This window comes from Symphalangus syndactylus, chromosome 9, assembly GCF_028878055.3.
Source record: "Symphalangus syndactylus isolate Jambi chromosome 9, NHGRI_mSymSyn1-v2.1_pri, whole genome shotgun sequence".
Classification (NCBI taxonomy): domain Eukaryota; kingdom Metazoa; phylum Chordata; class Mammalia; order Primates; family Hylobatidae; genus Symphalangus; species Symphalangus syndactylus.
Window position 1 is genome coordinate 63090050 of NC_072431.2, and position 70221 is coordinate 63160270.

The following is a 70221-nucleotide window of genomic DNA, read 5'->3' on the forward strand; positions in this document are numbered from 1 at the left end:
ATGGATGGATGGATGGATGGATTGGTAGATGGGTAGATGGATGGGTGGATGAGTGTATGAATGGATGGGTGGGTGGCTGGGTAGATGGATGGGTGGATGGATGGATGAGTGGATGGATGGAAGAGTGGATGGGTGGATGAGTGCATGGATGGACAGATGGGTGGATGGGTGGATGGGTGGATGGATGGATGGATGGATGGATGGATGGATGGATGGATGGATTGGTAGATGGGTAGATGGATGGGTGGATGAGTGTATGAATGGATGGGTGGGTGGCTGGGTAGATGGATGGGTGGATGGATGGATGACTGGATGGATGGAAGAGTGGATGGGTGGACAGGTGGACAGATGCATGGGTGGATGGGTGGATGGATGGATGGATCTCCTTTGCCACCATTCTAGGGCAGGCTCTGTCACCCCTCCCTGGACTATTACAGCAACCCTCTTGTGCATCTCCTTGAACCACACCACTCACCCCCCTCCTAATCCATCCTCCATAAGTCCTCAGTGCTGCCCTCTCCTACCAGACTTTCTAGTTGTCCTGTCCTCTGCCTGAAAAGCCTGACCCTCCTCTCTGTTCTATTCTTTGCCTGGTAAAATGTTTTCTGCCCTTTACTGTCTTCTGGGAAGCTCTCCCTGAGCATACTCTCCACCAGCTTTCTCTTTCCCTCCCAGCTCCTTCTGGGATCGCAAGGATCCTTGTGTGCAAACCCACATATGCTCCAGTCTGCACAGTGAGCCCCATCCACACTCCCCACGAACAGCTCTGTTGCCACGTTTCTGGCTTAGAGGTGTGCACACTCAGCACGGAGCCCACTCTCAGGAGGACGGCACAGGCCTGAGGCCGACTGAGCCCTGGAAGTGGGCTTGGTGGTTGGGGAAGGGAATTCCAGTATCTGGTATCCAGAGCATGGTCTAGAGGTAGGGATGTGGGCTGCAGGTGAACACATTCCTGGGCCCCATGGATTTCTGGCCTCAAGGGGAGGAGGAAGGGCCAGAATGGGAATGGGTGCATCTGAGTAAGGGTGAAGCTGAACCTGCTGCTGGTTGTCACTTCTTACACTTCTCAAGCCAAATGGCCTTACATGGGCCACACATGAGAGTGGGTCTTCCTCAGAGGGGACTGTTTCAGAGGAAAATGGTTACCCTTGACTGTCTTCTGCATTTTCTTAGGTCAGCCATCTTTCCTCTCTGTCTCTTTCTGTTTCTCTCTCTCTCTCTTTTGAGACAGGATCTTGCTGTCTCACCCAGGCTGGAGTGCAGTGGTGCAATCATAGCTCACTGCAGCCTCGAACTCCCGGGCTCAAACGATCCTCCCACCTCAGCCTCCTGAGTAGCTGGGACCACAGGCATGCACCACCACCAATCTTGGGTAATTTTTTTTTTTTTGTAGCTATGGGGTACAAAGTGATTCTTCACTGGACAGCTATGTTGTCCAGGTGGGTCTCAGACTCCTGGCCTCATCGTTAAAGAACAAGCCAAACTTGGAGAAAGATCGATGCCCCAGAAGCCGGCAGCAGGGGCTTTTGGTTGGCAACCTCTCAAATACACTGTGGGTGGTGGAGGTTCCCTGAAGCAGAGCCCTGATCCCCATCCAGGCCAGCAAGTTGAAGGCAAATTAAATCATACGAAGAAAGCTAAGACACAGTTTCCTTTAAAGGTTTTTCATTTATTAGTCATTTCTGAAGCAGTTAATTCTCTTTTCTTATTAAAAAAAAAAAAGGTGTGTTTCATCCAGAGTTATATCAGAGTGATTAAAATGATTTTTCTACTGGGGATACAGCTCCCCGATCAGAAAAAAAAAATTCTCTCTTTTTTTCAATGAACCACAAAAATAAAACCAAAAGAGAATATCAACAATCAAAAATAATCCCCAAATATCCAGGACAAAAAATAAAATATTTATTGATCTATCACAGCGAGACACAAAAAGATGGGCGGGGCAGGAACGGGAACTGCTCTGAAGTTCAGTTGACCAAGGGAGGGATGGGGGGGTATACAGTACTGCATGTGGGGACACCCCGGGTGGGGAGGAGATGCCTGGCACCCCAGTCTGCACAGCCCCGCACACCCTGGGGGAGTGTAGGATGGGGGTGAAGGCAGGGCACAGGCTGCCATGACAGGTCAACCAGGTTGATGGTGGGTGCATCCAGCCAGCTAGTGGTGGCGGGCGGTCAACTGGGGACATGGATGGACGGACGGATGGATGAATGGACGGATGGGCAGATGGATTCTACAAGAGCAAGGTGGCTATTCCCAGTGTGGGGTGGTTTTCCAAACCAAAGGCGCCCCAGATGTGGGGAACAGCGATTGGCGGGGAGGAAACGGCCAAGTGGACCCAGGAGAAGAGGGATGCTATGAGCGAATCCAGCTTTGAGGCTTCAGGTGCTTGGGTACCAACTGGATGGCAGCCAAGGGTGGGTCCTGGTGGGCAGGGGGAGCTGGGACTGCCCAGGAAGTGTCTGCACCATCTTTAGAGGAGCCCAGGGAGGGGGTTCCCCGAGGGGCCACCCTTCCCTCCTCCCTCCCCCCAGGAAGATAAGAGCACCAGCGTGTAGCACCAAGTTCCCCTGGAGATGGAGGCTGTGTGGAGGGGGAGCTCCTAGGTGGGAAGGGATAGGGTGGGGGGCCAGGACCACACAGCCCTTGCCTCTGAAGTAGGGGGCCTCCTGGTCGGGGCACTTGGCCGCTCCCCTCTTGTTTCCTTGCCCTGTGGATCTGCAAGGCCGCCCGGCCTGCCTGTTCCCTCCTGGGGTGGGGAGTCGGAGGGGCATGGGATGGGGTTACAAAGGGTTTACATTCTCCACCAAGCAGTAGCACCAACGTTGATGAGGTCGTGAGTCAGGGGTCCTAGGAAGCTCATTTTCTCTTCCGGCCACAAGCTTTTCCCAGGCAGGCCCCACCTGGATGGGAGGAGGTGCACATCACTGTGAGTCCGGCCCCTGTCAGTTTCAGCTCTAATCCCCGCCTGCTCTGACCCACTTGAATGGAGGCTCCAAGAAGCCACGAGAAGCCAAGTCGCGGCCCCAGGCCAAACTCAGACCTGATCCATGCCATCAACTTCCACTGGACAGATGGGGTGGGAGAAGCCCCCAAGATATTACTTGGATGAAACCAACGCTCGCAGAAAAGGGGGCAGGTCATGGGGCCTGGTACTGACCCTTCCCAGGTCATGGGAAGGACGGGGCCTGGTACTGGCTCCTGGCTCCACTGCTCCAAGAAGCCTTTCGGGGAAAGGCTAAGAGCAGCTCCATCAAGGAACATGGGATGAAGGGAGAGTCAGTGTCTGCAGGAGATGGCCCTCTCAGGGAGTGGGGTGGACCCATACATCTGAGAGGGCATCAGATAAGTAAATCAAGGCCCAGTAGAGGGAGAGAGGGTCTTATCCACATAGTGTCTGAGCTGGGACTCAAACCCAGGATTCCTACCCACTCCTGGGAATAGTCTGATGGGTGAACCCTGTTTCAAGGCATCAGTCTGTGTTAGGTAAGGCACCATTGTCTAGTAGCGCGGCCTGGAGTAGTTCCGACCCCTGCTTGAGCCTGATATGGCTCCTTACCGCCACCTGGTGGCAGTGAGCAGAGAGTAAGGCAGGAACAGACATCCGCCTCTGAAGATTTTTTTGTTTGTTTGTTTGGTGTTTTTCTGAGACGCAATCATCTTGCTCTGTCGTCACCCAGGCTGGAGGGCAGTGGTGCAGTCTCAGCTCGACTAATTTTTGTACTTTTAATAGAGACGGGGTTTCACCATGTTGGCCAGGCTGGTCTCGAACTCCTGACCTCAGGTGATCTGCCCTCCTCGGCCTCCCAAAGTGCTGGGATTACAGGTGTGAGCCATCACACCTGGCCATGAAATGTGTTTTTAAAAAGCGAACGTTCCCTGTGTTTGTAAGAGGTCAGCAAGAAGGAGAGGAGGCTCTATGTTCAGCTCGGGGTCCAGCCTCGTGTGACCTGAGGCTGTGGGGTCCACCCCTGGGTGCTGGCTCAGCCCTTCTAAGCAGGAGATGACACAGGAGAGGAGGGAGGAGGTGGCTGGCGCTCCAGGGCAGGGCCCAGGGGCAGGGAGCCTGGCATACCTGGGAAAATGGGAGACAATCCGAAGCCAGGTCTTGCTGCCACTCCTGCAGGAGAGATTTCAGGTTGGTGGGTTGGTAGGGGTGGAAACTGACTCCAGCCTCATCACTTTCTGCCTGCACTGGCTCACCCAAGACCCTCTGCCTGGGATCACCTCCTCTCCATCCCCCCCACTATATAATTTTTTATATTTTATTTTATTATTATTTTTTTTGAGATGGGGTCTTGCTGTGTCGCCCAGGCTGGAGTGCAGTGGTGCAAGCTTGGCTCACTGCAACCTCCGCTTCCCAGGCTCCAGTGATTCTCCAGCCTCAGCCTCCTGAGTAGCTAGGATTACAGGTGTCCACCACGTTTGGCTAATTTTTGCATTTTTTTTTTAGTAGAGACTGAGTTTCACCATGTTGACCAGACTGGTCTCGAACTCCTGACCTCAAGTGATCTGCCCACCTAGGCCTCCCAAAGTGCTGGGATTACAGGCGTGAGCCACCACGCCCAGCCAATCCCCCCCCACTATAGCCAGAGTGGCTTTCTCAACACAACATGCCCCCACCTAGCAACCAGGTGTGGCACCTCATGGCCTCAACCCTGAGCTCAGCCTGGCACTGTCCCCAACCTTATAGCTTGCCTGTTTGCCCAGTACATCTGCGATCCTAAAGTGCCCTCGCCAGCCCCAGTCTCCTGTCCTTGTGTGGACATGGGCTCTGGGAGTCCCCACTGCTAGACAGACAGGCCCCCTCTAGATCCGGACAGAGCTGAGGACTACATAGCAGAGCTGGCCGCCCCTACCTCCAAGTGGGAACTGCCCGGCACCCCCTAGGACACCTCCAAGGCCAGCAGCACCTGAGAAGAGGCAGGTGGGGTCAGGATAAGGCACCCCCATCTGGAAGAGGCCCTGATATCCCTGCTGGGTTCTGGGGTAAGGAATGTCCTAGACAAGATCTTCAGGGGTAGGGGGAGCCAGAGGGAGGCCTGAGCTGGGCTGGGGGAGGGTGGTGATGGGCATGGCAGTGGGTGCAGGCCACTGGCAGGAAGGCATCAGAGGGGAACTCACCATATTTAGCTGCTTTAGCGGCTGCAGCTGGAGATATACCTGGGGAGATGAGGCACATGACGGCTCAGGAATGCCACTGCCACCTGTCAGGCCCTGTCTCCTGTCTCCTTTTTTTTTTTTTTTTTTTTTTGAGGCAGAGTCTCACTCTTTCGCCTGGGCTGGAGTGCAGTGGCGTGATCCCGGCTCACTGCAACCTCCATCTCCTGGGTTCAAGCGGTTCTCCTGCCTCAGCCTCCTGAGCAGCTGAGATTATAGGCACCCACCACCACGCCTGGCTAATTTTTGTATTTTTAGTAGAGACAGGTTTGACCATGTTGGCCAGGCTGGTCTCGAACTCCTGACCTCAGGTGATCCACCTGCCTCGGCCTCCCAAAGTGCTGACATTACAGGTGTGAGCCACTGTGCCTGTCTGAGCCCTGTCTTCTGACCTACTCACCCTTTACCGTCTGCCTATGGACTCATCCTCCCAGTGTCTATCCCCCCATCTCTCTTTCATCTATCCAGTGTCTTGCTCTGTTGCCCAGGCTGGAATGCAGTGGCTCGATCATAGCTCACTGCAGCCCTTAACTCCCGGGTTCAAGTGATCTTCCTGCCTCAGCCTCCCAAGTAGCTGAAACTACAAGCACACACCACGCCCAGCTAATTTTTAAATATTTCGTAGAGATGGTGGTGGTGGGGGTCTTGCTACGTTGTCCAGGCTGGTCTTGAACTCCTGGCCTCAAGCAATCCACCTACCTAAGCCTCCCAAAGTGTTGGGATTACAGGCATGAACCACCATGCCCCAAAAGTCTTAATTGTTAAGCTCCTACTGTGTGTCCGGTCTTGTGGCACTCACAGGAAGAGCTATGCAGGCTGGTTTACAGGGAGAGACACAATGATAGCCCAAGAAAGGGGGAAACGGCCACACAAGGTCGGCCACGATGGTGGAGACTTAGGGAAAGCAATTTCTCTCCAAGCTTTGATTTCTTTCTTGGACAATTGGCATAACCATCATTCTCCTAATTTACTCCCACCGCAGTGGTCAGGTGGGTTGAAAGAGAGAAGAGAGGAGGAGGACTGGGACCCTGGCGGCAACGGATAGCCCCAGCTCCCGTTTGCCACATTTCTTGTTTTTATTTTGTTTTGGGATGAGGTCTTGCTCTGTTGCCCAGGCTGGAGTGCAGCGGCGTGATCTTGGCTCACTGCAACTTCTGCCTCCTGGGTTCAAGCGATTCTCCTGTCTCAGGCTCCTGAGTAGCTGGGATTACAGGCATGTGCCACCATGCCCAGCTAATTTATATATATATATATATATTTTGTTTGTTTGTTTTTTTGAGACAGAGTCTCGCTCTGTTGCCCAGGCTGGAGTGCAGTGACGCAATCTCGGCTCACTGCAAGCTCCGCCTTCCGGGTTCACGCCATTCTCCTGCCTCAGCCTCCCGAGTAGCTGGGACTACAGGTGCCCACCACCACGCCCGGCTAATTTTTTGTATTTTTTAGTAGAGACGGGGTTTCACTGTGTTAGCCAGGATGGTCTTGATCTCCTGACCTCGTGATCTGCCCGCCTCGGCCTCCCAAAGTACTGGGATCACAGGCGTGAGCCACTGCGCCCGGCCAATTTTTATATTTTTAGTAGAGACATTGCTGGAGTTGCTGGAGCCCATGTCACCCAGGCTGGTCTCAAACTCCTGACCTCAAGTGATCCGCCCACCTTGGCCTACTAGAGTGCTGGGATTGCAGGCATGAGCCACTGCACCTGGCCAAGAGGACATCTTGAGCAAAGACGTGGCAGGGGTGGGAAAGAAAGTCTCTGTCTCTGTCTCCATCTCTGTCTCGCATACACACACCCCACACACTCACTGATTTCAGAACAACTCTCACCTCCAAGGACCCCAACACCTGGGACTCCAAGCCCTCCGACTCCGAGTCCTCCGAGCCCAGCGGCGCCCCCTAGGCCTGTGGAGACAGCTGAGCATTAGACTCCGCTGGTCAGAAAGGAGGGACTGAAGCCTCAGCCTGTGGAGGGTGGAGGTGTCCTCTAGGGACCTAGGTGGAGCCTGAGCTCTCCCCCGGCCTTTAATGGCACAGTGGGGCCAGGAGGTGTCTGGGGCAGGGAGTCTGAGTCTACAGTGCCTGGTCAGAAGCTCCTCCCACACCCCAGGGGCCTGGGGGCCTGGTGGCAGCTCCCACCTCCACCCAGTGCTCACCAAACTGGGCGGCTTTGGCAGCAGCTTTGGCTGCGGCAGCAGGGACAGCGGGTACGGCTCCTGGGAACACAGACCGAGTTCAGGGAGGGACTCTGTACTGGTTAGATTCCCTCCCCACCCCGCCCCTCCTGGGCTTTCAACTCACCCACCACACCGCCTGGGATGCCTACTCCACCGAGGGCCCCGACCCCTCCAAGGACCCCAGGCCCTACTGCTCCTGCAGGGAGAGGAGGGAAAATGAGTGTTCCATTTCTGAACGATGGGTCTCCCTGCCCCAGGGACACAAGGCAAGCAGACAGGTGGCAGGCGCCATGTGACACAGTGGAGGAGCAGTGGACAGGAAGTCCAGTCCTTGTTTTGTTTCATTTTGAGATGGGGTTTTGCTTTGTCACCCTGGCTGGAGTGCAGTGGTACAATCATAGTTCACTGCAGCCTCCAACTCCTGGGCTCATGCGATCCTCCTGCCTTAGCCTCCTGAAGGTGTGAGCCACTGTGCCTGGCCTTAAAAGTTCTTTTGTAGGCCGGTGCGGTGGCTCACGCTTGTAATCCCAGCACTTTGGGAGGCTGAGGCTAGTGGATCACCTGAGGTCAGGAGTTTGAGACCAGCCTGGCCAACACGGTGAAACTCTGTCTCTACTAAAAATACAAAAATTAGCCAGGCGTGGTGGCGGGCGCCTGTAATCTCAGCTACTTGGAAGGCTGAGGCAGGAGAATCACTTGAACTCGGGAGATGGAGGCTGCAGTGAGCCAAGATCGTACCACTGCATTCCAGCCTGGGCGACAGAGCAAGACTCTGTCAAAACAAACAAACAAACAACGGCAATAGTACCTACAGCAGGCACTTAACATTCTGAGTGCTTCACACTTAGCAGTCCATTTTTTACTCATTGCAGCAGGAAAGGTAGGCACTATTGTCATTTCCATTTTGCAGATGAGAACGCTGAGGCAGAGCAGAGGTTAAGCAGTGTGCCTCAGGGCTTCAGGGACGGGAAGTGGCTAGGGAGCCTGCGCCCTTCGCGGCTCCACCACGTGACGTCACTCTGTTTCCCAGGCAATGTCTGTTGACTCAGGCCTGCCAAGCAGTCAGCAGTGAGCAGGGGAGGAGGCCAGGGCCGCTGGGGGTCGGCGCTGAGGAAGCCAGGATTTTTCCGAGGTCGAAACTGGCCCCAAGTGGACCTGCCCAGCTGGTTGGTGGATCCCTGCGGGAGTCTTCCACCTCCCCCCAACTCTGCTCACAGGAGGCCAGGAATGCAGGGGCTACAGACAGCGTGGGTCTGGCCAGGCAGGGCTGCCAGAGCGCCAAGTGCAGAGGCTGTGGGACTGCCACGTCCTCTGGGCTGGCTTGTGGCGGGAGCAGTCCTGCTGGCAGGACAGGAAGGTGGGCGGGGGCTGGGGGTGCCCAGATGAGGAATACCAGCTCCTCTGCTCGGGCCAGAGAGCTGGGGTGGAGGCAGAGACTGCCCAAACTCCTCATACCCACAGCAGGCCCAGTCCCTTCTTGGATGCAGGGACCATGAAACTGTCAGGGTCAGAGCAAGCTTAGAGACGGTGGAATTGCCTCCTGGGGGGCAACTGGGATTTCAAGGGTGTTTTTGGTGGTCACAGGGGTTGAAGTCACCATAAGCATTTAGTGGGCAGGGGTCAGGTTTTTAAACTGTCATAAATGTGTCCTAGAAACTGCCTTTTTCTTTTTCTTTTCTTTTTTTTTTTTTGAGACACAGTCTCGCTCTGTCGTCCAGGCTGGAGTGCAGTGGCGTGATCTCGGCTCACTGCAGCCTCCATCTCCTGGGTTCAAGCGATTCTCCTGCCTCAGCCTCCTGAGTAGCTGGGATTATAGGCGCCCACCACCATGGCTGGCTAATTTTTGTGTTTTTAGTAGAGATGGGGTTTCACCATATTGGTCAGGCTGGTCTGGAACTCCTGACCTCAGGTGATCTGCCCGCCTCGGCCTCCCAAAGTGCTGGAATTACAGGCGTGAGCCACCGCGCCTGGCCGAAACTGCCTTTTTCTGTTGTGACCACCCCAGTCCTGTGCTGTCAGGGATGGTGTGGTGGCAAGGGAGCCACACGTGGTTGTGGGGTGCACTCACCATATTTGGCTGCTTTAGCGGCAGCCAGGGCTCCAGGTACTGGGGAGAAAGAAAAGTTGGGGGGTGGTCAGGAGCAGAGCTCTGTGCCTGGGAGTTCTGCCGCCTCCTCTAGGGAGCCCCCCCTGACTTCCTTGGCCTCTGTTGCTTCCTCAAAGCCCTGAAGCTGTACAGGCACAGAGCTTTAGGGCTGAACAGTGCCTCCGCCTTCCGTCTGCCCCCTCCTTCTCTCCCCAGGCCTAGCATGGCCTGCCTGAGGCTGGGCACAGAGCGGGGCTCAGTAACCAGCCGGTGAAGAATTGGAGTTCCTAGTGGTCCTCTGGCCACAGAGCACTGCTGAAGAGGAGCCAGGCTGATCTACCTGCTCCTTCCCTGGGTGGAGGGCAGGGTTTTTCTCAGTCTGGAGCCCTGCCACCCCTCTACTGAGGAGGCAGATACTCTACAATTGGGCAGCCTGGGGTCCCTTGGCCTGGTCTGCCCTCCTCCCCAGATGCTTAGGAGAACCTAACAAGGATTTTACTGTGCACCCCTGGATGGTGAGGGGGTGCTGGGGAGGGTGCTGGGAGGAGGAGGGATCCCCTTCCCTGAGCTCAGGGGACAGGCTCCGCCTAATCCCCTCATCTGCACCTGCCCCGAAGCCAGGAACACCAGCACCAACTCCAAGTCCAGGGACGCCAACGCCAACTCCAAGTCCAGGGACGCCAACGCCAACTCCAAGTCCAGGGACGCCAGCACCAAGCCCAGCTGCAGCTCCTGCAGACAGAGGGCAGTGGTGGCGACAGCAGGCAGGGAGCATGCCCCTAAGGAGGTGTCGTGCCCAGGGAGCTGAGCCTAGTCCCAAAGGAAGGGGCCCAGATCCAAGCAGCGGCCTCCTCCCTGGCCGTTGCCCCTAACCAGCTCTGGGATCTTTGGGGAGAGGAGAGAAAGGTGGGCGAGGCACTCACGGAGCTGGGCTTTGGCAGCCGCCTTGGCGGCGGATTTTGCTGCAGCTGGGGGAGGGAGAGAGAGGGGATTAGAGATGGAGGCAGGGCCCATGGAGGCTTCGGGGGCCCCTCAGGCTCATTGAGTCATGAAACTTACCAGGGCCAATGCCAACGCCAGGAGCCACACCAACTCCAGGAGCCACACCAACTCCAGGAGCCACGCCGACTCCAGGAGCCACGCCGACACCAGGAGCCACGCCGACACCAGGAGCCACGCCGACACCAGGAACTAACCCTGCAAGATTGAGAAGAGCTGATCATTAACCAAGGCCCGATCAAAGAGGACAGATGCTTATGGAAAGAGGGCTGGAGCCTCGGCCCTGGCAGAGATTTGCTGTGTGATCCTGGATCAGTTACTTTCCCTTGCTGGGCCTCAGCTTCCTCATCCCTAACATGAAGTGTGTGCAGGCTCAGGAGTTCATAACTTTGTTTTTTTGGAGACAGAGTCTCACTCTATCGCCCAGACTGGAGTGCAATGGCGTGATCTCGGCTCACTGCAACCACCACCTCCCGAGCTCAAGCGAGTCTCCTGCCTCAGCCTCCTGAGTAGCTGGGACTACAGGTGTGCACCACCATGCCTGGCTAATTTTTTGTATTTTTAGTAGAGACAGGGTTTCACCATGTTGGCCAGGCTGGTCTCGAACTCCTGACCTCGGGTGATCCACCCGACTCGGCCTCCCAAAGTTCTGGGATTATAGTTGTGAGCTGCTGCATCTGGCCAGGAGTTCTTAACCTTTTCAGTGACAAGGACCCCTTGGAGATTTGAGGCTGATGGAGGCAGATTTACATTATATAAGGGGCTTCGTAAGACAGAAAGGCTTTGGGTTCAAATCTCAGCTCAGCCACTGCTTAGCTGTGCAACTGTAGGCAAGTTACTTAAGCTCCGGGAACCTTAGTTTCCACATCTGTAAAATGGGAAAAATAAAATCAACTCTATAAGATTGTTTGTAGGCCAGGCACGTTGGCTCATGCCTGTCATCCCAGCACTTTGAGAGGCCAGCGTGGGAGGATCGCATACAAATTTTTTTTTTTTTTTTTTAAACTGGGCATGGTGGCATGTGCCTGTAGCCCCAGCTACTAGGGATACTAAAGGGGAAGAATCACTTAAGCCAGGAGTTTGAGGCCTGCAGTGAGCTATGACGGCATCACTGCACTCCAGCCTGGGCGACAATGTGAGAACCTGTCTCAAATAAATAAATAATAAAGATTGCTGTGTGAAAATTTGGGGCTCAGCAGACCTGCAGTTGAAATGCTCTCTGGCCTATTCAGTCCTAGAGATTCTGATCTGGACCTTTCAGCCCACAGGTCCCTAGGGCCAAGGCCTACAGACCCCATGCCCAGGGCTTGACATAACAGTTGAGCTCTACAATTGGTGCTGCCACAATTTGCCATGTTCAGAAAAGTGTGGGCACCTGGGGCTGCCAGGGTGGCCCTCAAATGTAGCAAGAGATGGAGAACAAGAAGTACGGCAGGCCGGGTGTGGTGGCTCACGCCTGTAATCCCAGGACTTTGGGAGGCAGAGGCGGGAGGATCGCTTTAGCCCAGGAGTTTGAGACCAGCCTGAGCAACACAGTGAGATCGCTGTCACTACAAAAAAATTAAAAAATTAGCCAGGCATGGTGGTGGTCACCTGTGGTCTCAGCTACTTGGGAGGCAGAGGCAGGTAGATTGCTTGAGCCTGGGAGGTTGAGGCTGCAGTGAGCTATGATTGTGGCACTGTACCCCATCCTGGGTGACAGAACTAGACCCTATCTCAAGAAAAAGGAAGGAGAAGGAGAAGAAAGAAGAAGGAGGAAAAGGAGGAGAAGAAAGAAGAAGGAGAAGAGAAGAAGGAGGAGAAAGAAGAAGAAGGAGCAGATGAAGAGGAAGAAGAAGAAGAAGAAGAGGAGGAGGAAGTAAGAAGAAGGGGAAGGAAGAAGAGAGAAGAAGGAGAAAAAGAGGAGGAAGAAGAAAGAAGAAGGAGAAGAAAGGAGAAGCAGGAGGAGGAGAAGAAGGAGGAGGAGAAGAAGGAGGAGGAGGGAGGAGAAGGAGGAGGAGAAGAAGAAGGAGGAGGAGGGAGGAGAAGGAAAAGAAGCAGGAGGAGAAGAAGAAAGAAGAAGAGGAAGGAGAAGAAGAAGGAGAAGGAGAAGGAGGAGGAGGAGGGAGAAGGAGAAGGAGGAGGAGAAGAAAGAAGAAGAAGAAGAAGGAAGAGGAGCACAAGAAGAAGGAGAAGGAGAAAGAGAAGGAGAAGGAGGAGAACTGGAGTCCCTCAAGGGCAGCTGGAGCTCAGCATGAGGTCAGGTCCCCAATAGCCTGGGAGGCACCAGGGGCTTTAGGAACAGGGAGGCTCACACTGCTCACCCTGCTTCCCTAATCAGAAACGTCACCCACACTCCTAGAGGTCATTCATAAGTGGGCCAAAAGGTCTAAGGAGAGCCCACTCCAGAACGTGACAGCTTAAGTGGGGTGGAAAGGAACAGGGAGCTGGGCAGTCAGACCCCAGAGCAGGGCACAGGAGAAAGAAGTTCTCCGTGAGCCGATGGCGGGGGTGAAGGGGACTTACCAAACTGGGCGGCTTTGGCGGCTGCTTTAGCAGCTGCAGCTGCTGGGGCCCCCACTCCTGGAGGTGTGAAGAGAAGGGGTGAGGGAGTGGTCTTTCGCACCCCTCCCTGCTTCCCATCCCTAGGCTCAGTCTTCCCGTTTGTAAAATGGTGCAGTCGACCTTGGTCAACTCCAGGGACCCTTCCATGAGACAAACCAAACCCATCTCTGGGCTGGAGACACAGCTCACCTGGCACTCCTCCTATGCCCGGCACACCTGGGACTACACCTGGGGCACCTGGCACCAGCCCACCCAGCACTCCTGCTCCTGCAGCACCTGGGGGAGTGGAGAACTTTCAGCCTCACCCCTCCCAGTGCTCACTTTTTGGGGGAGCAAGGGTGGGTGGGAGAATCGGGGGAAGAAGAGAATGGCTTCCTGGCACCTTCAATTCTTTTTATTTTTATTTTTTTATTTTTAGAGTCGGAGTCTTGCTCTGTCACCCAGGCTGGAGTGCAATGGTGTAATCTCTGCTCACTGCAGCCTCTACCTCCTGGGTTCAAGTCATTCTCCTGCCTCAGCCTCCCAAGTAGCTGGGACTATAGGTGCCCGCCACCATGCCCAGCTAATTTTTGTATTTTTAGTAGAGACAGCGTTTTACCATGTTGGCCAGGCTGGTCTCGAACTCCTGGCCTCAAGGGATCCACCTGCCTCGGCCTCCCAAAGTGCTAGGATTATAGGCGTCAGCCACCCAACCCGGCCAGGCACCTTCAATTCTGGGGGTGGGGGTTGGGAGGTGGGGTGATGAGCAGGTCACCAACAGTCCTAACAGGGGGCATCTGAAAAGGACAGTAAGAGTGGAGTGTGGCTTTGGAAGATGGGGCAGGGGCCTCGTGACCTTGGTCCAGGCCATTTCAGTCCTGGAGGCCTGGGAGCCAGTTTGCCCTGAGGTTGGACCCTGAGCCCCGGGGGAGAGCAGGGCTTGGGGACACGCAGGGCAGGGGCACATACCGTACTTGGCAGCCTTGGCGGCAGCTGCTGCCTGAGCTTCGGCTACAAGGAAACGAGAAAGAAAGAGACCCTCAGAAGCCTTGCCTGGGTCTCCTCCAAGCCGTGTTTAAAGCTCTTCTGCCCTGTAAGGCATGGATATGACTTCCCTTCTTCTCCCCCAACTCTTCCCTGAGCACATTCAAGCCCGATCTACAGTCCCCACTGCCCCTGCAGAGCCGAGCAGACAAGAAGCCCCCATCGCTTCTCAACCCATTTCCCCAGATGTGACTAAGGCTCACGGGAAATGGCAGCTCCTGGAACAGCTCCGACTCCGGGGACACCTGCAACTCCGGGGATACCTCCGACTCCGACACCAAAGCCCGGAAAGGCCCCAGCTCCAACCCCGTAAGTAGGAATGCCTCCAACTCCGACTCCGGCCCTGGCCCCTGCAGAGGGAAGGGAGCCAAGTAGAAAACAAGCTCAGTGAGAGAGGCTGGGCGGGCTCTGAGGGATGCTGACGGATTGGGAAAGAGGATGTAAATTTCCCCCAGGCCTTGTCCATAAAAGACAGAAAACTGGGATGCCTGGGTCCCCAGCAGCCTCCACCATGAAGCCTTTAAAAAAAAATGTGGGGCCGGGCGCAGTGGCTCATGCCTGTAATCCTAGCACTTTGGGAGGCTGAGGCAGGTGGATCACCTGAGGTCAGGAGTTTGAGACCAGCCTGGCCAATATGGTGAAACCCCATCTCTACTAAAAATACAAAATTAGCCGGGCGTGGTGGCGGGCACCTGTAATCCCAGTTACATGGGAGGCTGAGGCAGGAGAATCACTTGAACCCAGAAGGCGGAGCTTGCAGTGAGTGGAGATCACGCCACTGCACGCCAGCCTGGGTGACAGAGCGAGACTCCATCTCAAAAAAAAAAAAAATTTTTTTTTTTTTGGCCAGGTGCAGTGGCTCATGCCCATAATCCTAGCACTTTGGGAGGCCGAGGCAGGTGGATTATTTGAGGCCAGGAGTTCGAGACCAGCCTGGCCAACAAGGCAAAACCCCGTCTCTACTGAAAATACAAAAATTAGCCAGGCATGGTGGTGCATGTCTGTAATCCCAGCTTCTTGGGAGGCTGATGCATGAGAATTGCTTGAACCTGGGAGGCAGAGATTGCAGTGAGCCAAAATCATGCCACTGCACTCCAGCCTGGGCGACAGAGTGAGACTCTATCTCAGAAAAAAAGAAAAAGAAAAAAAATTTAAAATTTTTCATTTATTTTTTATTTTTTGTAGAGATGGGGTCTTGCTATGTTGCCCAGGCTGGTCTCAAACTCCTGGCGTCAAGCAATCCTCCTGCCTCGACCTCCCAAGTAGCTGGAACAAACAGGCGCATGCCACTATGCCCAGCTAATTTTTACATTTTATGTAGAGACAGGGTCTTGCTATTTTGTCCATGCTGGTCTCTAATTCCTGGCCTCAAGCAATCCTCCTACCTTGGTCTCCCAAAATGCTGGGATTACAGGTGTGAGCCACCGCACCCAGCCCCACCATGAAGCCTTTACTGACACTCTTCAGTCCTCCTCCGGCCCCTCTCCTCTCTGAGCACTTCGGGAAGACCCCCTTTGTTGGATGCAGAGAGACTGTTGGCAGAATCCACATCCCCAGGCAGTTTTGGGCTCCTCTGAGAGGGCCTTGGCCAGAGTAGGGAGGGTCAGGGTCACTGTCCCCACTGGGAATGCCATCCTGGGACTTCCCCACCACTCAGCCCCATGGCCCTGTGGTGGGAGACAAATGGGGGAGACATTGTCCTGAGGCCTGCTGGTGACTTGCTCGGTGACCCTGGGCAAGTCACTTCCCTTCTCTGGGCAAGTAGAGGAGAGTCCTTTAGTTCTGGCAAGTAAAGGCCAGGACAGGGTGGGGCAGAGCTGTCAGCATAGCACTCACCGTATTTGGCTGCCTTTGCAGCTGCCTTAGCAGCTGCTTCTGGTGACACAACACCTGGAGAGACCAAGAGGGACACAAATGCTCAGGAGAGATTGGAGGAGAGCTGTGTAGTATGTACCCCTCTGTCTACTCATCTGTGTGTTGGGCCATCTCCTTTCACGCCAACATAGAGTTGGCTACACATCCATTTATGCACTGATGTCCACCCACCTGCCCATCTGTATACCCAGCCACCCCCATCATCCATCTACCCAATGACCCACCTCTATATCTGTCCATCTTTTTTTTTTTTTTTTTTTTTTGAGATGGAGTCTCAATCTTGTTGCCCAGGCTGGAGTGCAATAGTGCGATCTCAGCTCACTGCAATCTCCACCTCCCCGGTTCAAGCACTTCTCCTGCCTTATCCTCCCGAGTAGCTGGGATTACAGGCACCCACCACCATGCCTGGCTAATTTTTTTCCATTTTTAGTGGAGATGGGGTTTCACCATATTGGCCAGGTTGGTCTCGAACTCCTTACCTCAGGTGATCCGCCCACCTTGGCCTCCCAAAGTGCTGAGATTATAGGCATGAGCCACTGCTCCCGACTGTCCATTTGTCTGTCTATCCTTGGATCTCAATCCACCCACTCAACCACCTAACTCTCTGTCCACTCATCTATCTGCCAACTTATCCTATCTGCCTATCTATCCATTCATCTAACCATCTAGCCAACCATCCATTTTGCATTTGCCTGCCCACTGTTCCACCCACCCATCTATTCATCTGCCCCTCCAACCATGTGCTCATTCATCCACCCGTTCTTTCATCCAGCCTCCCATCCATCCATCCCCCATCCATCTACCCATTCATTCATTCTTCTATCCATCCTCCCATCCATCCACGCCCCCATCCATCCACTCATCTATCCATTACCCACCCATCCACCCACACATCCACTCACCTACCCATCTAGCCACCCATTCATCCATCCACTTATCCATTCATCCATCCATCCATCCATCCACCCATCCACCCACCCACCCACCCACCCACCCACCCACCCACCCACCCATCCACCCATCCATCCATCCACCCATCCATCCATCCATCCATCCACCCATCCATCCATCCACCCACCCATTCATCCATCCACCCACCCATTTATCCACTTATCCATCTATCCACCCACTTACCGTTTTATCCACCATAAACTGAACACCTACTCAGCTAAGGGCTAGGAACATGGAGTTGAAAAAGACATGGTTCCTGCCCCCCAGAGAACACTGATAGCCAGAAGGCCAATTGGAAAATATGATACTGATTAGAAGCTAATTAGGAGATTGGTATAGCCCAAGGAAGAGAAGATGAGGGGATGAGACGTGGTCAAGGGTATGGGCAGATTGTTACGGTGTTAGAGAGAATGCAAAAATTTTGGCAATAGTCTCAGTATTTCTCTCTTATATACACACACACACACACACACACACACACACACACACACACACAGCCCAGCTCACCTGGAACCCCAACACCTGGGATCCCAGCACCTGGGATCCCAACACCAGGGATCCCAGCACCTGGGACAACTGGAATGCCAGCTCCTGGGACACCAACACCTGGAACGCCAGCTCCTGGGACACCAGGCACTAAGCCTGCAGCAGCTCCTGTGGAAGAAAAAGCATTGTTCTCCTAACCTATGGGAACCTCAGAGGGCTCGAAGGGTGGTTAGTAGAGTATGGAAGTGACAGTTGGTCCCGAGTGCAGGAATGCAGGTGGCTTGACATTTCCTCTGCATGGATCCTACTCATCATTTTTTTTTGAACCAAATTCTCACTTACCCAGGTTGGAGTGCAGTGGCATGATCATAGCTCACTGCAGCCTTGAACTACTAGGCTCAAGCAATCCTCCCACCTCAGCCTTGCAGGTGGCTGGGACCACAGGCATGTGCCACCATGCCTAGATAATTTTTAAATAATTTTTGGAAAGTTGGGGTCTCAGTATGTTGCTCAGGCTGGTCTCAAACTCCTGGTTTCAGCCTCCCAAACTGTTGGGATTACAGGCGTGAGCCACTGTGCATAGCTCGAATGTGATCTATTTCTAAAGCACAGTCAGAATTCTCGCCACTGGGCACCCATTTAGTTGATGCAGCAGACACCTGTGGGCTGGCCCTGGCGGGGATGGAGTGGGAGGAGCCAGGTCCTCTCTGCAGGGTCCTCTCCCTCTGCTGAGTTAATCAGGGCAAAACAATAGAGATGGCATCTCAGGTAGAGTGATCAGAAGGAGCAAAGGTAAGGAGGCATGAACAATGCATATTTGGGAAGGGACAAAGGCCAAGTCCATCTGGCTTTAGGGCTAGGGTCTCCGAGGTCTATGCAGGGGCCTGAGCCGTGGGCTTGCCACCCGGGGAGGCACTCACCATACTTGGCTGCCTTAGCGGCGGCTGCTGCAGCTGCTGCTGCAGCTGCAGCTGGAGTCCCAACGCCTGAAAACACAGCCACAGAGCGTGAGGTCCTTGCCCTGTGGCCATCTCAAGGACACACCCGCCCCCTGCTGGGACAGATGTTACCTGCGATGCCTCCGATTCCAGGAATTGCCCCAGGCACACCAGGAACACCGGCCCCTCCAACACCAGGGAGGACTCCTCCGGCACCTGTTGAGATGGGGACAGTGCAATGTAGTTTCCCAAGGGCCCTCCTGAGGACAGGCAGGATGGCCACTTAGATGCCGGCGTTTTCACCAGTGTGATCTTATCCAGGAACGGGGCCCGGGTGTCTCCAGATGGGCCTGTCTGGGGAGGCCCCCACCCCACTCCACTGTTCCTTGACTCTCCCCCAAAGTGTCCATTTCAACACGCTCATTAAGGGACTTGTATGTTTTCAGACAAATCCCATTCTAATCACTGCCACATACTGAGAAACCACAAGTGGCCGCTCCCTGGGCCAGAGGGGCCCCTGCAGGAATGTTCAAGACTTCCTCTCCCTGTGTTCCGAAGATGCAGCCAAGTTTGTAATCCAAGCGCCTGGCTGCTTGGCTCTGGCAGCCCCTCACAGCCCTGCTCTCCCGCTCCCACATTCCAGCCGTCCCCACCAGCCGCTGGGGCCAAGGAGCCTCGGGTGCTGGGAGGGGGGCCTGCGGGGCCTCCACTGGGAGGCCCAGCTCCAGGCTTCTCCCCACATTCTTGCTCTCTCGGGCTGGTGGGGAGATAAGGAAAGGGCTTCCCTGGGGCTGAGGATGAAGGAGGACTTCAGCTCTAGTGGTCTGACCCTGAAGTGGGCACTACCTGGGGCAGGGGACAGATGCCCACTCCACCCACTGCACGGGCACAGGAATACCACGTTCCATCTGCAGTCATGCTAGCCAAGAGCTCACTGGCCTGAGCAATGAGTTAACATTTTTATAGTACACATTAAATTGATACATAACTATTAAATATTTTAAATGCTTATATATGCACCACCTAAAATTATCTTTCTAACCATCGTGGTACCCATTCCCTCTGCTTGGCCTCCTCTTTCCTGTTTTAACCACATGGTAAGCTCCATCTTTATTTTTCAGGCCTGAATCACATGTCACTTTCTCTGGGAAGCCTTTTTAACTTTCCTCAGGTAGAAAAAAATGCCTCCCATTTCTTGACTCCCACAACAGTGGCTGTATTCTCTACGAGAACTCTTGTTTGTCCCTGATCTCTGATATGGATGGGTGGGAGGAGGTGGATGGGTGGGAGGAGGCAGTGAGGGAGGGAAGGAAGGAGGCATGGATGAATGCATGGAGGAATGAATGAATGAATGAATGAATGCATGGGTGAATGGATGGATGGGTGGATGGATGCATGGAGGAATGGATGAATGGATGGATGGATGGATAGATGGATGGATGGATGGATGCATGCATGGAGAAATGGATGGATGGGTGCATGGAGGAATGGATGGAGAGATGCATGGAAGAATGGGCAGATGGATGGATGGATGGAAGAATCGATGGAGGGAGTGATGGATGGATGGATGGATGGATGGATGGATGGATGGATGAGTGGATGGATGGGTAAATGGATGGATGGATGAGTGGATGGATGGATGAGTGGATGGATGAATGGATGGATGGATAGATGGATGCATGGAGGAATGGATGCATGGAGGAATGGATGCATGGAGGAATGGATGGATGAGTGGATGGATAGAGGGAAGAATGGATGGATGAGTGGATGGATAGAGGGAAGAATGGATGGAGGGAAGAATTGATGGGTGGATGGATGGATGGATGGATAGATGGATGAGTGGATGGATGGGTAAATGGATGGATGGATGAGTGGATGGATGGATGGAAGGATGCATGGAGAAACGGATGGATGGGTGGATGGATGCATGGATGAATGGATGGAAGGATGGATACATGCATGGAGAAATGGATGGATGGGTGCATGGAGGAATGGATGGAGGGATGCATGGAAGAATGGGCAGATGGATGGATGGATGGAAGAACCGATGGAGGGAGTGATGGATGGATGGATTGATGGATGGATGGATGGATGGATGAGTTGATGGATGGGTAAATGGATGGATGGATTAGTGGATGGATGGATGGACGGATGGATAGATGGATGCATGGAGGAATGGATGCATGGAGGGATGGATGAGTGGATGGATAGAGGGAAGAATGGATGGAGGGAAGAATTGATGGGTGGATGGATGGATGGAAGGATAGACGCATGGAGGAATGGATGGATGAATGGATGCATGGCGGAATAGATGGTGGATGGATGGATGGATGGATGGAAGGATGGATGCATGCATGGAGAAATGGATGGATGGGTGCCTGGAGGAATGGATGGAGGGATAGATGTATGCATGGAGAATGGTTAGATGGATGAATGGGTGTATGGGGGAATAGATGGATAGATGGTGGATAGATGAATGGAGCGAGGGAGTGATGGATGGATAAATGGATGGATGGATGAGGGGATGGATGGATGGGTGCATGGATAGATGGATGCATGGAGGAATGGATGGATGCGTGGATGGATGGATGGAAGAATGGATGGAGGGAGGGATTGATGGATGGATCAATGGATGGATAAGTGGATGGATGGATGAATAGATGGATGCATGGAGGAATGGAGGATGGATGCATGGAGGGAGGTAGTGATGGATGGGTGGATGAATGGATAGATGGATGAGTGGGTGGATGGATAAATGGATGGATGGATGTGTGGACAGATGGATGGATAGATGGATCCATGGAGAAATGGATGGATGGATGGATGGATGGATGGATAGATAGATGGATGGATGAATGGATGGATGGATGAGTGGATGGATGGATGGATGCATGGATGTGTAAATAAGTAGATGAATGGATAGATGAGTGGATGGATGGATAGATGGATGCATGGAGGAATGGATGGATGGACGGATGGATGGATGGATGAATGGATGAATGGATGGATGGATTAATGGATGGAGGGAGAGATGGATGGATGAATGAATGGATGGATGAGTGGATGGATGCATGGATGGGTAGATGAGTAGACGAATGGATGGATGGATAGATGGATGCATGGAGGAATGGGAATGGATGGAGGGAGGGATGGAGAAAGTAATAGATTGATGGAAGGATGAATGGATGCATGGATGCATGGAAGAATGGTTGGAGGGAGGGATAGGTAGATGGGTGGTGTTGAAAATTTTGAGTAAATGGGGGTAAGTAGGGGCCACTTTGGAGGCAGGCTCTCAATAGTAATGGGAATGGAGAGGCTAGGGGGCTGGAGGCCACCAGGTGGGGACTCCAGGGGCACTCACCGAGCTTTGCTGCCGCTTTAGCTGCCGCTGCTGCTGCTGCCTGGGGGCCAACCCCTGGGGGAAGGAAGCAGAGGGGAGAGACCTTGAAACAGTGCTCCTGTATCTCCAGAGCCCACTTGTTCCCAGCCCTGAGAGAGCCAATCCACTGACATGTGCGTATACATGGGAGCATCAGAGCAGGCAGAGGCTGACAGAGCTGCCCCACTCCTCCCCCAGGATCCTGCTCCAGGTTTGGACCAGGGTCTGGATGCAGGGTGGGCTGCCGCTTTCAGGAGAGAACCTCACCCACCCCAGGGCTCTGGAGCCTGGAAGATCAGTGCTCCCTCGGCTGGAAGTGACGTGAGGCTTTCCTTACCTGTCCCTGTTGGGTAACCAGCCTTGCCCGCTGCACCAGCCACTCCTCCGGGCCCATAGCCTGCAAAACAGAGAGGCTTGATGGTCATCTGTGCAGACATCACCACTGCTGCCCTCCCCCTCCCCCTGCTCTGCCCTCGGGGCCCAAGCTGTCCTGAGTCTGCACCTGTCACCCCCAGCCAGAGTGAAAATAAACACAAACACATGTATGGAATTGTTATGTCCATTTTACAGATGAGAACACAGAGGCTCAAAGAAGCAACACAGCTCACTTAAGGTCTCATTATTGATAGGTGGGAGGGCAGGGATGGAGACCCATGCTGAGTCCAAATTCCATGCCCTTTCCTTCTGAGATTTCCACTCCAAGACCTCAATCCTGCCCCAGCGAGGTGCTCTCCTGGCCCAGGGCTGGAAGCACAGCACCCTTGCTAGGACCCTGGAGAGGGAAAGAGCTGGAAGCCCACAGTCTAGAAGGGTCTCACTCACCATAGGGCAGTTTCCCTGTGGTGTAGGGCAGTCCATAGCCACCTGGAGAGAGGACAGAGCAAACTCAGGGGCTGCCCCATGCCTTGCTGGGCTCCCACCAACCTGGGTGGACAGATCTGCCCCCACAGGTGCTGAGGCTTGAGACCTCCCACATCAGGGTCCTGAGCTGCTCCCAGGAGAGCAAAGGCACTGGGTGGAGGAGGGAGAGGACACCTCTGCCCCCGAGGCCCATGGAACACTCATCCCCCTACAAATTCAAGCTCCATCATGGCCCTGGAGTCTGAGTATTTTCCTTACGCCCCCTCCTCAGTGGAAAGCATCTTATTGTCTAAGCTGATTGCAGAGGTAGGGGCGGGAGCACGAGTGGGTGGATGTTAGAGGGATCTTTCCAATGAACTGTGTTCCTTTCCATCAGCATAATAGCTTCAGATTGGGACTATGAGTCTCTGTGCATGAGCATGTGTGTGTGAGTCCAATAGCTGCAGATGACTTTCCCATGCTCTCCTTGGCTGGTGACCATACAGGGGCTTCAATACCCCTTCCCTGCCACCAGAGACACCTGTACCCAGGCTGACTTCTGGGCAGGGAGGCGCAGTGAGTGGTGCATTTTTTTTTCTTCTTTTCTTTTTTTGGAGGAGAGTCTCACTCTGTTACCCAGGCTGGAGTGCAGTGGAGCGATCTCAGTTCACTTCAACCTCTGCCTTCCGGGTTCAAGAGATTCTCCTGCCTCAGCCTCCCCAGTAGCTGGGATTATAGGCCTATGCCACCACACCTGGCAAATTTTTGTATCTTTAGTAGGGACGGGGTTTTGCCATGTTGGCCAGGCTAGTCTTGAACTCCTGACCTCAAGTGATCTGCCCGCCTTAGCCTCCCAAAGCGCTGGCATTACAGGTGTGAACCACCGCACCCGGCCGAGTGGTGCATCTTGAACTGTCCCTCTAACTTACCGGGCAGCTTGGGGGCCTTGATGGGATACCCCAGTGGGACTCCAGGTTGCGGTCCCACAAAGGGTCCAACTCCTGTGGGAATAAAGAGAGCAAGTTCAGGTCCCAGCAGCCCCTTCCAAACCCTCCGCCACCCACTCCACTTTCTGCTCAGACAGAAGGAGCTTGCTACAGCATCCAGAAACCATCCTGCTTCAAGGGACTCCCTGAATCTCCATCTTGGGTCAGTTGAGAAATTCCCAGTGACAGGCCACTTCCTCCAGGAAGCTACAGGATTCTCTCCCTCCTGGGGCCTGGGCCCCAGTTCGGGCCTGCAGCCCTTGGCACAGGCTGGAGGGTTTTCTGGAATCCTTTGGACTTTGGGCTGCTATGCCAGTGGGGGGAGCAGGCCTGGCATGGGTGCCACTTTGTGCTACAGCCACTGCAAGGCCTGGCGCTGCAGGTATGGGGGAAATTGGGCAGGCTTGGATGAGATCTTGGGTGCCCAACCCCTCCCAAGGCAAGAGCCTCTGCTTGGCTGGCCACCTTGCTTCTCCCACCAGCCTTGCCTCACCTGGGATTCCAGCAAAAGCTCCCCCTACACCTGTAATGATAAAAAGCTGTCACTGCAGCCCTGGCACTGTGGACACCGGGCCAGACAGCACCAAGGGGCCAGGAGGCCCAAGGAATGGCCAGTTCTTCCCAGACCAGTCATCGCATGCTGCCCTCACATGAACTCTGGGGTTTCTTTTCTCGGAGATGGAGTTTTGCTCTTGTCGCCCAGGCTGGGGTGCAATGGCGTGATCTCAACTCACCGCAACCTCTGCCTCCCAGGTTCCAGCGATTCTCCTGCCTCAGCCTCCCAAGTAGCTGGGATTACAGGTGCAGGCCACCACGCCCAGCTAATTTTTGTATTATTAGTAGAGACAGGGCTTCACCATGTTGGTCAGGCTGACCGCAGGTGATCCGCCCACCTCGGCCTCCCAAAAATGCTGGGATTACAGGTGTAAGCCACCGCTCCCAGTCTTTTTTTTTTTTTTGAGATGGAGTCTTGCTCTGTTGCCCAGGCTGGAGTGCAGTGGCATGATCTTGGCTCACTGCAACCTCCGCCTCCCAGGTTCGAGCGATTCTCCTGCCTCAGCCTCCCAAGTAGCTGGGAGTACAGGTGCACACCACCACACCTGGCTAATTTTTGTATTTTTAGTAGTGACGAGGTTTCACCATATTGGCCAGGCTGCTCTCCAACTTCTGACCTCAAGTGATCCGCCCACCTCGGCCTCCCAAAGTGCTGGGATTACAGGCATGAGCCACTGCATCTGGCCTTCTTTTCTTTCTTTTTTTTTGGTGGTGGGGGAACAGGGTCTCTCTCTGTTGCCCAGGCTGGATTGCAGTGGTGTGATCATAGCTCACGACAACCTTGATTTCCTGGGCTTAAGAGATCCTCCTGTCTTAGCCTCCTGAGTAGTTGGGACCACAGGTGTGTGTGACCACGTCCAGCTAATTTTTTAATCATGTTTTTGTAGAGATAAGGTCTTGCTATGTTGCCCAGGCTGGTCTTTAACTCCTGGGCTCAAGCGATCCTCCCAGCTCACCCTCCCAAAATACTGGGATTACAGGTGTGAGCCAGTGTGCCCAGCCACACTCTGAGGTTTTTCAGCATTAGGCTGCCCAGGGCTGGAACATTAAAGGTGTCACCCAGAGGGCCCTGAGCCAGTCCAGGATCCCACCCCATTTCACACCCGGGGCCAGAGGTGGTTGGAGAGTCCCTGCCATCAGCCCTCTGTCCAGACAGCTGCATACCTGGAGCCTTGGGCTTAACTCCTGCTCCAGTGGGAACTCCAGGGAGCACCCCCACACCGGGGAACCGAGCTCCTGCCGGGGGACAAAGCAGTGAGTGTAGAAGGCAGGCCTTGCAGGCCCTGCTGGGAACCCCTCCCCTCCTTGGGTCCCCCAGCTGACCTCCCTTGGGACCGACTGTCAGTGACAGGCACCGCTCACGGGGTGGGTGGAGAAAGGACCTGTTTAGTGCTGACTTTCCTTCCCTGTCTGGCTCAAGGTCAGAAGATCTGAGTTTTAATCCTATTTCCCAGCCATGTGAGCTTGTGCCTCAGTCAGCCTCATCTCTACGCTGGAGTTAATCACAAAAGCCGTCTCGACCACCCTCCACAGAAAAGGTAAAGAGAGGGACAGCTGCTGCGCGGTGCCACTCGCCCATAGACCAGGGAGGCCCGTGCTCTCTGGGGCTCTCGCTCATAACCCAGGCCCCCAAAGCAGCCATCCAGCTACAGCTGGGACCATGCCAGCGTCTTCCACCTCTCCTGTCTCTCCTGGGGCTGGGCAGCCTTGGCTTTCAGCATAGCAGGGGAGAGAGGGAGGAAGGGCCACTCTGTCAGCAAATCCCACAAAACAGCCTAAATCTGGGCTTTTGGGGGAATTCAGGAGGTCACATGTTGGGTGGGGTGGTCAGGCCCTGGCAGGGGAAAGGAGGGTGAGGGGCAGCTCTTTAGGGTCTCCTGCAGGGCAGACTCATTGGGTGGCCCCTTGGTGACTCACAGCTTTTGGGAAATAGCTGGTCACACTGGGCTCTGTCCTCGGGAGCCCGCCTCGGGCTGTGATGATGGTCTGTGCCTGGGATCAGGGCTTGGGTGGGGTGCAGGAAGGCTGATTGACCTTTAGGGGATGAACGGACTGACAGGGACCTTATGTCTGTTGTTAGCCTGAGCTTTGGAGTTTGGAGAAATGGCTCAGGTCAGGACCCAGGGCTTCTGGTGGCCTCTGCTTTTCGGGGAGGCGAGGTGGGTACTAGGGAGGCTGAGGGGGCTGCTTTTCTTTTCCTTTTTCTTTTTATTTGTTTTGAGACAGGATCTTGCTCTGTCACCCAGGCTGCTGTGCAGTGGCACCATCATAGCTCACTGCAGCCTGGACCTTCTGGGCTCAAGCAATCCTCCCACCTCAGCCTCCCGAGTAGCTGGGACTACAGGTGCACACCACCATGCCTGGCTAAAGTTTTTTGTAGAGACGAGGGCCTTACTATGTTGCCCAAACTGGTCTCAAACTCCTGGCATCAAGCCATCCTCCTGCCTCAGTCTCCCAAAGCAACGGGATTACAGGCATGAGCCACTGCGTCCTGGCTGCTTTCTTCCTATAGAGTCCCTGTTTCCCTCCTTGCCCTCACCTGCGCCTGGGAGCACGCCACCTGGGTATACACCTGGCAGCCCCACACCTGTGGCCAAAAGAAAGCAAAGTTATGAGCAGCGGCTCAGCCTCCGGGGACCCCTCCCCGGCCCTTCCCACCCAGGCATCTCCAAGGCCCTCAAACCCACAGCCTCTGTGCCCGACAGGGGCAGCCAGGGACAGATGTGGGGTGGCCACAACCCTCCTCCCACGAGTTTCGGAAGTCATCTGCAAACTCTTCGGTGTGTGGATTTATCTCCGTCTCCTGGAGCCTGTTTACATGGCTGGGCCAGCCCACCTCTGGCTAACAGCTTCCAGATGTCCCTCCCTGCTGTGTAGACTCAGGCAGTCTTTTGTTTAACCTGAAGTCACTTCCTAAAGGGCTTGGTGCAGCAGAACGAGTACCAGATGGGGAGTCAGAGGACACGGGGCTCCCCCAGCTCTGCCAGGACTCGCTGCAGGCCCTTCCACACTGACTCGCCTCTTTGAGCCTCAGTTTCCCCATCTGTTGCCCAACAGCCTGCCACAGAGCCGGTCCGTCTCTTTCTACCCCAAGATCCTGGGAGAAGGGCCAGGCCCTCCTCCCCATTTCACAGACGCAGGCACCAGCCTGGCTAGTTTCTCTGCCCGACTGAAGCCAGGCCCTACCCTTCCTCCCCAAGTGCAGTGGTGTGGAGAGGGCTCTGTTCCTCCCTGCCCTCTGCCCCTCCCTGCCCTCTGTCCTCCAGCCCCGGGGATTCCGCACTGACCCGGCACTTTCCCGGGCTTCACTCCGGCTCCGGGCTGAGGAACCACCGCACCTGGCACAGAAGGGGCTGCATCAGAGTTGGCTCCACCCAGGCCTGCAACTTTGACCCAGGGAGTTCGGGGATAGCCATCCTACCTGCAGACACTCCTAAGCCACCAACACCAACTCCTGGGACACCACCAAGCCCAGCGCCTACAGAGCCAGGACAGGTGAGACATTGCATAAGGAACAGTGGGGAGGCAGAAGGGCTTGGGGATGCATGCTGAGGGCCCAGCATTGAGGTCTGGCCCCATTACTAAGTCACCTTCAGACTGGGCACAGCTAGCTGCCTTCCTGAGCCCCAGTAGATTGCAACTGACAATCCCACCCACCTGGCTCCCAAGCCTGAGTTGAGGGAAGGTTCTTTGCAAAGTGGAGGGCCCCATGGAAGCCAGAGGGCTTGTGGCATGTCCCAAAGAGCACCACTCACCAGCCTTAGCAGCTTTATAGGCTGCAGCAGCGTCAGCCACTCCGCCAGGCACCAGAGCCCCCGGAAAGGCACCTGCAGGGAAGGTGCCAAGCCCTGCGGAGGGGAGGATGGGGTGACGTCCTGAGCTACCACACCTATGAAGACTCCTACGCTCTGGCTCTGCCTGGCCGTGCCCCATTCAGGAAGCACATTGGAGGCTCTTCCGCTCTCTGCCAGACATCAATGCCTGCAGGACATTGATGCGAGCACTGCTCACCAGTACTGGATTTTTTTTTTTTTTTTTTTTTGACACAAGGTCTCCGTCTGCCACCCAGGCTGGAGTGCAGTGGTGCGATCTTGGCTCACTGCAGCCTCAACCTCCCAGGCTCAAGCAATCCTCCTGCCTCAGCCTTCCAAGTAGGTGGGACTACAGGTGCATGCCACTGTGCCTGGCAAATTTTTTTTTTTTTTGTATTTTTTGTAGTGACAAGATTTTACCACGTTGCCCAGGCTGGTCTCAAACTCCTGGGCTCAAGCCATCTGCCTATCTCAGCCTCCCAAAGTGCTAGGATTACAGGTGTGAGCCACCGCGCCTAAGTACCAGAACTAGATTCTGTGCCGAGGTTAATGTGTCAGACAGCTTTGACAAAACTGCATGGCTCTTTTTTTTTTTCCTTTAGAGATGGGGTCTTGTGGCTGGGCACGGTGGCTTGAGCCTGTAATCCCAGCACTTTGGGAGGCCAAGGTGAGTGGATCACTTGAGGCCAGGAGTTTGAGACCAGCCTGGCCAACATGGTGAAACCCTGTCTCTACTAAGAATACAAAAATTAGCCAACTGTGGTGGTGCACACCTGTAATCCCAGCTATTTGGGAGGCTGAGACACGAGAGTCACTTGAACCCGGGAGGTGGAGGTTGTGATGAGCTGAGATCAACTGCACCAGGTACGGTGAGCTGAGATTGAGCCACTGCACTCCAGCCTGGGTGACAGAGTAGGACTCTGTCTCAACAACAACAACAACAACAACAACAACAACAGAGATGAGGTCTTTCTCTGTCGCCCAGGCTGGAGTGCAGTGACATGATCATAGCTCTCTGAAGCCTCAGCCTCCTGGGCTCAAGTGATCCTCTCGCCTCAGCCTTCCTGAAAACTGCATGGATATTTTGGAGTCAAATTTCCCCACCCACCTCCTCTAGAATGCCTTCCTGAACCCCTGCTGAGTTAAGTGACTCCCTTGGGCTTCCTTGGTCCATGGGGTTTCCTCCATGCAGCCTTCACTACTATGTTATAAAGGAACCCAGGTACTCTGCTGTGATTTCCTCATGTCCTGGGCAGCTGCTTGGGGCAGTTGGTATCAGCATCAGTCCCCATCAGTGCCCAGGACGGAACCTGGCCTGCACCCTTGTTCCATGACCGTGCTGCATACCAGCCCTGGGTTGAGCTCAGGGGCTGGTCCCCACAAAGGGTATCTTTCTTGGGTGTCAGCACTCACCTGCCCCAAGGCCAGCGCCCGCAAGCCCTCCGGGACCTGTGGATAGGAAACAGAGAAAGGAGTATAGGCAGCATTCTTAGGCCCAGAGTGGGAAAGGTCTCCTGGAGTTAGGGCAGTGCTGTGATCAGCCACTCAGGTCCCTAGGCTGGTCCCTAAGCCTGTGATGCTCAGGGTCGATCCTGATAAAATAGCATCCACCGGTAGTTTAGTGAGCGACTACTATGTGCAGTGCAGGTGTCATTGCTCCGATCCCTAACAAGCCTGGGCCAGGCCTGTGCTTCTCCTAGAAGCCCTGCTGGCTAACAGGATTCAGCAGGGCTTTCAGCAAGGGCCGGGACAGAGCAGAGTCCATGAGCAAGACCTCACCCCAGGCCAGTGAGGTCTCTCTTCTGCTTCCTTGCAGATATCTCTTGACTCAGTCCCCTCCCCTTCACCTGCATCGGGGAACTCATGTGTCCCCACTACCCATCTATCTTTCCATCCAGCCTGCCCTGCAGCCCAGGAGCCTCCTTGCTAAGATGTTTATGAGATGCCAAATGGGTCCCTCTGGCTCTCTCCTCCCCACATCTGGGCCCAATCGCTTCGTCTCCCGCTCCGGGAGACATTCCACTGCCTTGGCCAGCACCAATGGGCCATCAGGTCAGAGTTCACAACCATGCCAGGTTTGTTTCTAATTATGGGATGATCTCTCCTACAAGTGCTAGTCCTGAGCCTCAGGGGCGAGTCCTCTCCAGGGATGGGTCCCAAACATGGAGCCTGCTGTACCCTGGAGAAGTCCCCCCTGGCTTTCCCTGGGTGTGGTCTCCGTTACTAACCACTCCTTGTCCCTCATTTCCTACCAGTGGGAGCTGGACCCCTCTGAAACTCAGCCAGCCTCACATAAGAAGCATCTTTGCCTCCGGGCGGGAGTGCCTGGTGATCAGGCAGGAGTCACTTCCCAGCACCCGGGCCCTGCCCCACCAGCTCTGGCAGTCGCTTCTCTCAAGCCAGGCCTGTTTCCTGAGCTCTGAGAGGGCAAGGGACATGCTCAGACCTTTCCTGTCCACAGAGGGGCTGGGAGGGGAAGTTGAGGGCTGCACAGGAAGTGAGAAGAGGCTGGGGCTGCAGTCGGGGACAGGCGGCTTCTCTGGGGCCATCTTCCTTTTTCCCATGATCCCAGCCTGAGCGTCCTGTCCTGTGGCCTGACCACTTCCGTCTCTGCCTGCCCTCCTTCATTTGCACTCACCTGCCCCAAATGCCCCAAAGATTCCAGCACCTGGAAAGGTGGAGAAAGCGGGGAGAGGCTGACCACAGCTGGGAGTCCAGGGACCTGGCCAGTTCCAACCTCCTTCTTTCTGGAGTCAGAGAGTTCTAGATTCAGACCCTGCTGCTGCTACCCAGCCTCCATGAGCACAAGCAGGTCAATTTGCCTCTCCGATGAGGCTCAGTTTTCGCCATCTACAAAATGGCCATTATATCGCCTGCTTTCCTGCGACCAGTGAGGACGTGTGCAGAAAGCACCTAGTGTGTGCAACCTACTCAGGGCCCACAGTGGGTGCTCCCAGCTCCTTCTTGTCCTTGCCCGTGCCCCTCTCAGTGGGTGGCTGGCCTCTGGCTAGTGCTCAGGGTGTGCGGTGTGCAGGCTTCCAGCTGCCCAGTCCCCCGCTGAGAGCTGAGGCAGGGCAGGGCCAGCTTGGACCCGTGGTGGCGCCCACGTGGAAAAGCAGCTGCCAGGCCACCCACCCTCTGTCACCAAGGGATTAATTGTTCCCAAGCATGACACGCGCTGCCTGTGCTCCATTCCATCCTGCCTGGGCAGGCCCGGACGTCCTGGCAGCCAGGATGTGGGGGCTTCCCTGGGGGTGCCATGGGGGCTCTGCCGACCCTTTTGCAGCCCTGAGTCTTCGGGGAGGTCATGGAATCCAGCCCCTTGCCTGGAAACACTGGCCTTTTTATCGGAAGGAGATGCGCTGACTTTCCTTTGGATTGACTCCTTCACCCTGAGCTGGAAGTTCTTTCAGAAGTCTAACCTAAATCTTTCATTAACAAAAGCTTCACTTTTGCAACTACACATCCTAGAACTTCATAGGGAGTTGTCTGTCTTTCCTCTGGTGTTTAACCACAACCTGCTATGTGTCTCTTGCTGCTAGTGGGATCAATGAATGTACCCTCCAGCTTTGCAGGCACAACCTCCTCAATGTGGGTTTTCTAGGCCAAGCACACACCTACCTCCACACCTCTGCGCCACTATCATCTCCCCTGTCCTCTCTCCACCATCAAAGACCCTGCTACGAACCCTCACCTGCTCCAGGAAGACAGGGTATAGGTGCTGGCGGGGATAAGTGGCAAGTTCCCAGGGTCTCCTGGCCTTGTAGAGCCCTGTAGACCCCAGGCACCCCGTTCTCCCGCCTCTCCTGGCCCCAGCCCTGGTGTTTCACAACCCAGATGGACTTTTAGCGCAGGGGAATCTGGGTCTTGAAGATTCATTTGCACTTGGATTATCAACGATCAGGATTTCATAAGAGCTCTTGGACATCTAAACTGTGTCCTGGAGACTTGGGCTTCTGAGCCAGGGCAACACAGCTCAGGGTGTGGGGCGGCCAAAGTCACATGTGGAGCGTCTCATGCCGAGGGGCCATCAATCTGGAGAGAGACGCTGTTTCCTCCACCTGCTCCTTATCCGCCAGTATTTCCCGGAGGAACCTGCCCCACCCTCCTTCCTGGGGGTGCATTCCCCAGAGCTGAGAGTGGACCCTTGTGGCAGATCCCAGCCCCTTGGGTGAGGCCAGGATAGATCCGGCCACACCTTCTTACTGGAAAACTCCATGGTCTGGACACAGCTGGAAGGGGCCTGAGATTAGGAGGGGAGCTTATCCGGAGCCAGGGTCAGTGCTCAGCTTGGGCCTGGGGTCAGGGCTTGGCCTGAGGCCAGGATTGGGGGTCCTGTGGCACCAGGGTCAGCAGGATCAGGGTTCGGCCTGGGATTAGGCTCAGGGCTTGGGCTGGGGTTAAGCTTCGGCTTGAGACCAGTGCTCCGTCTGGAGTCAGGAGAAGGGCTCAGAATGGAATCAAGGTCAGAGCGATCTGGGGTATTGGTCTGGGGTCAAGGGCTAGGGGACCGACCACTCAGGGGAAGTCTGGGGCTGAGGATCTGTGTCTGAGCTCCCGAGGGTCATGTAAGGCTTGGAGGCCACTGGAACCGGAGCAATCCCTGACATTGCCTCTTACAGCCTCTCCTTTGCAGAGAGGAGTCTCTGGACAGCTGGGTGAACACACATGCACATGTAGGGTAGATGCTAGACGCCCTCACACAGGGAGGACATGGAGCTGCTTCCAGCCTCTTGTTCCTGGAAGCCCTGGGACCTGGCCCCAGCCTACTCATCCTTGGGAGGCTAATCGGTGTCCACACCTCCCTCCTTCCTCCTGCCCGTTGGCTTCCTTGTCCCATTCCTGGTTTCCTTGTCCCATTCCCAGCTGGGTAGGCTCCTCCCTCCCCAGCTCCCTCGCTGTCTGTCAATGCTTCGAGGCCTTGCGTCTTACCTGGCTTAAGAGGTTTGCCTCCAGGCCCCAGCGCTGTGGAGGGAAGAGAAGATAGTGAATGGGGTGGCCCAGCTTATCCATCTACTACTTATCCAACCCCCGTCCCGGGCAAAGTGTGGGCAGTGTGGAATCTCACGCCCCAAGTCCTCCCCTTCAGACTTGGAGCCCCTGGGAACCTAGCTCTACTTCTAACTCGTGGTTTATACTCTCTGAGTCCCAGAGTCTCAGCCTCAAAAGGGGATGATGGGCTGGGGGTGGTGGCTCACGCCTGTAATCCTAGCACTTTGGGAGGCTGAGGCAGGTGGATCATCTGAGGTCAGGAGTTGGAGACCAGCCGGGCAAACATGGTGAAACCCTGCCTCTACTAAAAATACAAAAATTAGCCGGGCGTGGTGGCACGTGCCTGTAATCCCAGCTACTCAGGAGGCTGAGGCAGGAGAATCACCTGAACCTGGGAGGTGGAGGTTGCAGTGAGCTGAAATCATGCCACTGCACTCCAGCCTGGATGACAAGAGCAAGGCTTGGTCTCAAAAAAAAAAAAAAGATGGTGCCTGCTCAGCTGGCTTGGCAGGGAGGTTTTTGAGGACCAAAAGAAATAGGAAGGGGCTGGGCAAGGGGCTGGGCAAGGTGGCTCACGCCTGTAATCCCAGCACTTTGAGAGGCCGAGGCAGGCAGATCACTTGAGGTTGGGAGTTCGAGACCAGCCTGGCAACATGATGAAACCCTGTCTCTAGAAAAAGTACAAAAATAAGCTGGGTGTGGTGGCACGTGCCTGTAGTCCTCGCTAATTGGGAGGCTGAGGGAGGAGCATCACTTGAACCTGGGAGGCAGAGGCTGCAGTGAGCTGAGATCGCGCCACTGCACTCCAGCCTGGGCGACAGAACGAGACTCTGTCCTCCCGCCCCTCCCCCCTGCAAAAAGAAGAAGAAATAGGAAGGCAGAGGGCACCAGGGATAAAGTCTAGGGGAGGGACTGGGAAGGCCAATGGGTTCTGGTTCTCAAGGAAGCCTCTTCCCCCGGCCTGGATGCTGTCTGTGAAATGAGGGAGTCCTTGATGCTCGGGTCTCCCAGGGTTCTCAGGTCTGAGGATGCGTGTGGCTCGGGTGAAACCCAGGCCCCTTCAGTAAGGAACAAGTATGGTTTCTGAGCTCACCTCCTCCTGCAAGGCCTCCGAGACCAGCCCCTGTGGGGGGAGAGAAGGAGAGAGATAGAGAGCATCGGTACTCCTGCCAGGCAAGCCCACTGCCACCCCCAGCTATGGCTGAATCCACCTGTGCCTAACTATGTGACCTTGGGCAAGCCCTGCCCTCTGCAAGCCTCAGTTTCCTCTTCTGCTTGGCCAGCAGTCCAGTGCCAGTGTGTATGTGGGGGAGTGCTGGTGTCTCTCCCCACTTCCACGTCACTTCTGTACACTCAAATGCTTTTTTTTGGGGTTTTTTTTTTTTTTTTTTTGAGACGGAGTCTCCCTCTGTCGCCCAGGCTGGAGTGCAGTGGTGCGATCTTGGCTCACTGCAAGCTCCGCCTCCTGGGTTCACGTCATTCTCCTGCCTCGGCCTCCTGAGTAGCTGGGACTACAGGCGCCCGCCACCACGCCCGGCTAATTTTTTGTATTTTTAGTAGAGACGGGGTTTCACTGTGTTAGCCAGGATGGTCTCGATCTCCTGACCTCGTAATCCGCCCGCCTCGGCCTCCCAAAGTGCTGGGATTACAGGCTTGAGCCGCTGTGCCTGGCCTCAAATACTTTTTAAGTATTGAAAGTATTACTTTTGACTTTTCTTTTCTTTTTTTCCCTTTTTCCTTTTAGAGACAGGGTTTTACTCTGTCACCCAGACTTCAGTGCAGTGGTGCGATTATAGCTCACTGTAGCCTTGAACTCCTAAGCTCAAGTGATCCTCCTGCCTCAGCCTCCCCAGTAGCTAGGACTACAGGCATGCACCACCATGCCCAGCTAATTTTTTTTTAATTTCTATACTTCATTTTCATTTTTCTCAACGTAGAACATGGCTAATTTTAAATTTGTGTGTGTGTGTGTATGTGTGTGTGTGTGTGTGTGTGTGTGTGTGTGAGGGGGATCTCACTATGTTGTCCAGGCTGGTCTGAAACTCCTGGCCTCAGGCAATCCTCCTTTCTCTGCCTCCCAGAGTGTTGAGATTACAGGCGTGAGCCACCATGTCCAGCCTGTATGCTCTTAATAGCTGTAAATCAGCGTCTTGTTAATTGCAGTTTTAAGTGGGCGTGACTTCTGCTAGGTGTGTCAATGTTCCTACCTAGTGTCAAAATGTGCATCTATTACGGACATCATCATCATCTGCATGACCTGGGTGTGTGGAAGTTTCATGTACATTACCTGGATAAAAGACTCCTCCAGGAACTCCACCAGGAATGACCCCAGGGACCCCTGAAAGGAAACAGGTAGAGTCAGTCCTCCAGGAGCCAGAACTATTAGGCTGGTGCAAAAGTAACTGCGGTTTTTGCCATTACTTTCAATGGCAAAACCCACAATTACATGGAAACAAGAATGATGCTGATGGCAATAATGACATTGCTTGTCTCCAGAGCAGTTTCTGTTTACAAAATGTGTTCTCATTCTTGCTCTTTGAAATCGGCCTGTGAAGTTGGAAGGGCAGGGCTTACTATCATCATTTTGTTTTGTTTGAGACTGAGACGGAGTCTTGGCCTTTCACCCAGGCTGGAGTGCAATGGCGCGATCTCAGCTCACTGCAACCTCCGCCTCCCCAGGCCAAGCGATTCTCCAGCCTCAGCCTCCTGAGTAGCTGGGGATTACAGGTGCATGCCACCACGCATGGCTAATTTCTGTATTTTTAGTAGAGACAGGGTTTCACTATGTTGGGCAGGCTGGTCTCGAACTCCTGACCTCAAGTGATCTGCCTGCCTCAGCCTCCCAAAGTGCTGGGATTACAGGTGTGAGCCACCGCTCCCAGACTGTCATTTTAAGACATGAAATCATGCTCAGAGAGGTTAAGGGACATGCCTGGGGCCACATAGCTGGAAAGAGACGGGGCCTGGATTCAAGCTCAGGCCAGTCCTTTATTTTTGAGACAGAGTCTTGCTCTGTCACCCAGGCTGGAGTGCAGTGGCAAGATCTCAGCTCACTGCAACTTGCGCCTCCCAGGTTCAAGCGATTCTCCTGCCTCAGCCTCCCAAGTAGCTGGGACTACAGGCGTGCACCTCCACATCTGGCTAATTGATTTTTTTGTAAAGATAGGGTGTCAGTATGTTGCCCAGGCTGGTCTGGAATTCCTGGGCTCAAGCGATCCTCCTGCCTTGGCCTCCCAAAGTGCTGGGATGACAGGCCCCTGCACCCTGCCGCCAGTCCTTGGAGTATGATGGTTCTTGCTGTGTTACCTGGTTCTCCCTGGAGTCAGGGAGAGGGCCTGGGGTGGAAGACACTGGGTCTGAGCACCTCTCACAAGGCAGCCCACTCCAGCACCTCTCACCAGGCAGCCCACTCCCTTCTCGAGCTGAGCTGCCGGGTAGAGGCCAGAGCTTTGGGAAGGGCAGGCCGGGCTGATACAACGAGCATTAAGGAGGTGCAGCTGCCAGCACAAATGCAGCCATTCCCACACTGATAGGACGGCGTGAGGTCAGCGTCCTCAGCCACTGGGCAGCCGAGCTTGGGTGGGGCTCTGGCCGTCTGACACCGGCTGTCTTAGGAGGCGCCGGGGCTGCAGGGGGACGCCATGAATGAGCACAGTGAATAGTTTCCTAAGGAAAAGCGAATTCACCGGCCAGGCAGGATCACGAGTTGTCCCCATGGACCAGTGAAGCTCTCACTGGGGAACGCTGTGATGCTGGATCCAGACCCTGCCTGAGCCATCGCCATGGCAACAGATCGGGTCCCAAACCGGGGGCCCTGCCTCCACCTCAGAAGGCCCCCCCTGAGCTTGACAAGCCACCTTGCCAACGCCCCAGCCCAGCCCTCCCTCACTGCTTTTGCTGAAAGGGGCCGGGAGCCCCGTGGGGCATGGGCGGGGCTGGGGGAACGGGTGTCTCTGCAATGTGTCCAAGGAGGCCTTGCGGCCAGACGTCTGGCCTCTGAGGCCTGGCGACGCTGCACAGCTGGGCTTGCTGGCCCCAGGGCCCTGTCAGCCTCAGCTGCAGCCCAGCAGGGTCAGGGCTGTGGAGCTGTCACAGCCACCCGAGCCAAGACCCCGGCGCCACCCCCTCCCAGGGCTTGTGGCTCCTCAGGCACTGCAATCCAGGCCTGAAGTGTGCAAGTAATCTGGTCAGAACCTCAGGGCTCGGAGTGGTGGCCCCAGGGGGGCTGGGCCTGCTGGGAAGGAGCACTTGGGCCCTGTCATCCGCTGCCAAGCACACACATGGCCCGCCTCGGGCCTCTGATGCCTTCCCTGGCTCTGGCCTCTAGCTCTTAACAGTCTCTTATGCGTCTTTCTCTGCCTCGGCCTCTCTCCTTCCTCCCCTTTCTCCCCGTCTCCCTCGTTCTTCACGTGCCTCTCTCCCTTCCTCTCTACTCTCCGGCTCCAGAGCAGACTGCAGGGAACAGTGTGGTGGAGGTGGGGAGAAGAGCAAAGCGCTCAGAACAGACCCCTCTGGCTTCTAATTCTGCCTTCGCTGCTTCTTACCATCTGTGTGACCTTGGGCAAGTCACTCAACCTCTCTGAACATCGGTTTCCTTTTTTGTGACATGGGGCAGATAGTCACTTGGTTGCTGTGAGGTTGCAAGGTTGCTGCAAGTTGTAAAAGGGTTCAAGTAATAGGCTATGTCCTCTTCTGGACCTGGCAAACAGTAATTGCTTAAAAATAAAAAGACAGTGGCACTTACGTTTCATTTTTTCCCATTTCACTGCACAGTCCGTGGCCCAGGGCCAGGTATACAGTAGTTACTCAATACATGATGGGTGAATTAAGTGGAGGGGTGGCAGGGAGGTTGTCTGTGAATCTGGCTCTAACCTGTTACATCCCCATCTGCCCTGGGAGTCCCCCTGCCTTGGGCTTGTTGAGCCCCCGGGCCTGGCTGAACCCTGACTTCCTTTCTCCTGGGGTTCTGCCCTCCTGTACCCCAGGAACTTTCTGGGGGGAAGATTTAGCTTCCCCTCCCCCAGATCTCCTCTGTCCCCACTCTCCACCCCCACCGTTCAGATCCTGATGATGGTGGCATTTGCCACACTTCACGCCTGAACCGTGACAGCCTGGGGAGCCCGAGGTTTTAATCCCCATTTTGCAATGAGGAAACGGAGAAGGTTTAGGGGCTGTGAAGGATTCCTGCCTTTCTGCAAGTGAGAGAGGTGAGAATAAAATTAGACAGCAGCTGGAAATTGGAAAGGGCTTTGAAAAGGTAACAGCTGCTTCCCCAGGCCCCGTGGGGCATCCTCACTTCTCCCTCCACTCCTTGGCACAAGCCGTTTCTCCTGCCAGGAATGTCCTTGCCTCTGTCCAAGCCCTACCCCCACACCAGGGCTGAGCTCAGACTCTCCCGCCTGCCTTTCCCGAGCCCACGGCTCTCCCTGACTGTGCTGCTCAGCTGGCCCTCAGCAGTTGGCCTGGAGAACACTTGTCTTGTTTTATGTGGTTTTGGCATGTTTCACTGACTAGCCCAGGGTGGAACTTGTCTCTTGCATCTTAGGATCACGATCCTAGACTCTCAGGGATCATAATAGTCTTCTGGCCTGGGCTAGACCTCCTTCCGCAAACATCCTTCGTGTTCTGCTTGCATACCTCCCATGACGGGAGAATCACCACCTCCAGATGCTGTCAGCACTAACTGCAGACAGGGCTTCCTCTGATCGAGAATCTGCTCTTCTGTATCTTCAGTTCTGCCTGCCAGAGCCTTTAGTCTGGGACTTACCCCTCATCTACGGACAGCTCCTCCAACATTTTCCTTTCTTTCTTTCTTTCTTTCTTTCTTTCTTTCTTTCTTTCCTTCCTTCCTTCCTTCCTTCCTTCCTTCCTTCCTTCCTTCTTTCTTTTCTTTCTTTCTTTCTTTCTTTCTTTCTTTCTTTCTTTCTTTCTTTCTTTCTTTCTTAATATTCATTTATTTATTTTTTAAATAGAGACGGGGGGCCTCCCTATGTTGCCCAGGCTGGTCTCAAACTCCTGGGCTCAAGCAATCTGCCCACGTGGGCCTCCCAAAGTGCTGGGATTACAGGCATGAGTCACTGCACCTGGCCCCATTTACTTTTCTCTTTAGGTCTAACTCAAATGTCACTTCTGCTGGGAAGCCTTCCTGGATTTCCCAAGGCTCCTTCTGGCCACCCCCAACAGTCCTGTCTGCTTCTTTCATCATTGCACATCTATTTACACATTAGCTGCCCCTCCACTAGACAAAACATGGTGTAAGTAGTGAGTGGGAGTATTAAACCTTAGCAATGTGCACTAATTACAAGGATCCAGGAGCCCAAATTAGCAGACTCTGAATAAGAGAATAGATTATTTTAAAAATGCCCATTCCCACGGTCCTTTTATTTTATGCTTTTTTTTTTTCCCCCAGTATTACATTGCTGGAACCTCTCATTGGCCCTAGGAGATACTTCAGCCAGGGCTGTTTCTCTCCATTTTGCAGCTAGGGAAATGGAGAACCAGTGAGCTGAAGTGCCTGGTCTGGGACCCCCAGCTGACCCCAAGTCACATGTAGGGCCATTTGCCCTGGTCCTGGGCTCCAGGTTCAAAGAGCTGGAAGCAGCCTGTTTGGGAGCGAGCCTGGAGCCAGCCGGCCTTGGCAGGGGGCTTTGCCAAACCAAAGTCCAGGGGGCTGGCTTGGGGAGCAGATAAGACTACACGAAGCTGTTTGTTGTTTGCATGCAGAAGGCTGCCAAGGGTTTTCAAAAACAAGCTGTCCTCCACTGGGTGACTCTGTCCCCTCCCACACAGGGCACATTTGCCCTCATACCGGGGCCTCGGCAGACACACAGAGTGGGATCGACCTCTAAACCAGTGCTTCTTGGCCCTGGTGACCCCACTGTCACCTGGGGAGCCTGAAAAGTCTGTGTCCAGGTCCCTCTCCAACCAAAGCAAGCAGGGATTCTCGGGTGGGAAGTCTAATAGATAGCCAGGTTGAAAACCCCTGTTCCTACTTAAGGATGGAAAAAAATAATTAAAAAAATATTTAAAAAGAGGCAGTGGCTCATGCCTGTAATCCAAGCACTCTGGGAGGCTGAGGTGGGAGGATCACTTGAGCCCAGGAATTCAGACCAGCCTGGACAACACAGTGAGACCCTGTCTCAATTTAAAAAAATAAAAAAGATAAAAAAAAAAAAAAGGAAAATAAAAGAAAAGGAAACCTCTGTTCCAAACCATCTTAAGTTCTGAAATCAGGAAAAAAAAAATCCCTGATACTATTTCTGGGGGATAGGGAAGAATTATCCCTGGGTTAATTTCTCATGCTCACTTTTGAAACAGCCGGGGGGCTGGGTGGCTTGTCCCCTCCTCCTGCTCCCCCACCCCCGCAACAGGGTTCCTTCCTTGGAGCTGCTGAACTTGAGTAAGTGACACCCTCCTCCTTCCCCCAGGACAGCCAGGTGAGTGGCGGTGAGCATGTGACTGAGCGCTCCACTCCCTGCGTTGGCTCCCCGACCTCTGCAGACTTCAGTAGCACTTCTGTGCAAATCCCCACACGAGCTCATGAGTTCACACACCCCTTATTTGGACCTAGCAAGTCCAGCCACCTGGGACAGAGCTGAGATTGATCTCTGCAAAGTGCGAGGCCAGCTGGGCGTTTAGCAGTGTCACTGAGGACACAAGGAGAGAGCTGATTCTGCCTAGGGCATGCCTGCTTTAAAGGACTCAGCCCCAAGCCTTCCCCTCCCCAAATGTTGCCTGCTAGCTCACTCCTAACCCCCTTGCCCCTTGACCTGGGGCAGAGAGCTGGCTGATACTGCCTTAGCCTGCCGGAGCCTCAGTTTCCTTGTCTGTCAAGTGATGATAATAATTTCTAATTCTCAAGGTTCCTTGATGATGAACTGCCACCCTATAGGTGGTAGCCCTATCTGGGAAGGAGGGTGGCTGGGTGTTTGGGGGCTACACCTGGGGAGGAGGCTGAGACGGACCTGGGATTGCTGCTTTCAGGCCCTGGCTCGTTGCCCCTACCGGGCGTCGCCTGTGGGTACCCATGTCCCTTGGCCTCGTCTGGGTCCAGCAGCGGACCCTGTACAGGAAGCTGTTCAATCTCACGGAAACAGCTGCAGCTCCTGCCCAGGCCCCTGACTCCACCCTGTGGCCCTCCTGCCCCCCACTCAACGTCTGGTTCTCAGGGCAAGGAGGACTCCCAAGGAAACCAGACTCCACCCAGACCCCCCTACCAAATGCCCTCCTTTTTCCCATGCCTGGGGAGCATCTTCAGTCCTCCCCCATTGGCCGCGGCATAGCAGCCCCACAGGGGGCACCCTCAAACCCCATAACCAACTGTGCCTGGGTTGGGGCACATAGCAGATGGCCCAGCAGTGCCCCAGGATCCACTCCAGCCTCTGTCTCAGCCACACTGCCTCTGCCAGGAGACGGACACCTTCTCCAGCCTGTCTTTCCATGCTTGCGTGCCACATCACACACACATTCACACACACAGATGCACACATTCCATAACACACACAGTGACAGTCCACACTAGTGTCACACCTGGATGCCAGATCGCCCGTGTATACATGTGTACATGTCTACATGTCTGTCAGGTGGCAGACTTTTGTACACTCTGAGGAGCAGCTTCATATACCTCCTCCAAACATATGCATACACCTGCCTAAGGATGAACCTGTGAACAGACATATGTACCCCTCCAGAAATCCCTTCCCCTGTTCAGTGACAGAGCCGGGCATCTGCACACATGCACACCTGTGCATGCACACATACACACACGAGCACACAGCACGCTCGTTCCTGCGTGTGCGCGTGCACACACACACACACACGCAAATGCATACCAGGAGTCCCTGCCCGCCTCAGCAGGGAGAACACAGCAGCAGCTTCCCAAACTGCAAACCCATCCTCAGCGGAGCCCTGACCTTCCTCACGGGGGGTCCCGGCTTCCCAGGGTTCAAGGAACCTGCTGAGGTCACACAGCTCACTGCGGTTGAGCTGGTATCAAGACCGGGTTCCCTATCCCCAGGGCTGGTGTGCACCCCAGCTGTGTCCACAGGTGTGCAGACTGTGGTGTCTCCAGACCCAGGGGTTCCCACTGGGCCCCCCCCAGGATGCTCTGATCCCCCTACAGGGCGGGCACCCGGGCACCTGAGCAGGGGCCCCCTCAGCCCTCGCAGGGCAGCAAAGCCTGGATGCCGGGTTGGGACAATTCTGAGTCGAGAGTGTCTGTTTGACAGGTTCCTCCTGGGCACAGGGCTGGCTCCTGGGAGGGGCAGTTCCGAGGACCCAGTGGCTGAGGGGCTCCCTCCTGGGACCTCTTGCAGTTCCCAGGGATGAAGGTCTCCCCCTTGAGCGTCCAGTCACCTGGCCCAAAGGGCCCGCAGCTGTGGGCAGCGCTGGGGACAGGGGCGAGGGGCCCTTACCTCCAGGCCGAGAGGGGTGGAGGATGGACAGCAGGAGCAGGAGGACTCCGGGCCGCGGGGCAGCCGCCGTCAGACCCGCCATCTCGGGGAGAAATGCCCCAGCCCGCTCTCCGCACCTCGTTTTATCCCCAAAGCCTAATTGTTGCCTCGTCGGCTGCGAGGGAAAGAGGGAGGGAGAGAGGGCGGGCGGGAGGGCGGGAGAGGGGGAGGCCTGGGGGAGGGGGCCGCGGGGAGGGGACAATTACGAAAGGCCCGGCTCACAAGCCTCCCAGGCCCGGGCTGCTGGACTGCGAGCTTTTTTCCTTGACACACACACGCACACACATGCACACAAGCACACACTCACACACACACACTTTCCCCCATCTCTTTCCCGCTTTCCCTCTGCGACTGTTCTTTCGCTGCTGGCCCTGTTCCCGCCAGAAAGAGCGAGGGGGGCCTCTGCCAGGACAGCCCTCAGGAGAGGAAGCAGAAGGGAGGGCCTGGCGGCCAGGCCAAAAATCCCAGCCCCAGCCAAGGCCCGAGTGGCCAGGCCCCCGCCCCTCCGGCTGGGCCCCGGGCCCAGTGTGAGGACACGGGCCAGCTGTCCCGCGCCTCAGCCCCCACCCCGGCCCTCCAGAGTCCCCAGCACCCCCAGGCCTGGCTAGAGACAGGTTCTGCCCAAAGCTGGGGAGGGGAGGTATTGGGCAGGTCTGGGGGTTCGGGGGGTGTGATGTCTACAGAGACCGGGGGCCTGCGGGTTGAATGGCCTGGAAGGTAGGATCGGGTTGGTATTGCTCTGGGAGGGATCTGGGGGAAGGTAGGGGACCCTGGACAGGGCTGCATTCTGCAGGGGCCAAGGTCTCAGCCTCCCGCCTGAAGCTGGGGAGGAGGCGTTGGGTGGGTCTGGGGTGGATGCCTGCAGATGCCAGGGGGCTAGAGGCAGGGGAATGGCCTGGGAGTTAAGGCCATGTTGGTGCTGTCCCCAGGGGCATCTGGAGCACATGGAGGATCCCGACACACAGGGTTCTGTTCTGCATGGGTCAAGGTCACAGCCCTATACCCAGCCCCATGCAGGCTGCAGGGTCTGGCAAAAATCAGGCTGGATCCCCAGGTGCCCTATGGGGGAACAGGGAGGTGGGAGCCCCCCGCAGACTGAGAGGCAGCCCAGCTTCCCATTATCACCGGGTCCCCTCCCATCCCCACGCTGAGCACAGCTAGCGCCCACACCAGTCTGGGAGCTTCTGGACTGCTGTTCTCCCGACCCCTCTGGGAAGGCTGACATTCCTCTGGTGGCCAGGAGGGGGCGGCCTACACTGAAACAGCTGGGACCACATTCCTGGAGAACTCTGCATTTCTGCCCCCAGGACTGAGCTGGACGGGGACCCTGGGGGATTTTTGGGGTTGGAGTGTGGGATGGAACAGGGGAGGGTCACGTCCCCCACCCCTCACTTCCCACTACTGCTAGTGGAGAAGAAATGTGAGACCTAGAGAATAGGAGAGGGAAACTTGTTCCTTGTCCTAGGTCACAGCTGGTCAGGGGACAGCATGGAAGCCACATGCCCTGTGGGCTTTTCCCTGCACCACGATAGCCCCGAGGGATGAGTTAAAGGCCCCTTGTGCAGGCAGGAGCACTGTGGCAGTCTGGAGTGCCAGCAGGGGTGGCCTGGCGTGGAAAGGTCAAATGCAGGCATTGGTCAAAGGCAGGCATTGGTGGACCTAGAAGTAAATTTCGGCTCTAGCCTTTCTGGTGGGATAACCTCTCCACAGAGTGTCAGTTTCCTCATCTGTCTATGGGTGATCAGTATTCCTAGCTAAGAGATTATTGCAAAGACAAATACAACGTGGTCCTGTATTTCTGCTAGATCAAAAATGCTCTGTGTTCAGCTGGTGCTAGGACTGGTGTCAATACCATGAGTGTCATCACTCGCTCTGCGAGTGTTCTGCTTCTAGGACAGCTATCAGGCTTCAGTCTATACAGGGCCACCCCGGGACCCTGGACAAACCCTTCCCTTTCCCTGGGTCTTTGGAGGGAGCAGCTCTGGAATTTTGGAAGGTAGGGGCATGCTGGGAGAATTGTCTTGAAGATGTACACACGCAGCCAGTGTACAGCTCTTACTTATGGTATGTATTTATTTGGGGGTGCTCTGAGGGTAGCTGACTGAGGTTATGCTGGGTTTGTGAAAGCCCCTCCAAGCCACCCTTTGTTGGTGGGGGTAGGGGCTGCTCAGGGGCAGGGTCTCAAGCTCGATGCCCAGGATGTGCCTGCTGCAGGGGAGGGGAAGTCCGTGGTGTATCTGCGTGCCTCCCCCTTCGTGGGAAGGAGGAAGGCAGGGGGTACTGTGGGGAGCTGGACCCCTCTCTTCTCTAGGCAGTGACGTGGGCAGGAACCAGCTTTCAGACTTGCAAACCGCAGTCTGCACAGAATCTTTATTAATTCCAGGACAGGGAGAGAGTCCGGAGCCAGGGGGAGAGAGCTTGCAGTGGGGGGATCCAGGAGGGGTGTGGAGGGGCACTCGCAGGAATAGACTTAAGGTGGCTGGAACAGACCTCTCCCCCAAGGCCCGGGGCCCTGTGTCCTGCCCCCAGCCTGTGTGCTGCTTCTGCTTAGCAGCCTCTGCTCATTGCAGGAGCTCCACGAACATACATGCAATGCGATTGCAAAAGGGGCCTCAATTCACAATCAAACCCATCACACTGAATATCCGTGCCATGTAGTCTGATGCATGCAATACATAATGTAAGAACTAGAGATGACAGTCATCGGTCACCATCCATTCATTCATTCATTTACTTGTCCATTCAAGACCCCATCAGTGCTCAACTGCTTAGTGTCACCTCCTTGCCTAGCTGTATGACTAAATAAGGTCATACATGCAGAATTGCCCACAGAGGGCTACCGGGTGCACCTGGCTGCCTGGTGATCGCTGGTCTTGCCGTTATCATTGACAAGCCTTGCCCGCTTGTTGCCTGGCTCAGTGCTACCAAGGGGCAACCAGATGAGTCACCCACAGGCCATCTCTATCTTCCAGCTCCTCTGGGTGCACCCATTTTGGAAGGACAGAGTTCCCAGTCTCTGGATGGCTCTGAGAATGTCATGCTTTGCTCAGACACCCTCAGTCGCTATCCAGACAAAGTTCAGATTTTTTTTTTTTTGAGACGGAGTCTTGCTATGTCACCCAGGCTGGAGTGCAGTGGCGTGATTTCCGCTCACTGCAATTTCTGCCTCCCGGGTTCAAGCGATTCTCCTGCCTCAGCCCCCGAGTAGCTGGGATTACAGGCACGCACCACCACGCCCAGCTAATTTTTGTATTTTTAGTAAAGACGGGATTTCACCATGTTGGCCAGGCTGGTCTCAAACTCCTGAGCTCAGGTGATCCGCCCGCCTCGGCCTCCCAAAATGCTGGGATTACAGGTGTGAGCTACTGCGTCCAGCCCCTTCTATGATCTTAAATTTACTAGTAGCCATATGAAATAAAAGAAAACATAAATAAAACTATTCTTAGTAATATATTTAACACAACATATCTAAAGTATAATCCTTTCGACATCCAATCAGAATAAAAATTATTGAGATATCTTGCATTCTTTTTTGTACCAGGTCTTAAAACTGGTGTGTATTTTGCATCGAGGGTACGTCTCAGTTTGGACTTGTCACATTTCAAGTGCTCCATTAGCCACATGTGGCCAGCAGCTGCTACTGGGGACAGCACTGGTTTAGACCGTAAAGGACTGGTGAGATGAGCTAGCTTTAGTTCTTTTTTGGTGGTTTGTTTTCTTTTTTGAGAGGGAGTCTTTCTCTGTTGCCCAGGCTGGAGTGCAGTGGCACGATCTTGGCTCACTGCAACCTCCGCCTCCCGGGTTCAAGCAATTCTCCTGCCTCAGCCTCCTGAGTAGCTGGGATTACAGGCATGTGCCACCATGCCTGGCTAATTTTTGTATTTTTAGTAGAGACGGGGTTTCTCTGTTTTGGCCAGGCTGATCTTGAACTCCTGACCTCAGGTGATCCTCCCGCCTCGACTTCCCAAAGTGCTGGGATTACAGGCGTGAACCACCATGTCCAGCCAGAGCTAGTGCTTGGAGGGGAATCTGGATCCTGCTATGCAGAGGTTCAAAGTGGGACTGGGCTTGAGGACGGGGGAGAGGGACAGAGAAGGAGGGATGTCCTTGGGGGCTGGCAAGGGGCACCCGTGACAAGCAGCCCCAAAGGAGAGGCCCTGCCCTTGTGCTGGTGACCGAGCCAGAGAGGGCGGCTACCTACTGTGGGGTGCCTGGCAGCATTGGCCCAGAGCCAGCACCTCAGCTGGAAAATGAAAGGGACTTCTGTAGCTCCTCTTTTCCCAGAGGCCACCAGGGACCCCTCGGATGGCCAGCCAGGAAAGGAAGGGGTCTGGCGTGGGCACAGGTGTCAGAGGTAAAGGGACTGCAGCTGAAAATAGATCGAATGCCCGTGGGTCTGGGCCATTTGTTGGGTGTCCCTTCATTACACAGAGCCAGCCCAAAAGAAGGACAGGCTGTGCTTCAAGGGGGTGCGTTGGACGTTGTGGGAGGGAGGCTGAAATTCTGGAACTTGGTGCTTCTGCAACCCCTCAGGCTGGGAGTGGGTTCGGAAGGGTCAGCAGTTGTTGTTGTGGTTGTGATGGGGACTGATATTGATTAGTGTATGAGTTTGGCCAGATTATCTAATAATAACGAAGGATGGTGCCATCAGCAGTAATTAACCCCTAGAATCCCTGGTTTCATCCTATGAAGACAGGATCTTCATAACCATTTAAGAGTACAAACGTATCTTAAGAATTTGGTATACAGCAAGTGCTCAAACATGGGAGGGGGTCCATGACACCATTTCAGGCCACTGATCATGGCTGGGCGGAGGCGTAGGCATAGGAGAAAGCCCTATCCCTGTGAGTGCTGCCCCACCCCCCCCACCCCCGCCCCCGCAACCTCTGGGCCATGCCATGTTTCCTCTTAGCCCCGGGTGTTTGTGTGTCTGAGTCATTTGTCAGTCTGGATCTTTGGCCAGTGTGAGCCGGGGGTGGGGAGGTGGGTGTCCCGGACGGGCTGTTCCGCCCTGTGCTGTTCCTACAGCGCCTCACGGGCTGTCTGTTGCCATCTGGAGGGGAACATCGTGAGCCGGCCCTGCTCTGTGCACCCCCTTCCCATGGGACCCGGGATGGAGGAGTCCAGAGCACGCCTCTCGTTTGTTTGACACTTGACCGTTTACAAAGCACACTTCCATTTTCCAGTGGGGTATTATTATCCTGGTTAACAAGCAGAAGGGTTAGGAGTCCTGTCTATAAACTCAGCCCCACCAGAAAGAGCATCTTGGTGTCTGCCTTAGATCTGTTTAATTTAATTTAAGCCAATGTCACACGGGTAGGTGGCAGTGAATTCCATCCCAGTTGCTGGGTCTGTCTTCCTCCACTTCCACCCCCCACCAAAATCCAGGCATCTTAGATGGAGCCTGGAGATAGTAGGGGCCCTGACTCCCTGACTCCTTTGTTGGAGCCTGTGTGCTCCTGTGCACCCCAGGACTGTACTGGAATCTGAGGCTGGGAAGTTCAGGGCTGGACCACCTCTGAAGGCGCTTCCAAAGGAGTGGCCTGCAGGACATTCTGTCATCTCCGGGCTGGCAGGAGACGCTCCCAGTCTAAGATACTCACTCTCATCTCAAAGATGACTTCCGGCGGCTTTTTGCTTGCAACTTGGAGAGCTGCTTGGAAAGTGGCAAGAGGGGAGGGTTACAGGATGGATAAGCACAGATGTTCATGACTCAATAAACTATCCTGCCACACAGGTGAGGAAACGGATCCTTGAGGAAACACGTGACTGGCGCAAGGTCACCCAAAGGCACTGTGACCTGGAGCTGAAGCCTCTAGAGTATTTCACTCCTCCAGCCCCACTGCTTTAGGGTGGAGCGATGATCTCCGTTCGGCTCCGCACCTGGAAAGCAGAGCCTTCTCTTCCCTGGGCTGCACCCTGGGACCCAGGGCTGAGCTGCCTGCTCCCCTGAGCTGGCTCTAGGAACCGGTGGGCAGAGCTGCTGCAGCTCTTACCCCACCCAAGCGCCCTCCCTCGAGCCCTTATCTTCCTGGCCTCCCACAGCCCTCCGTGCTCAGGAGCCCTTCCAAGCGCCTGAGCCGGGAACACTGCCAGGTCGGGAGAGCTCTCTTCCTCCTGGTTTTGTCCGTCTCCATCTCCACATCACGTTCGGCTGCTCCCCGCCCTGGGCAGAGCCCTCTACCCATGGCCGGAACCCTCAGCTGGCCTGATCCCTGTGGCGCCAGGCGGGTCCTGTAGGGCAGGCAGGGCAGCTGCCAGGATGCTGGGTGGGAGGCAGGCGAGGCTGGGCCAGGGGCTCCTGCTGGGCCTGGGGTGATCCACTCCCTTGTTCATTCTGTTCTCCACATTCCTGAGTGGCCTGCCCTGGCAGGCATTGGGTTTGGGGAGGGGAGACAGCCATAGAGGACACCAGCACCTGCAGTCCTGGGAACGGAGGGTCAGAGCCTGCAGGAGGGGAGGCAATCAGGAAGGCTTCCTGGAGGAGTCAATGCTAGAGCTGAATCCTGTTCCTGTCTCCCAAAGGGAGTTGCTTTCCGGTGGTGTATGCAAAAGCAGGAAGGCTGAAGGCAGCCCCGACCAGGCACCCAGGCTTTGTCCGCCTGCCTACCCACACGACCGCCTGCAGGGAGCTTCTGAGAGCGTAGAACCCACGTGTCCCCGCCCTGCTTAAAGCCTGCCAGTAACAGACTCTCAGAGGACGCTGGTCCTTCCTACTTGGCCCAGGTCACCTCAGGGCTCCTATGAAGGACCTTCACCCAATCAGCACCTTTCAAATTTCAGGTTGTGACCCATTAGTTGGGCTTGAAATCACTTCAGTGGGCCAGGAATGACATTTTCATTTATTTATTTATTTAGAGACAGGGCTTCACCCTGTCGCCCAGGCTCAGCTCACTGCAACCTCTGCCTCCTGGGTTCAAGCGATTCTCCCACCTCAGCCTCCCAAATGGCTGGGATTACAGGCAGGAACCACTGTGCCCAGCTTATTTTTATATTTTTTGGTAGAGACAGGGTTTTACCATGTTGCTCAGGCTGGTCTCGAACTCCCGGCCTCAAGCGATCTGCCCACCTCGGCCTCCCAGAGTGCTGGGATTACAGGCGTGAGCCACTGCGCCCGGCCAGGAACAGGATTTTCAGATGGGATGGGCTGTCATAGAATAGAATGGAGTGAAATAGACTAGAAAAGAATAGAATAGAATAAACGCAAGTGATTAAATTTAGCACTGTCTCTCACGCTTTTTCTTTTTCCTTCTTTCTCTTATCTTTTGAGACAGGGTCTTGCTCTGTTGTCCAGGCTGGAGTGCATTGGCATGATCATAGTTCACTGCAGCCTCGAATCCCTGGACTCAAGTGATCCTCCTGAGTAGCTAGGACTGCGGGTGCATGTCACCACATCTGGCTAATTTTTTTTAAGTAATTAATTTTAAAAAAATAGGAACAGGGTCTCACTATGTTACTCAGGCTGGTCTCAAACTCCTGGCCTCAAGCAATCCTCCTGCCTCGGCATGATTACAGGCATGAGCCATGGCGCCTGGCCTGCACCTTTGTTTAAGTTTATGTGTTTGCATGTGTGTACTGGATTGTGATGAATTGTTTTTCTGCTCCGCACTGTCAAAAAGTCTAAAAGGCATGGTTGCCATGACTATTTACACATCATTCTCTCTGTCTACCCTGAGGGCTGTTATCATTCCTATAGCAAGCATCTGCAATGCAGCTGAGTGAATGTGTGAGTGAAAAAAAATGAGTAGGGATCTGGGGAGACCTCTATTGCTACACACCTCCCTAGCCCCCTTGGTGGTCACAGGTCAGTCTCCTGCCAAGCAGATAAGAGCTTGGTGCTGAGGTCTTGGGCTCCCAGCTTGGATCACAGGTGGGGTCATGGTTCTCAGGTGGGGCCATGTCTGCTCCTGGCCCCATAAGCCCTCCAGACTCCCAAGGGGACAATCAATGGGTTCAGGTCCTCAGAATCCCGAGGACGGGACCAGGCACAGTGGCTCACGCCTATAACCCCAGCACTTTGGGAGGCCACAGCAGGTGGATCGCTTTAGGTCAGGAGTTTGAGACCAGCCTGGCCAACATGGCAAACCTTGTCTCTACCGAAAATACAAAGATTAGCCGGGCATGGTGGTGCACAACTGTAATCTCAGCTACTTGGGAGGCTGAGATCACGCTGCTGCACTCCAGCCTGGGCAACAGAATGAGACTCTGCTTCAAAAAAAAAAAAAAAAAAAAAAACCCTGTCTCCAAATACGTCGCGTTCTGAGATCCTGGGGGACTCAGAGGACTTCAACACGTGAATTTTGGGGTGACACAATTCAGCCTATAACAGAAGGCTTGTGGGAATCTGGGAGAGGGAGGAGGCCTCCTCCTTCCTCCCAGCCCCAAGTGCAGTAAGGGAATATTCTGGAGCTAAGACCTGCAGATGCCCTGATTCCTTTCTCAGCCATCAGCACGCTCATTGCAAACCTTCCCTTGCCCTCTCCTGAAAGCAAACCTCTCTGGTTTAGGTTTGTGCCTGGGATGGAAGGGTGGGTTTCCAGAGTTGGGGGTCCCTCCCAGACCCATATTCAAAATATCCTGGTTAGGAGAAAAGCCCCCCACTTCCACTGACTTCTCAAGAGGTCCTTCCCGGTCACACTGTGTTACTAGACGGTCTGAGTATGATGCCTGGCAAGGGGCATGTGATTGTCCCCGACCCTTTCTTTGGTTCAGGCTGGGCTACCTACTCTTCTTCCATCAGCCCAGATTGTTGGGAGTCCTTGTTCCCCTACCCTGAACTGTGTATGGGAATTCATTGGTGTAAAAAAAACCACCTGAAAGTGGGGATTAGGGCCGGAGGTCAGGCAGAAGCAGTGCCAGATGGGGTCAGTCCAGGAGGGCTTCCTGGAGGAGGCAAGAAATGGCTTTAGCTTTCAGTCTGAACTGCCCTCCTACCCTTTGTCAGGCACCTACAAAGGGGCCTCTATTATAGTAACTGGTTTAATCTCCAGACAAGCAGAGTGGTGCTATTATCCCCTTCAATCTTTTTTCTTTTTTTGTTTTGTTTGTTTGTTTGTTTTTTTAGATGGAGCCTCGCTCTGTCACCCAGGTTGTCACCCAGGCTGGAGTGCAGTAGCACAGTTTCCACTCACTGCAACCTCCACCTCCCAGGTTCAAGAAATTCTCCTGCCTCAGCCTCCCGAGTAGCTGGGGTTACAGGTGCCTACCACCATGCCCGGCTAATTTTTGTATTTTTAGTAGAGACAGGCTTTCACCATGTTGGCCAGGCTGGTCTCAAACTCCTGACCTCAAGTGATCCACCCGCCTCGGCCTCCCAAAGTGCTGGGATTAGAGGCGTGAGCCACCGCGCCTGGCCTCCACCCCTCTCTGCATCTCTGTTTCCCTCTCTGTTCATCTCCACGTGTTCCTGTCTGCATCTTTCTCTGCACCCCGGGGTCCACTCCTGCGGGGTCTGAGGCTCTTGTTCCCTGGGTTTGCATTACATTGTTTATCCAGAGGAGATCCAGCTGCCTGAACTCTCCTTCCAGCTCCCAGAGGAGGAAGCATGCTCAGTGGGGTGGTCCCCCTGGCCCCTCATGCAGGTTTTGGCTTTTGGCTCTGGGCAGACACTGCTTTTCTCTGCCTTGTGCTCTATCCTTGAAATCACCGGGGCAGCCTGGATGGTCTTCCTGCTGCTCCCTGCCCCTCCCAGAGGAGACTGAAGCCTGCTGGGGATGTAGCAGTGAGGGTGAGTGTGTCTGTGTGTGTCTCTGTGTCAGTATATCTGGGGATTTAGCAGTGAGGGTGAGTGTGTCTGTGTGTGTCTCTGTGTCAGTATATCTGTGGATGTGAGGCACTGTGTGTGCGTGTTGTCATGTTGACTTTTGCCAGATGACATCTGCTCACGCAACTGCTAATGCAACTCATAAGAGTATTTTATTTATTTTTGAGACAGGGTCTTGCTCTGTTATCCAGGCTGCAGTGCAGTGGTGCTATCATAGTTCACTGCAGCCTCAGCCTCCCGGGCTCAAGTGATCCTCCTGCCTCAGTCTCCCAAGTAGCTGGGACTTCAGGCGTGCACCACCATGCCCGGCTACTTTTTAAATTTTTTGGAGTTGGGGTCTCACTATGTTGCCCAGGTTGGTCTCAAACTTCTGGCCTCAAGTGATTCTCCCACCTTGGCCTCCCGAAGTGCTGGGATTACAGGCGGGAGCCTCCGTGTTGGGCTCCCAGTGTGATTTTAACTTTAATTTCCCTGATGAGTAATGATGGCACTCACTTTCTCACACGATTTTTGGGCATTTGATTATCCTTGTTTGTGAAGTGACTTTTTACGTCTTATGCACATTTTTGAAAGTGGGGATTGATATTTCCTTATTGATTCGTGGAGTTCTTTATGTTGATACAATTCTACAGTTAGCTGTATGTATGAGAAAGATCTTCTCTCAATCTTTGGCTTGCCTTTATTTACATTTATTTTGATTGTTTGTAGAGATGGGGGTCTTGCTATGTTGCCCAGGTTGGCCTCGAACTCCTGGCTTCAAGCGATCCTCCCACCTTGGCCTCTCAAGGCACTGGGATTATGAGTGTGAGCCACCATGCCCAGCTTGGCTTGCCTTACTTTTAATGCTGTCTTTTGATGACTACAATTCCTTGATTTTAACAAAGTCAAATGTATCCATCTTTTCTCTAGGGGTTAGTGCTTCGTCTGTCCTGTTTAAGAAATCTGCGCCTACCCGAAGGTCATGAAGATAATCTCTTATGCTTTATTTTAGAAGCATTATAGTTTTACCTTTCACAATTAGGTCTATGACCTGCGTTGACACAGAGCATTTTAAATCTCCCCAGAGCCAGGACTTGGCCTGTCTACCCTCACCCTTCCCAAAGTGTGGTGGCCCCAGTGTTTGGAAAAAAAACTCTTCCCTCCTGGGTTGCCAGCTGCACAGCCTCTTTCGAGGGCCCCAGCCCTTCCTCCAGGCCCTGGAATTAATAAAAGCTCTGAGCTGCCTGTGGTTTTCAGGCTGAGAGCTTGTTCCAATGCCTGTTAGGATTCAGGCAGCAAGCTGGGGGCCACCATCCTTTCTCCATGTGGGTTTTTGTGTTCCTCCTCCTGGTGGTGGAGAAGCTCACCCATTCATGGAACTCTGAGTGTCCCCAGACTGGAATAAGGAATCTCTATCTCTCTTTTTTTTTGAGACTGAGTCTCACTCTATCGCCCAGGCTGGAGTGCAATGGCATAATCTTGGCTCACTGCAACCTCCACCTTCTGGGTTCAAGTGATTCTCCTGCCTCAGCCTCCCGAGTAGCTGGGATGACACGCGCATGCCACTATGCCCCACTAATTTTTGTATTTTTAGTAGAGACGGGGTTTTGCCATGTTGGCCAGGCTGGTCTTGAACTCCTGACCTCAAGTGATCCGCCCCTCTCAGCCTCCCAAAGTGCTGGGATTACGGGTGTGAGCCACCGCGCCCAGCCTGGAATTAGGAATCCTTAAAGAGCCTCGGCTGGGCGAGGTGGCTCACGCCTGTAATCCTAGCACTTTGGGAGGCTGAGGCAGGCGGATTGCTTGAGGTCAGGAGTTCGAGACCAACCTGGCCAACAAGGTGAAACTTCGTCTCTACTAAAAGTACAACAATTAGCCAGGCATGGTGGCGCATGCCTATAGTCCCAGCTGCTTCGGAGGCTGAGGCAGGAGAATCACTTGAACATGGGAGGTGGAGGTTGCAGTGAGCCGAGATCATGCCAGTGCACTCTAGCCTGGGTGACAGACGGAGACTCCTTCTCAAAAAAAAAAAAAAAGAAAAAAGAAAAAAAAAAGAGCATCTTATCTAGTCCCTCCTTACTCGTCCCTAAACCCACTCTACAGCTTGGATTTCTCCTGCTGCCTCTCTCTTTAATGGGCTGGGGGAGCTCATTCCAACCAGAATGGCAGATAGGTTCCGTCACCAACTGTGTTTGATGGGCGATGGCCATCAGAAGTGGTGTTAAGAAGGATTCTGAGGATATCCAGGCTCAGCAGATGGGAATCACACAGTCAATGGGTCACGTCTGCTGGGAGCAAGAGGTGGGAGTTATGGCCTATACTTTGCGTCTTAAATGACCCTGATCTAGTCTAAATCCCTTATTAGGATTAATCCAAAGTAGAGTTTAAATGATTCATTCAATGGTACTCAGGCATTAATTAACAGAGATGGTTTGTCTGGGCTCAGTGGCTCATGCCTGTAATCCCAGCACTTTGGGAGGCCGGTGTGGGAAGATTCTTTGAAGCCAGGAGTTAGAGATCAGCATGGGCAACACAGCGAAACCCCCGTCTCTGCAAAAAACAAACAAAACAATTAGCTGGGTATGGTGGTACATGCCTGTACTCCAGCCATTCAGGAGGCTGAGGTAGGAGGATCACTTGAGTCCAGGAGTTCAAGGCTGCAGTGAGTCATGACTACGTCACTGCACTCCAGTCTGGGCAACAGAGTGAGTTTCTGTTTTTAAAAGAAAAAAAAATGGGCCGGGCGCGGTGGCTCACGCTTGTAATCCCAGCACTTTCGGAGGCCGAGGCGGGCGAATCACGAGGTCAGGAGATCGAGACCACGGTGAAACCCCGTCTCTACTAAAAATACAAAAAAAATTAGCCGGGCGTGGTGGTGAGCGCCTGTAGTCCCAGCTACTCGGAGAGGCTGAGGCAGGAGAATGGCGTGAACCCGGGAGGCGGAGCTTGCAGTGAGCCGAGATCGCGCCACTGCACTCCAGCCTGGGCGACAGAGCGAGACTCCGTCTCAAAAAAAAAAAAAAAAAAAAAAAAAAAAGAAAAGAAAAAAAGTAATAATGATAATAAGATAGTTTAGAAGCTTGGCTATTACCCATTTAACAGAAAGGTACTTGCTTGTTTATTCAGCAAATATTGATTTAGCAACTACTAATTTCTGTTCGTGTGCTGGGCGTTGGGAATATGCTGGTGAGTCCTATCTAGTGTGATGTCTGCCTAGTTCTGCGTTTCTCCCTTGACTCCGATATTCAGTGTATGGACTTCATGGAGCCATCTCATGGGATAGTCACTTACTATCTGGGGAGCCAGCTGTTCCTGGGGTGGGATTATAGTAAAATTTTTAAAAAATGGAACTTGGGGCCAGGTGTGGTGACTCATGCCTATAATCCCAGCAATTTGGGAGACTGAGGCGGGCGGATCACTTGAGTCCGGGAGTTGGACACCAGCCTGGGCAACATGGCAAAACCCCATTTCTACAAAATATATACACACACACACACACACACACACACACAATTAGCCAGACTTAATGGCGTGTGCCTGTAGTGTCAGCTACTTGGCGGGGCTGAGGCTGGAGGATCGCTTGAGCCTGGAAGGTGGAGGTTGCAGTGAGCTGAGATCGTGCCACTGCACTCCAGTCTGGGTGACAGACTGAAAACCCTGTCTCAAAAAAATAAATAAATAAATAAAAAAGGAAATTGGTGGGTAACTGGGGTTCTGAGGTAATGTTTCTCTCCAAGTACCTTTGCAGAAAGAGGTCCCCAAATAAGGCCTGTAAATAAAAGGATGTGAAAACACAAATCACTAATGAAATGGACCGGGGGGCTCCTGGGTTTCTACGATGGTCCTTGGAGACTGTTCGGGCACCATTCAGCACCATTCAGTCCTCCCCTGGTTCTGCCCACCTTCAATGCCTGTCTCCCTCTGAGCCGGCCTCAGGACCTTCCACCCTTCCCCAGACACACCCTTCCCACTACACCCCTGTGGTTAAAAGCAGAGGCTCTGAGTCCACATGGCGCAAGTTCAAGTCCCTCTTGTTCCACTTTGGGCACTTTGACCTTGGGCAAGATACCCTCCTTGAGCCTCAGTTTCCTCATTTCTTAGAGAGGGTGTGGCAGAGAGTCAGGGAGCTCAAGCACATTGCATGTGCCTGGCACAAAATAGCTGCTCTGCAAAATCTTAGCTACAGCCCCGCTCAGATCCCTGGCTCAGGGCCGTTTGGAGAAACTGGGGCAGTAAGAAGAGGTGTGGCCACGTCCTGGGGCTCCATAGAAAATTCATTTCTGCATCCTCTACGTGGAGCTTTGCACTGAGCCTGGGACGTGGTAGAGACTCGATCAAGGCCCGTAACGGGAGGGAGAACCAGGGTTTTGTTCTCAACTTTCTGCTTCTTTCCCTGTGGGAAAACCCTGATTTGTTTCACGGGAGTGAAGGAGCGGGATCTGTATGTTTTCTGGACCAGGTGGGCTCGGAGAAGGCCCTGCAGCTTCTGTTGGGCCCCAGGAGGTGAGTCCAGACCCTGCGGCAGAGCCACTCCCTGGGGTCCAACTGAGCCTCCACCGACCGCCAGGCCCCATGTTCTAGGCTTCAATCACTTCCACCGCCCTGGCTGGGCCCCAGCCAAGCCCTCACTCACTGGTGAGGGCCAAGCCGAGGCTGTGCCAGGCTCAGCGGAGGCCCTTGGCCAAGAACAGCAGAGCCATTCTCAGGAAAGCTGAGGGATTAAGCTGGGAGGCCAGCAGGGACACAGGTATCCACCATCTGCCCCAGCTTGCCCATGGGAGGCAGGGCGACCTCACAGTTGTAAAGCAAAGGGACTGACCAGAGCCACCCACCCGGGGACCTGAGGACACAGTGTGGCCTGGACCAACTCGCTCCTGCGGCCGCCTCTGGGGAGGAGTCGAGACCACATGGACTGATGCTGAAGGACTCTGGCCTGGGACCTGTCCTTGATCTCAGGCCCGCCCTGCCCTGGTGTTGGAATCTTAGCTCCTCTGGGTCTACTGGGGGCTGTGCTCACCTGGAGGGATGGGTGAGATGACGTGGATGGCTCAGTGCAGAGAGTCCCTTCTGCTGGGGCCACCTTTGTGTCTGGCTGGGCTAGTGTGGGGCGGACAGGCCTGGCCGTGCCTGCTGGGCTGTAGTGGCAGAGGTGATTGGGGTCAGAGGGCTATATGTGTCTGCCCGGCCCCTGGGGGGAGGATCTCCAGCTTGGCTCTGGTAGGGGTCCCTGAACTCCTGGGGCTCTCTCTCCTCCACCTCCCCCTGTGGAGGTGCTTCTGTTCCCTGACTCCCCCGGGGTAGAATGTGGTTCCTGCATCCCTGTCCTGTCCAAATCCAACCCACACGCAGGACCTGCTTGCCTCTAGGGACCCCAGACTGGGCCATGTGCTCCTACCTGCTCTCAGCCCCCTATTCTCCCTCCAGAGTGACACTGGCTGCATTGAACTGCTACCATCTGCAGACAGCCCTGTCTCTCTCACACTGGAGCCCACCTCGGGCAGGGCCGCCCCCTTCTCTTTCTTCTCCAATCTCCCTCTCCCTACTTGGCTAATCCCAATGTCCCTGGGCCATGCTGGCCGCTGGCTGGGCCCCACCAGAGCAGGTGGCTGCCTGATCTGGCCTGGTCCCCGTCTGGGCCGCCTCTAGGCCCCTCCCTATGGGCCCAGGCGGATGGGGGTGTCTGCAGGGATGCTGACTCAGATGTTATTTTGGGCTCCCCTTGGGCCCGGCGGGCTCTGGGGCCTCAGGCCTGTTTAGACGGCTGGGCCGGATGTGACCGATTCCAGGCCCCTGGGCCTCCACTAACCGGGTGAGAGCCAGGCCAAGGTAGACGCCCTGGGCAGGGGGAAGGCAGGTCGGGCAGGCCTGGCAGGTCCAGAAATCCCAGGTCTAGCCCAGCCTCCCTCCTGGACTCCAGCTGCCTGGAGGCCCTGCCTTCCTCACACCTCATTCTCAGCTCCAGGGGTCCCAGCTGAGGGCCTGAACCTGGGGGCTGACATCCTAGGCACTGAGAGGTCATTTTCTTTTGCTTTTTGCTTTTTTTGGGACAGAGTCTCAGTCTGTCGCCCAGGCTGGAGTACAGTGGCACAATCTTGATTCACTGCACCCTCCTCCTCCCAGGTTCAAGTGATTCTCCTGCCTCAGCCTCCCAAGAAGCTGGGATTACAGGCGGCTGCCACCATGTCTGTCTAATTTCTGTATTTTTAGTAGAGACGGGGTCTCACCATGTTGGCCAGGCTGATCTTGAACTCCTGACCTCAAGTGATCTGCCTGCCTCGGCCTCCCAAAGTTCTGGGATTATAGGCGTGAGCCACCATGCCCAGCCCTGGAGGATTTTCAGTCCCAGAATCCCTGAATGAGATTGCCGGCTGGAGAGAGCCAGTCTCCAAGGGCATAGCCTCAGTATCCCCTCGGCCCCAGATACACACCTGTGCCCCCATGGCAGGGAACTCGAGGCCCAGAGACGCAGAGACAGGCCCATTCCAACCTGGGTCTCTAACTCCCAGAAGATGCGCCCTCTTCAAAGCTGCTCAGCGGAAGACCAAGGGACAAGTCCCCTGGGCTCCCCAATCCCCACTTGGGCTCTGCACCAGATGTCCCTGGCATTAAGAAAGCTCCCTCTGCTCAGTGGGTCTCGACTTCCTCATCTGTCAAAGCCACTGTTCGGGCTCCATTGGGAGCCCACGGGCCAGGACAACCCCCAGATTTGCTGTTGTAAAGTGGCCACCCAGGCAGGGGAAGCTGGTGCTGCTGGTCTTGGGGGCCGAGCTTCACCATCCACCCCCCGGAGTAATAATAATTCTATTATATATTATATGTGTGATATATATATATATATATATGTGCATATATATGTGATATATATATGTGTATATATAATATTATATATGTGTTCTGAGAAGCTGGCTGTTATATCTAGAGGCTTGATTAAGGTAATATTCTGGCTGGGCGCGGTGGTTCACACCTGTAATCCCAGCACTTTGGGAGGCCTATGCAGATGGATCACCTGAGGTCAGGCGTTTGAGACCAGCCTGGCCAACATGGCGAAACCCCGTCTCTACTAAAAATACAAAAAATTAGCCAGGCATGATGGTGCACTCCTGTAATCCCAGCTACTTGGCTGAGGCAGGAGAATCATTTGAACCCGGGAGGCAGAGGTTGCAGTGAGCCGAGATCGTGCCATTGCACTCTGGCCTGGGCAACAAGAGCAAAACTCCATCTCAAAATAAATAAATAAATAAATAAATAGATAGAAAATAAAGTAATATTATTTCTTGGTCACCCAGCCTGGATTGCAGTGGCATAATCACAGCTCACTGCAGCCTCAACCTCCTGGCTCCAAGCAATCCTCCCACCTCAGCCTCCCGGGTAGCTGGGACCACAGGTGTGTGCCACTATGCCTGGCTAGTTTTGTATTTTTTTGTAGAGAGGGGGTTTCACCATGTTAGCCAGGCCTCAAGCAATCCGCCTGACTCGGGCCCCAGCCCAGAAATGTTCAAGGAAACATGCAAATCCTTAAGCTTGGTCCACTGTGTCCAAATTGAAAACCGGAGTGGGCTGGAGTGTGCAGTTAACCCCTGAAGAGCAAGTGGTTGGCCAGGGCTGGGGGCTGGGGTGCCTGCCACCCCCTCTGCAGGCTCTACTGCTGGCAAATCCAGAACTGGCTGGTTGGTGGGTACACGATGTCAGCCACCTCGTGCACTGGGCTCAGTGACACCCAGACCTGCTGCCTAGGTGAGAGGCATTTCTGAGGGACAGAGGGGTGGTGGGGGGAAAGGCTGGCAGCTGCTCAGTCCTTAACACTCTCTCCCTTGCCACCACTGGGTCCCCAAGGAAGCCCACCACTGCCGAGACTCAGAGCCTTGAGAGAGCCCATTGTATGGAGAGGAAGCCTGAGGCTCAGAGGGCTGTGCTTATGGCACCCCGTCTGTCTCCCAGGGTGTCTCTGTCAAAGACAGTGCTTGGTCAGCAGCGCTGGGGGCTGGGTGGGGGGCTGACCTCTCTTCCCTGCAAATTCTTTCCCTCTAGTTCCCAGCCCCAGAGATGATCCCCCAGGTTTCCCAGGCAGGTGGTGCAGGGAGTGGCTTTGCTGAGGCCAGACCCCACCGGAATGAGGACACTACTGGCATGGGTGGCCCTCAGCCCGGCAGCCGCCCAAGCATGCAAACGGCCATGTGGACGGCTGTTCTTGCCGCGTTCCCAGAGCACGCACCAAGGAAAACATAGAATGTTTCTTGGATGACACAGTCTCCATCCAAAGTTGTGCATTCCGGTGGGAGGGCAGTGAGGAGGGGGTCACAGCTGTCTGCAGCAGCGGGGGCTTGCGGCGGCACGCACAGTCCTGCCTTGTGGCTGCTGGGCTTGGTGGCAGAGGTGATTGGCGTCAGAGGGCTGTGTGCGTCTGCCCAGCCCCTGGGGGGAGGGTCTCCAGCTTGGCTCTGGTAGGGGTCCCTGAACTCCTGGGACTCTCTCTCTTCCACCTCCCCCTGTGGAGGGGCTTCTGTTCCCTGACTCCCCCTGGGTAGAATGTGGTTCCTACATCCCTGTCCTGTCCAAATCCAACAAGTGCTCAGGACTTGCTTGCTTCTAGGGACCCCAGACTGGGTCACATGCTCCCACCTGCTCCCAACCCCCTATTCTCCCTCCAGGGCGACACTGGCCACATTCCGCGGAGTCTGGGCCACGCATACAATCACAGGGGTCTGCATTGGGTACACTGCCGCGTGGCTGTGCCGTGGGCCCACAGCTGTGTTCCCATCCACACAGGCGGTCTGCAGCCACCCGGCCTATGACATAGCCCATGCCCTGGTTCTGTCTCCTGCCAGGGCGCTCAGCTTGTACATCCATCTCCCTGCTCCACGGGGACAACTGGTATGACCCTGCCCATGTGTGTCCTTAGCCCTGGGCAGGCAGCGGTGCATTCCGGGTCCTTGCATACAACTGCCAGTCCCCTGACTGAGCATGCTTTGCCAATTGTCCTGCCCAGGCACCAGCTGGTATGTCCCCAGAGTGGGTGTGTCCTCAACCTACTCTGGACAAAGGGCTGCTTTAGGGAGTCAAACAGCTTGCTTTCCCACTGTTTGCTGTAGGCGTGGGTAGATATGTCTCCCTACCTCCAGCCTCAGTTTCCTCCTCTGTCAGAGGGCCCAGTCATTCCCCTCACATGGCCGCTGTGACCATGACCTCAAGCAATCTGCCTGACTTGAGGCAGAAGGAAGGGTCATAGCCAGGGTAGTTTTGTCTCTTGGCCTAGGGCTGAGTTAGCGGAAACTGCAGAGAGTGTGTGTGTGGAGGGGAGGATTATGTTGGATGTTGGATCTTTTTCCTCTTGGCGCAGGGCCTCCTCACAAAAGGTGGGAGCCTCTAGCTTTGAACTTGGAGATTCTTTTTTTTTTTAAGACAGGGTTCTGCTCTGTCGCCCAGGCTGGAGTGCAACAGTGCAATCATAGCTCATTGCAGCCTTGGCCTCCGGGGCTCAAGTGATCCGCCCACTTCAGCCTCTCATGTAGCTGGGACCACAGACACACATCACCACATCTGGCTAATTTTTTAAACTTTTTTTGTAGACATGGGGTCTTACTTTGTTGCCCAGGCTGGTCTTGAACTCCTGGGCTCAAGTGATCCTCCTGTCTCTGCTTTCCGAAGTGCTGGGATTACAGGCATGAGCCACCACGCCCAGCCAGGAACTTGGAGATTCTGAGTCCTCAACAGCCCAAGGTGGAGGTCAGGGACCTGCAGAGGGCATTCCTGAGGCCTTCGCCCTGGAGAGCCCCCATCCAGAGAGTAGCAGGCTTGCAAGAATGCTGAGTACTATGACTGAGAGGACTGGATTGGGATGGGGGTGCAGCAGGAGCTGAAGGCAGCCCCTACCTTACCTTAGAGAGGCAGGAATGACTCTGGAGGAGGGCACCTATGAGATGGGTTTTGAAGGTTGCACAGGAGTTCGCCAGCAGACCAGAGCAGAGAAGGCTATTACAGCCAAGGCATCATGTCTGCAAAGGCCCAGAGGTGGCAAGAAGTGCTGGGCACACTCAGGAAAGTGCAGGAGGTCAGGATGGCTGAGCTTAAGGAGGGCCATGATGAACTGCAAAGGAGGAGAGGCTGGCAGGGTCTGATCATGAAGGGCTCGCGTCCAGGCTAAGAGTCTTGGGTGTCCTCCTGAAGGCAGAAGGGACCCAGTGGCAAAGTGACACAATCAGGTCTGGAAAATGGAAGCGGTGGTCTAGGTGAGAGGTGGGGTGGCCTGGTCTGGTGCAGTGATGATGGGCCCTGAAGGACTCGGGGAAAATTCTGAGACTAGGTTTGCCTTGAGAGAGGATGCAGAGTTGGGCACGGTTGAAATGATGATGTGGAACAACGGGTCCAGGCTGGCTGGAGTGGGAGTGAGGCCCGGTCCTGGGAGGCCATGGGGCCTTCTTCCATCTGAGATGGCTGCTTCGCCCTTCCCCGGTCTGGGTGTCTCTGGCTGGTACGGGAGAGCTGGGGTGCCCACTCCCAGCTGTTTACATCGCTTGCATACCTCTGGGCCCTTATCTCTGAGGGTCTGTCGTGCATGCCCACCTTGCCAAGTGATCCCATCCCTGCTTGCCTCATAAATCAGGCTGGCCTCTCCCCAACGCCTCTGGCTCCTACCCCACCCTCCTGGCACTGCCCACCTTTGCCCCGCCTGGAGGTAGAGAGGGGCCCTGAGGTTAGCCTGGGGCCTGTCCAGAAGCTCCTGGCTCTGCAGAACAGGTGCCCCGGGTGATCCAGGCCCTAGAAGTGTTCTCGAAGGTCCCCAAAGATGGCTCCGGGGGTCACCTTCCTCCTGGTCCTAGAGGGGTGGTTGAGTCTGCTGTTCCCTGCTGGGGCCTGACCTAGAGTGAGATGGGAGTGGGCGGATCATGGTCCCACATCTCAGGGGGCCCAGAAACCAGCTCACACCCTCGGAGGATCTCGCATAGAAGCCCCATGCCTGCACTCCACTGTGGCCCAGAGTCACTGTCGCTGCTCTGTTGGGACTCATGTGCCTTGTCTATAAAATAGGTGCATTCACTTATTCATTCAACAAACACTTACTGTGTGCCAGGCCCAGGCATGGAGATGAGCCAAGTAGAGCCTCGGCCCTGAGTCCACAGCCTGGAGTGGGTGATAGACAAGTGAAAAGCAGTGCCCCAAAGTGTCTCATGGCCCAGGATGGGTGGCAAGAGGTACTGCAGGGGGACTGAGGTGGAGCAGTCAGAGAGAACAGGAATGGTTTATGGAGTGCTGGTGGCCAGTGGCTGGGTAGAATGAGTTCTCCAGGTGGAGGCAGTGTAGGGGACAAGGGCTCAAGGGGGCAACAGTTTGGGAACCTGCCCCTATTTTCTCTGATAGAGTGAGGGCTGGGGATGGGGCAGCAGACACTGGGAACCAGGCCGAGACTTTGTCGTGAGGCACTGGGGAGCCACGGAGGGTTTGAGGCAGGGAGCATCACAGATCTGCATTGAGCAGGCGCTCTCTGCTTGCCAAGTGGAGAATGAGCTGAGGCAGGTGGGGAGCCCTGTTAGGGGGCTGTGGGATCCTGGTAGGGGGGCAGTTGAGGGCTCAGAGGAAGCTCAAATCAGAGGAGTTATCCAAGGTTGGCTTTGGCCCCGAAGCCTCACCACTGCCTTGACACCTGCTGGCCCAGTGTGGAGGAAAGGCTGGCACATCCCTGGGAGACATTCATCATTTGGGCCATCTGGCCAAGGCTCCCTGACATCTCCCCATGGAAGGACACATCCAGGGCCCTGTGCCAGCCCAGACCCTGTGGGCCCATGCGTCGGGGGTATGAGAGGTCAGATGAGGCACCAGCCCTGCCTGGGCAATCAAGGAAGGTTTCCTGGAGGAAAGGCATTTTCAGCCGAGTCTTTGAAGACAAAGAGAACTTTGCTAGTTTAAAGGCGGGCAGGGAGCACTGCAATCAGCTGGCCCCAGTCCAAAAAGTACAAAGACAAGAAATAGCAGGCGAGGCTTGGGGTGGGAGCTTGGGAGGGGAGAGTGGAAAGAAACGAGGCCAGGGGGCCCAGATCCTGCTCAACGGAGGAGTAGGAGTGTGTTTGTGGAGGTCATTGGGAGCCATGGGAGGTTTCCACAGAGGGTGACATGGACAGATTTGCATCCTGGAATGACCCTGGGGGCATCACCTCTTACTTAAGAAACAGAACCGGGCGCAGGCACCAGCAGTCCTAGAGAAGGAGCTGCAGGGATCTAGGGGGGATGGGGACAGATGGTCAAGCTGGCATCACAGGGGAGGTGTCACTCAATCTGGGCCTTAGAGGAGAAGAAGAAAGTTGTCTGGACAGTGGAATGTGGCCCACATCTGTGTCCCTGGGCCTGGTACAGACCCAGGGCTTGGGAAGGGAGCACACGGGTCGATTGTCCCACAGACACCATCCTGTCTTAGAGAGAGGTGCAGACAGTTTGGGGGTCTGAGGCTGCATCTGCATCCACGGGAGCTCTCCCTTCCAGCCTTTCCAATAGGGCTGCAGACTGAAGAGCCTCCTCGTCCTGCCTGCAAGGCAGCTGTTTGCTCCTAGCACCTGCTCTTAGCTTGCTTTTCCTTGGCACATTCCTGGAAGGACGAGGGAAGGTCCGGGGAAGCTTGAGACCCGTCCCTGTGGTCTCTCATTCCCCATTGCCCAAGGCATAGATCTGGGAGCTCAACAGAAGCCGCAGAGGCCATCTCCTGTCTTGGTGGATCACAGCTTCACAGAGCAAGAGATGTTTGTTTCCTCGCAAAGGCTTCACCTAGAATTTTTCACTTCCTTCCTCCCTCCCTACCTCCCTTCCTCCCTTCCTTTCTTCTTCTCTTTCTTTCTCTTTCTCTCTCTCTGTGTCTCCCCTCCCCTCCCCTTCCCTTCTCTCTCTCTTTTTTTTTTGTTTTTGACAGTCTTGCTCTGTTGCCCAGGTTGCGATGCAGTGGTGCGATCACAGCGCACTGCAGCCTTGAACTCCTGGGCTCAAGCAATCCTCGCGCCTCAGCGTCCCGAGTAGCTGGGACTACAGGAGCATGCCACCAAGCCTGGTTACTTTTCTCTGTAGTTTTTGGTGAGACGGGGTCTTGCTGTGTTGCCCACGGTGGTGTCGAACTCCTGGCCTCAAGCAATCTTCCTACCTCGGCCTCCCAAAGTGCTAGGGTTATGAGCCACCATGCCTGGCCTCCCCTAGGATTTTCTTCCCAGTGGTGGGCTCCTGAGAACTCGGCAGGAGAGGGGCAGAGTCGTGGGAATGCACAGGCTAAAATAATATAAAATAAAGTAAATCATGCAACAGCTTTGATGAATCTGAAACATAAGGGTAGATAATCTAGGATTCTATTTACATCAAATCAAAAAATGACAAAAGGAATCTATGGTGAAGTCAGAGCAATGGTTATTCTCAGGGGGAGATTGGGGGCTGGGAGGGGAATAAGGGAAATGGGGGTCAGAGGGGCTGGTATGTTGATCTGAGTGCTGTCAACAGCAATGTGTGTGGTTTGTGAAAATTCCCATTCGATTTGATGCAAGTTCATGTACGCTGTGTGCAGGTCTCTAAAAATAATATCTTAGGTCGGGCAGGGTGGCTCACGCCTGTAACCTCCAACATTTTGGGAGGCTGAGGCAGGCAAATCACTTGAGGTCAGGAGTTCGAGACCAGCCTGGCCAACACGGTGAAACCCCATCTCTACTAAAAATACAAAAATTAGCTGGGTGTGCTGGCGGATGCCTGTAATCCGAGCTACTCGGGAGACTGAGGCAGGAGAATCACTTGAACCCCGGAGGTAGAGGGTGCAGAGAGCTGAGATTGTGCCACTGCACTCCAGCCTGGGCAACAGAGTGAGACTCCACCTCAAAAATAAAATAAAATAAATAAAATAATTATAAATAAATAAAATCTTGATTTAAAAGTCCAGGCCAGGCACTGTGGCTCACACCTGTAATCCTAGCACTTTAGGAGGCCAAGGCAGGTAGACTGCTTGAGCCCAGGAGTTTGAGACCAGCCTGGGTAAGACAATGAGACCCTATCTCTACAAAAAATGCAAAAATTAGCTACACATGCTGGAGCACACTTGTAGTCCCAGCTACTTGGGAGGCTGAGTTGGGAGGATCGCTTGAACCTGGGAAGTGGAGGCTGCAGTGAGCTGAGATCGCACCACTGCACTCCAGCCTGGGTGAAAGAGTGAGAGCCTGTCTTAAAAAATAACAATAATACTAATACTAAAAAAAAAATTAAAATTAATTAAAAGTTCAGACATCAGTTGGAGTATTTTATTCTATGTGATATCATATCTGTGTATGTACATGTATGGATGTGTGTGTATGTATGCATATGGATGGATGGATGTGTGTGTATGCATACATATCATATGCACATGTATGTATGCATCTATTAATCATCTGTCTCTATACTTTGGGGACAGTTGGGCCAGTGCTCTTTCTCCATGCACATTTGGGTTTTCTGCTGGGGAGTGAGATGGAGGGAGGTATTGACTGTGGATTAGGTCCCCCTGCCCCCTGTTAACCCAGGACAGAAACCCCACAGACCAGGCACCCAGGGAAGGGGAAGGGCTCCAGGGCGCACCTTCAATTACAGAGACACACAGCAACACCGGCCAGAGGGGACAACTATGTCCTCATTCCCAGTCCCTGCAGCCCGGTGGATGGAGGCAGACCAGACAGCAAGCCCCCAGGACTGCCTATATACACCCCCAAATAAACATTTGTTGACCGACTGACTGCCCACCCAGAAGGTGCTGCCTAGCACTGCCCAGGGACCCCCGACAACAGGCTGGAGAACACACTGACTTGTCCCAGTTACCAGGAACCTTCGGGAAAAAGTGCCATCAGCACAGTCAGCCCAGACTCAGAGACTAAGCATAGGGGATAGACAGCTGGACACTTGGCATGCACATGTCACATGCAGAGACATCTGCAGGCACACATGTGGGCCCACACACAGGTTTGCACCCAGGTGACAGGCATCGGCAGAACTGGCAAGCCCTGGGACCCAGATCCAACGCCGCAGAAGGACTCAGCCCTCCCGGGACGAAGGTGCGGGGCTGGCGCTGGTGTTGAGTCACCCTTTGTCGGATGATGAAAGGGGTAAGACACAGATGCCCAAAGAGCTCTGGGGACACCTCAGTGGGCACAGACACACCCTTGCTTGTTCTCTCAATGGCTTTCCTGTCTGGCCATGTGTTTTGGCTGGAAGGGGATTGGCCTCAAAGGGCCATTGGAGAAACAAGAGAAGATTCTAGAAGGGGTAGAGGGTGCGTACCATCTCAGATCGGAGATCCTAATCTGGGGCCCTCTCTCCCCTGGAAAGAAGATTCTGGAAGGGGTAGGGGTGTGGACTGTCTCAGATCGAAAATTCTAATCTGGGGTGCTCTCTCCCCTGGAAAGAAGATTCTGGAAGGGGTTGGGGGTTGGGGCCCTCTCTCCCCTAGCCTGGTGCACCTGTCCCTGTTCCCCTGACTGGGCCACACTGTGATGACACGAACCTCTTGCCACCCCCAGCCCTGGGGCCTGGCCGGGGTCCCTTAAGGGTCTGCTTTGCCCCCCACCCTCACCTCCAAAGTGCAAGCAACAGCTTTGCCAGCGACCTCTGACCTCTCCCTGACCCTCCACTGCCTCCCACCTCCCACCCTCATCCCATCCCCGGCCCTGACCTCATGTCTGCGGGGCCATGGGCGAGGGTGAGATAAGGCGGCCATTGCAGGCTGTGCTCCCTCATGGGTACCGACGGGAAGGGCGGACCAGGCCGCCAGCCTTGGAAGAGAGTGGGCCATGACTCACCAGGTGGGCAGCGCCCAGGCCGGCGTCCGGGAGGAAACGCCACTTCCTCTGGGTGAGGCAGGAGGCTGGCGGGGGAAGCTTTCTGGTTTATGCATTTTTTGAGGTTTTGCTTCAGGAGTCCTTCACTTCTATGTCAAAAGATCTTCTCCCACAATTTATTCGAGCAACTTCAGAATCTTACTTTTTTGTTTGTTTTGGTTTTTAGAGATAGGTTCTCCATCTGTGGCCCAGACTGGAGTACAGTGGTATGACCCAGCTCACTGCAGCATTGAACTCCTGGGCTCAAGCGATCCACCCACCTCAGCCTCCCAAGTAGCTAGGACTATAGGCACGAGCCACCACAGCTGGCTAATTGTTTATTTTTGTAGAGATGAGGTCTTGCTATGTATTCCCAGTGCCTTGGGAGGCTGAGGTGGGAAGATCGCTTGAGACCAGGAATTCAAGACCAGCCTGGGCAACATATTGAGACCCTATCTCTACAAAAACATTTTTAAAAAGATTAGCCGGGTGTGGTGGCATGCACCTGTAGTCCCGGCTACTCAGGAGGCTGAAGCGGGAGGATCGCTTGAGCCCAGGAGTTCAAGGATGCAGTGAGCTAGGATCACACCACTGCACTCCAACCTAGGAGACAGAGCAAGACCTTGTCTGAAAAAAACAAAACAAATAAAAAAACCACCAGACTCTGAGAAGAAAGAGTAAGACAGAAATATAATCCATAGCCCAGTTCCACTTGGGTAAATCAAAACCCCTCCAAAACAGTGATATACATATTAAGAAATGGAGGTAAAATTCACATAACATAAAGTTAACCATGAACCACTTGTAAAGGGTACAATTCAGTGGCATTTAGCACACTCACCTCTATCTAGTTCTGAGACATGTGCGTTACCCCAAAAGGAAGCCCCGTCCCCATTAGTAGCCACGAGTGATCCTCGTTTTACAAGAGCACACATGAATGAATGGGCACACCTTGAATGCACTGGAAAGGTTGCCTGTGGGTGTGGGTGGTGGGTTAGGAATGATGGGAATAGAAGGGACTAGATAAATGAAACCTCTGTACTCCAGGGCCAAAAAGAGATTTAAAAACTAAAACAGGCCAGGTGCAGTGACTCACGCCTGTCATCCCAGCACTTTGGGAAGCCGAAGTGGGTGGATCACTTGAGGCCAGGAGTTTGAGACCAGCCTGGCCAACATGGTGAAACCCCGTCTCTTCTAAAAATACAAAAATTAACCAGATGTGGTGACGGGTGACTGTAATCCCAGCTACTAGGGAGGTTGAGATGGGAGAATCGCTTGAACCCGGGAGGCGGAGGTTGCAATGAGCCATTGCACTCCAGCCTGGACAACAGAGTGAGACCTTGTCTTGGGGAAAACAAAACAAAACAAAACAACAAAAAACAGAAGCTGGAGGTTCTGACTCTCTCTACCCCATGCATTCAGGGAGTGGAGACCCTGGAAGGAAGCTGGACCCCAGGAGGCTGCCCCTCGTCTACTCCCCAGCCTCCTGGTATAGGGCAGAGAACAGGCTGGAGTTGGTGCTTGGGCCTGAGGAGGCGCCCAGCAGGAGCGAGGCGACGGTGGGGAGGTGTGAGGCACTGAGGAGGGGAGAGACAGAACAGGGCTTGAGGACTCTCTTGGGGGGTGCATGGTGTGGTGCTGTCTGTGTGGCTGCCAGGGAAGGGGGCAGGGACCTGAGAGGTGTCAGGCCCCACTTTCTCGCGTGGTCCCCAGGCTTGGGGCAGGGCAGGGCTTCCTTTTCCAAGCAAGAAACCCAGACATGTGGCTTGCCAGAGGCCGTTTTGTTTTTTGGATTTGAGAATTTATTTATATGAAAAGTCTTACCAAGGTATAAACATTCTGGGCCTTTGCACATGCTTTGGCCTCAGCTGGAATGTTCCTTCCAAGCAAGCCCCCTCTCCCACTGAGTGTCCGCCTGGTGAACTCTGGCCCCTCTCAGGGTGCAACTCCCTTCAGAAAGCTTTCTCAAACCAGCGTCCTCCCCTGCAGCCCCAGGGCGGCCGCTCTCTCCTCCGGGGACCCACAGCCTCTCCAGCCCCCTGGTTCTCACGTGACAGTCACCTCCATTTTTCCATCAGTCTTTCCTCCATGCCCCACTTAGCGGCGAAGCCTCCTCCGCCTTGGTTTCCCATTTTTCCAGGTGCCCGGGACACAGTGGAACTCAGCACGTGTCAGGCAGATGGGTGACACGTGGATGCTCAGTTACACCTGCAGGGCTCGGGGCTGGGGCCAAGGCTATCTTCCCAGCATCGGGTCATCTGGGTTTGAGTCTGGGTGGTCTCCAGCCCCCTCCTCCCCTCCCCTCCGCTACCACAGGCATCATCCCCAGTCTCTCTGCTGCCAGAGACCTAGGTGCCCAGGTCTGCGAGGAGCTTGCTCTCTGGAGAGTCAAGACCCCAGAACCAAGATGGCAGAGGGGAGATGAGATGAAGCAGG

General features: G+C 54.6%; 1 protein-coding gene and 1 long non-coding RNA gene across 2 annotated transcripts; one reads left to right on the top strand and one right to left on the bottom strand.

Annotated features, from left to right (window-relative positions):
• Nucleotides 1-1994: 1994 nt before the first annotated feature.
• Nucleotides 1995-42393, bottom strand: ELN (elastin). The gene is given in 35 exon segments (XM_055292849.2): nt 1995-2903; nt 4076-4120; nt 4860-4913; nt 5125-5163; nt 6985-7059; nt 7311-7370; nt 7456-7527; nt 9400-9438; nt 9924-9951; nt 9953-10149; nt 10341-10436; nt 10477-10614; nt 12922-12978; nt 13150-13236; nt 13909-13950; nt 14187-14333; nt 15820-15873; nt 17347-17463; nt 18216-18281; nt 18366-18449; nt 21595-21648; nt 21950-22009; nt 22435-22476; nt 23382-23453; nt 23932-23961; nt 25158-25229; nt 26539-26580; nt 27281-27331; nt 27415-27471; nt 27749-27841; nt 29219-29254; nt 32738-32770; nt 33891-33920; nt 35085-35135; nt 42211-42393. Coding segments are annotated over 35 exon segments (2346 nt in total). The 5' UTR covers nt 42293-42393; the 3' UTR covers nt 1995-2859.
• Nucleotides 8321-18906, top strand: LOC134731328 (uncharacterized). Its single transcript, XR_010113512.1, has 3 exons — nt 8321-8497; nt 14170-14292; nt 18680-18906. It is a non-coding gene; the product is annotated as an uncharacterized lncRNA (long non-coding RNA).
• Nucleotides 42394-70221: the final 27828 nt, after the last annotated feature.